The sequence below is a fragment of the Micromys minutus genome, assembly GCF_963924665.1.
Source record: "Micromys minutus genome assembly, chromosome: 6".
Classification (NCBI taxonomy): Eukaryota; Metazoa; Chordata; class Mammalia; order Rodentia; family Muridae; genus Micromys; species Micromys minutus.
Window position 1 is genome coordinate 23,755,296 of NC_137975.1, and position 71,556 is coordinate 23,826,851.

The window sequence follows — 71,556 nt, forward strand, 5'->3', positions numbered from 1 at the left end:
GCTCAAATAATATTTGTGGCTGGTGTAAGAAATGTGGAAGTGTCAATGAGGAAGTGTCTCTTGCTTATTCTGTGTTGCTATTGCTATAGCCAGTTAGTAAGTGTTGTGACTTTTGACATGGATTTTTTTTTAGATTTATTTATTATATTTATATGAGAACACTGTAGCTGTTTTCAGAGACACCAGAAAAGGGCATCAGATTCTATTATAGATGGTTGTGAGCCACCATGTGGTTGCTGGGATTTGAACTCAGGACCTCTGGAAGAGCAGTCTGTGCTCTTAATCGCTGAGCCCCAACATGGATTTTTTTTTTTTTTTTTTTTAAGGTTGATCTATTAGGTCCAATGTCCCTGAATGTGCCTGTCATTTGTCATATGGAAAATATAAGATCATCTTTACAAGACTCAAGATTTGACTCTGTAGGCGAGACAACAGGAAATGAACTTTACTTGGAGCTTGTGGGCTTTTATTAATGGAGTAATTTATCTTCGGGTTATAAAACCTTTAAAATATGGTTTTTAAAAGCCATCTGGAAATTTTTTTAATGTGATTTTAAGAAAACATCCGGGGGACAGATTTAGACAGGAGAGATCATGGCCTTTGTAGTTCAGGGTGACCCGAAGTTGTTTCCAACCTCTTGTCTTGGTCTCTGGGAAAGGAAGGGGTGGGGGGTTGGGGGGTGGGGGACCTTGAACACACTTATTGCAGAAAACGATGGATGACCTTGGGTTTTATGATCCTCTGTCTCAATCTCACCAAGGCCTGGTTACAAGCCTGCGCTACCCACGCCGAATTTTAGAATTATTTTCAAATAAATTTCTAAATTCTTTAAAGTTTGAAAACCTTAAAACCGATCTGTAAGTTTGCGCAAGATAGCTAGGAAACTACATTTCCCAAGAGTTCACGCGGCAAGTTGCCACACCGATCTGGTCGCTTTACCAAGAGGCATACTGGGAAATGTAGTGCCGGAGCAGCGGGGCTCACGCGCTTTTGACGGGAGACGGGAAGTGCGCCGCCTGTGGCAGGACAGGTACCGGACAAGGACTCTGCACACCCCAATTTTGTGTATGTGGTCGGAGGAAGGGCCCAAGTCATCTCTACCTCTCCAAGCAAGCTGCTGGCCACTGTTCAACGCTGGCGAGCTGCTCGGAGGTCCCTGACGGGAAGGTGCCAACCGCGGTGGGTCGAGCTCGTACCCGCCCCACCCAGGCTGCGGCCGCGCGGGGAGGAAGCGCGCACAGGCCGAGTGCAAAAGTTTCCTTTTCTGCTTTCCAGTCAGAGAAGCTTCAACCCACCGAGGGTGGGGATGCCTGACTTCAAGTGGAAGAGAACCAGGGAGCACAAGGGGTTAAAATAAGAGACTTCCCGGGAAAAAAAACAAAAAACTCTCCCCACCACTAGACATGGGCAGCCGAGATCACCTGTTTAAAGTGCTGGTGGTGGGGGACGCCGCCGTGGGCAAGACGTCTCTGGTCCAGCGCTATTCCCAGGACAGCTTCAGCAAGCACTACAAGTCTACCGTGGGAGGTGAGCGGTCGCGGGTGGCTGGGAGCAGGGGTCGAGGATTGCAGCCCGTAGCCTCTGAATACTGAGGTCGCCTCTAAGGGGTTCCTAGCCTACGCTTATTGCCTATAAAGACTGGGCCAAAGTATGAGAGATGGAGAAGGAGGGGTCTGAGCCGGGGTCATTCATAGCAGAGAGCTACGCCCTCCCTGTACTGCCCAAAGCAACTTCACCAGTCAGCAGAGGCAGCTGAGCACCCCTGTTCAAGTGCAGGCTGGGGCAGATAGCCTCGTTCCTATCAGCATCAGATGGGAGTAAAGAACCTACTTGACCTAAGGAGGAGAGCCCAGGAGCTAAGCAGTCAGGGGGACCAGGTATGGGGAAACCTGGAGGACAGATTCTGGTCAGGTCTGATGAGTCCTGTAGAGTTGCTTAAATAAAGGTAATTCCGGAACTTCGTGGAAAATGTGAGGAATTCACGAAAGAATGCGAAATACACCCCGAGTGGCCTGTGTCATCTTCTCCCACACTGGAGAAGGCAGGGAGGAAGAGAGAAAGAAGCACTAAAAGTTAATTGATTTCTTTCCCACTGTGGCCTTTGGACTGTCCCCGCACCTCACCCCCCCCCCCCACACACACACAGAAACACACCGCCACAAATAGAAGGTAGTTAACAAGGTGGTAATGGGAAGGAGGAGTAAAATTACACTTGTACTAGCATAGATTTTGAAAGTGGGTGCTGGTATGCATAGGAAAAGTTCTTTTCTTTTAATTAACTCTTTACTTTGCAATGAAAACTTTATAGAATATTTGGCAAAGGACAGAAGAGATGAGTTGGGTCAGTGGATAATGATGCTTTATTCCAAGCCTGAGTTGGATTCGCTAACCCCACAAGATAGAAACAGAACAGAGACTCCCAAGAGTTGTCCTCTGACTTCCATGGGGGCACTGTAGCATGGTCACACAGGATAAAATACTTTTAATTAATTTTTCAGAGGTATCTGGAATTAGGGGTTTAACATTTCAAAGACTGTTTCCTGACTACTTTGCCTACCACTCCTCGATACAAATCTGTGTTTCATGGATTTGGGTTAAGCATGTCCTGTGAATTAATTTTTACCAGTGGTCATAGTTTTCCGGCAGTATGGACATCATTAATTCTGGCAAGTTTTGATTTGTTTGTTTTTCCCAGTGTTCATTACAAATTCTCTCCAGTTTTTACTTCTGTCACAGATATAGACGAAAGAGTATGTTTCCAAACTGAAAGTATTTTATTCTTCTTCTTTGAAAATAGCTTTTCCAGCACAGTATGGCTGACTATACCTTTACTTCTAACACTCTAAGAGGGTGAGGCAGGAGGATCTCAAGCTGGAGCTCAGCTGCACCACACGACTTTGGGAGGTTCCCCTGGAATAACTGTTCAGCCTAATCTCAGAGTTTAGCATCTGCAGACCAATGGTAGATTCAGCATAGCTCTAAAGTGGTCCCCATGTAGCATCCTCTGGCATCTCATTCACCTGCCTGAGATAATCACCACGGCCTTAAGGAGGACACAGGTTTTCACTGTGTTTTCTCAAAGTACTGTTTGATTAGATACTAACTGTGAAGTTGAGTGTGGAAGATTCAAAGCTAACCACCTTAACTTTCTTTTCCCCATCTCCCCCCTCAACCTTTCCTTAAGAACAGCCCACCACCCCCCCAAAAAAAAACTCCCAGAAGCCATTTAACCTGAAAATAGGAATTATTGTCATAACCATTCCCACTATCCTGTTCCTAGCCACAGGGATAATTAGTATGAAATGATTTGATCTGATAGAGGAGAAAACACTAAAGACCCTTTGGAGAAGTATGAATTATATTCCAAAACTTATATACCTTGGGAGCTCATCTCCCGAAGGCTTAAACCTAATTGGAGTTTCATGATCCTGGGGTTGTCACTGTATATTTGAGCTAAGCTTATGCTGGGATTTAACATTTACTTTGAATGTATGTGTGTGTGGACATGTGCACTGTGACATACATGTGAAAGTCAGAGGACAGTTTATAGGTTTGGGTTATAGGGATTTAACTTGGGTTGTCAGGGGTTGTCAGCAAATACGTTCACCTCACTCACAGAACCATCATAAAGACATGTTTTTATTAAAGTGTAATATTCATATATTTTCAGTGGATTTTGCTCTGAAGGTTCTCCAGTGGTCTGACTCAGAGATGGTGAGGCTCCAGCTGTGGGATATTGCAGGTAAAATGGGAAAACCAGACAGTAACAAGGGGAGAAATTATTTAACCAGCAAGCTGTTTAGGGGGGGGTGGGTAGGGAGGAGGATGAATATGGGATGGCAAAGCTGGCATTTTTTTTCCTGAAGCTACAAGTCTGAGCTGCTCTGAGCTTTTGAGATGATTTTAGAGATGTATTGCTCCAAAGACAAAGAGATATAGTGCCATCTGTATGGGGGTGGGAAAGCTTCTAAGGTGGTGGGTTATCCATAGGTGGATGTTCCCCCAGTAGCAGAGTGGGCACCAGATCTTCAGCTGACTTCACTGAGAAACAAGATCTCCAGAAAATAGAAACACTGATAATGATGAACCTTTATTATATGTTGTTCTTTGAATTTCAGATTTACTGGTTCACTAGCCCTGTCGTGAAAGCTTTTATCTTACTCCACATGGGACACATCTGACGTACTTGGCCTAATTTTTCTTAAAGTCACACAGATAGCAAGTGGCAGACAGGGATTTGGACATTACAGTTTGCATGCAGACCCTGCAGTAGAAATGATTGGGTTTAATAATCTCTTAATGGGATAGACACACAGCCTCAGAGGGGAAGGGAAGGGGCCTTTTCTACCGTATATGCAGATGTTCTCCCTCCAGCGAAGGGAGGGTGCTCACCTTCAGAATCACCTTCTGAGAGCCCTCTCTTCTCTCCAGGGCAGGAGCGTTTCACATCCATGACAAGACTCTACTATCGTGATGCTTCTGCCTGTGTTATTATGTTTGACGTCACCAATGCCACTACTTTCAGCAACAGCCAAAGATGGAAACAGGATCTGGACAGCAAGCTCACACTGCCCAGTGGGGAGCCAGTGCCCTGCTTGCTCTTGGCCAACAAGGTGTGTGGCCAGTTTAACTAAATGGCCCCTGGCATCTATCAGTGGCCAGAGTAAAGGTATCTAAAAGGCCCTGTGTTTCTGAGCATGTGCACCCTGTTTATTTTAGTTTTTTCATTTATTTATTTTTATCTAGACACACCAGAAGAGGGCATCAGATCACATTGTAGATGGTTGTGAGCCACCATGTGGTTGCTGGGAATTGAACTCAGGACCTCTGGAAGAGCAGTTGGTTCTCTTAACCACTGAGCCACCTCTTCAGCCCCTTATTTTAGTTTTTAAACATAGCACCCATGTCACCCACCAAGGCTGGCCTAGAACCCACAGCCCTGCTTCTCTTGCCCAGATGCTATAATTAGTACCCCATGCCTGTCCACCAAAAACATCAGCATGCCCGTTTATTCCTTTCAAGTTGGAAGAGTCACCTCCTTTTTCTCTTAAAGAGATTTTGAGAAAATGTTTTTTTTTTCTTTCCTATTTTTGTGTTATACCTACATGTATGTCTGTGTGCCATGTGTGTGTGTCTGGCGCCTAAGGAGGCCAGAAGAGGGAGTCAGAATCATGGGGCTGGGAATCAAGGTCCTCTGGAAGAGCAGCCAGTGCTCTTAACTGCTGAGCCATCTCTCCATCTCTGAGGGTGACCTTTTTTTAAGGAAGAATGTTGACTGCAGATTTTAGATGTCGGTGGTCTCAGCCATTGGTGGAAAACTGTTCTAAGTGCACAGACTCCTATGAAGATTGTGGTGTTACCACTTATGTATCTTTTTTTCTTTTGTCAGAGTGATCTGTCCCCTTGGGCAGTGAGCCGGGACCAGATTGACCGGTTCAGTAAAGAGAACGGTTTCACGGGTTGGACAGAAACATCAGTCAAGGAGAACAAAAATATTAATGAGGCCATGAGGTGAGTAGTTCCGAGTTTTCCAGAGACTATGACCCCATGGACTTTCTTTTCTGATTTCTGAGCAGCTTAAGCCACCAGGGTGCCAGCTTCCCTTGGATAAGTGAGCGCACTGAGTTGCTTCCACCCTGTGTCTTTGTGGAGCACTGCCCGGTGATAAGACCATGTCTGCTATGTCTCCTCCCCCTCCAGCCACCTTCTCAGGCTCACTTTTCTTGTTTTCTGTTTTTGTTTTCTAAGAGTCCTCGTTGAAAAGATGATGAACAACTCCAGAGAAGATATAATGTCTTTGTCCACCCAAGGGAACTACATCAATCTCCAGACCAAGGCCTCCTCTGGCTGGACGTGCTGCTAGTTAGACCCTTTTCTGTCCAGGTCCAGAGTCTCCGAGTCCTTCCATCCCCTCCTGTTGGTTGCTCATCCGGCATAAACACTCAGTTGAGAATACTTGAGCTGTCTCTTGCCTAGAAAGGGGCCCCACTGTGACTTGGGGGTGGCCGCCTGGGACCCATATGCATTTGTGTTGTTCCTGGATGTTGTCTGTGACTTACTGATGGCCCGTGTACTATAGTTAGTTTTTCCTGTGTGACAGTGATCACGTCATCCTTCAACTGTGAGATGAGTTTATGAGAAGGAATAAAAAATGAGCACTTCTGCATTGTGTTTTGTGATGCGGGGGATTAGATGCAGGGCCTTGCTCCTGCCGGCCTGCTGGGCAAGCAGATAGCTACTGAGGTCCATCTCAGCCCTGGAGTCTGGTTTTTAAAATAATTCTCAGGGCCAGCAAGGTGGTTCCGTGAGTAAAGGCACTTACCACTAAACCAGAAAACCTGAGTTTAGTCCCAGGGGCCCAGGTGTTATAAGAACTGACTCACACAAATTTGTCCTATGACTTACACACACACACACACACACACACACACACACACGTGCCATATCACACTCTTGCTCTCAAGTAAATAAGTAAATATAAAAAGTAAAACTGAAATAATTATGAAGATACTTGTGGTATATACGTCTACAATCTGAGCACCTGAGGATCTGAGGCAGGAGGATTAAATATGCAAGGACAGCTTGGACTGCATAGTATAAAATCTCATCTTTAAAAGTAACAGTAATAGCTGGGTATGGTGGCACTTGCCCTTAATCCCAGCACTTGGGAGGCAGAGGCAGTCAGATCTCTTGTGAGTTCGAGGCCAGCATGATCTACTGGTGAATCCATGACAGCCAGAGCTATTACACAGAGAAATCCTTTCTTAGAAAACTAACACCCAGTAACAATAAAATACTCAACAATTTTTGATGTTTTGGTTTCTATTTGATGTAGATCAAAGTTTATCTCCTACTTTCTCCTCCTTACCCATCCTCTTTCCTTGCTTCTTGTAATTTATTCATTTTATGTATGTGAGTACACTGTAGCTGTCTTCAGACACAAGAAACACCAAATCACACAGAAAAGAAATCCCTCCAATGTACCAGCCCATTATTCATCTGAAACTTAAAAAACAAGAAGGGCTTGGAGTGATGAATTTCAAGTTCTGAAGGAGAACACCTACCATTCCCGAATACTCTGCTAAGCTCTGGGAATGAAAGGAAAACAAAAACTTTCTGTTATAAAAACAGACAAAAGGAATATATGATTATTAAGCCTGCAGAAGACAGTTGAAGAGGAAAACACTTACACTAAAGAGGAAAATCGACCCATCCGTAATGAGGCCACAGGGAAAAATAAGTCATGCTGGAATAACAAGCAATGAGGAAGAGAAAGGAACACTGCAAAAGTTAGCATTCCTTCTAGGCTCCGCCCCACAGTTACCTGGCAACAGCCAGGCATGCCTGACTCACTATAAAAGGGGCTGTTTGCCCCCTTCTCACTCTTACCCTCCTTTTTTTTTCTTTATTTCATGTATGTGAGCACACTGTCACTGTCTTCAGACACACCAGAAGAGGGCATCAGATCCCATTACAGATGGTTGTGAGCCACCATGTGGTTGCTGGGAATTGCACTCAGGACCTCCAGAAGAGCAGTCAGTGTTTTTAACCACTGAGCCATCTCTCCGGCCCTCTCTCTTATCCTCTTAGCCTCTTCCTCTCTGCCCCTTTCCTCCCTCCCTTCCTCCCCCCCCCCTTTCTCTAAGTATTCCTGGCTGGCCTCTCCTCTCTCCCCTCCCTTCCTCACTGCCCCATCTCTATTCCCTCCTCAATTCCCATCCCAATGCCCTAAATAAACTCTATTCCATACTATATCCATCCATTGTATGCCTCAGGGGAGAGGGTTGACTCAGCATGGGCCCAAGGAAGCACCCCCCTCCCACCTCACCATACTTCGATTCTACCAAATATATCCTGGTTCCACTTTCTATTTATAAAACACAACAACAAAGTCAGCAATATGGCAGGAGTCAGCACATAACATTTTGTAACAATTGTGAATATTAATGGTCTCAAAAGCTGGAGCCTCAGAAGCAACATGGAGGCAGACGTAGTTATTTCTCTCTGCCTAGTTGTTTATATGGACGCAGGTGGCTATGAATATTTTATAAGGGATGGAATTGTACAGGATGATCTGACTTATCTAGGTGGGCAAATTATATCATACCAACTGGATCAGAGCAAAAAGAGGAGGGGATGAGCTGAAGAGATGGCTCAGTGGTTAAGAGCACTGACTACTCTTCCGGAGGTCCTGAGTTCAAATCCCAGCAACCACGTGGTGGCTCATAACCATCTGTAATGTGATCTGATGCCCTCTTCTTGTGTGTCTGAAGACAACTACTTATATATACATACAATAAATAACTCATTTTTTAAGAAAGCTGGAGCCTCCAAGAAACACACTTTACCATAAACAAGAGATACTACCTTAGAGTGAACAAGTGGGAAAAGTTATTCCAAGCAAATAGTCCCAGGAAACACCCCAAAATTGCTATTCTAATATCTGATGAAATAGCAGCTATAAAGATAGATGAAATTTGCAAGAGAACGGATGGGAAAGACTATATCAAATGAGACAACCAGGCCCAGAGAGACAAAAAGATGTGTGTTCATCTCATATGGAGACTGGTTGTGAAGATTCAGATTTATGTGCTTAATTTGTAGAGCCCAGGAAGCTAGAAAGGGCCTGTGAGAGAGTGAATAGTAGGACAGGCTTGATAGGAAATAGGAGAAAATACTGGGGACTCAAGGCTTACACTGTATGGCAGGGAGGAGACAGGAGAGGAAGAACTCAGGACAGCAAAGCCAATAGTCTATGAAATCTACCACTTCCTGAACAATTATGATTTTTTAAAGGCTTTATTGTTTTTCTATGTGTGAGTGCTTTGCCTGCTTGTATGTGTTTACACATGCATGTCTGGTCCCTTGAAGCTGAGAAAAGGGCATCCATCCCCTGAACCTGAACAGAATTAGAGATGGTTGTAAGCTACCATGTGACTGCTGGGACCTCAACTAGGTCCTTTACAAGATCAATATGTGCTCTTAACCTACTGAGCATAGGAGCTGGAGAGCTGGCTCAGTGATTAAGAGCATTTGTTTCTCTTGCAAAGGACCCAGGTTTGGTTCCCAGAACTCATAGGGTGGCTCACAAACATCTGTAACTTCATTCCAATGGGATCTGATGCCCTCTGTTGGTCTCTGTGGTTACTATGGAGGTGCAGTGCACAGCCCTGCTCACATTAAAAAAATGAATACATGGATTAAAAAGGAGTTTGAATACAGGTATTCTGCATGGATGGACCATGCATCTTCCAGAACATGTGAGTGCTTGGATGAAAACCTCAGTATTCAGTGTGGCACAGCTCCCTGTCAGTTATATGTCAGGAAAGCTCCAAAGACCCCCAAAACAACACAGACTATTGCCATTGCTCTTGGTTGTACACAAGAACTACACTATAAGACTGTTTCTAAAGACGCAACATACTTTCATTTGCAGGACATAGAGAAACCAAACATAAACTGAGCTGAAATCTCCCCCCACCCCCTGTGCTGGATAGCTGCTATAGTGCCAGGAGGTGCTATGCAGGCAGATGGAGGAGAAAAGCCATCGACAATATTACCCACCAGCAATCCATCCAGGCTACAACACTGGCCTGCCATTGGCGCAATAGTCCCTACTGGGGAACCCTCTACCGTTATCTTGATAAATTGACAGACATGCTGCCAAACTTCCTTCTAAACATTTACATTTATACACATAAATTAGTGCTGCCCTCAGCGGTGGCCAGAGAAGCTTGTCTCTGTGGTAGTTAACGGTTAATGCAGAGACGTGTAACTCATTAAGTTGCTGAGATTAAGTGATTACTGAATGCTCAGCCCCAAATGGGACATCTGTGTGAAACCACACCACCACCTGTCCCGACGCAAGGCTCGGTGAGCATCAAAGAGAGATGAGAAGGAAGGTGAGAGCAGGTGGATTGGGAAGAGCACTGTGAGATTCTGTCTCTGGACAAGACAAGGGCATTGCACTTGTGAACTCTCCGTGGCTATGGTGACCTTCACAAGACCCTGCAAGATCAAGCTTACTAGATCTGTCAGCTTTCCAGCAGGCAGCATTAACTGAACTCACTGGGTTTCCGAAGGGAAAAAGGAGAGGGGAAAAAAGATGTAGGAAGTAGAGAGGAAAATGGTACGGGTGCATGGGAGGAGTGGAATGGGATGGCAATAGATAAAGGGTACTTTGTTTAAAATAAAGATTTTCTATTTATGAAGATACATGATTTAGAATAAAACCCCTCCAACCACTCAGCTAATCCTTGGCCAATAAGAAAAGGTAAGAATACTCTATAGTGTGTTCTTAAAAAACTCAAATAAATAACTGAGAACAGGGATTCCTTGGCTTTGTTTTTTTTCCCCCTTTGAACAGAATAGCAGGACTAGACAAAGGAAAACTAGTCACGTGACAACCAAGGTCATCAGCATTTCATTGAAGACTTGTTCTTTATCTTTACTAAGTAGCCAGAATTATTCCATCAGGATTTCATAAGTAACTATTAAAGGTATAAGTGAATTCCTCATTTTTAACTTCTCCCCTCCCTGTTTCTTACTGTTGTTTTGAGTCAGAATCTCAATCTGTAGCACAGGTTGGCCTGCAACTCTCTATACAGCCCAAGATGGCCTCAGACTCCAAGTAATCCTCCTGCCTCAACATCCTGAGTGCTAAAATACCAGGTGTATGCATTGTCTCCAGATTAATTTTATTCTTTACACAATCTGTCTTGTATTTCTGGGACACTGCCCCATCCTATCTAAGGCTTTTCTTTTTACTTTGTAGCTCTACCTGAAACTCACTATGTAGACCAGACTAGATTCAAACTCTCAAGAGATCTATCTGACTGCCTTTGCCTCCTCCTCCCTTCTCCTCCCTCCTCCTCCCTTCTCCTCCCTCCTCCTCCCTCCTGCTCCCTCCTCCAGCCTCCTCCTGCCTCCTCCTGCCTCCTCCTGCCTCCTCCTCCTGCCTCCTCCTCCTGCCTCCTCCTCCTGCCTCCTCCTCCTGCCTCCTCCTCCTGCCTCCTCCTGCCTCCTCCTCCTGCCTCCTCCTGCCTCCTCCTCCTGCCTCCTCCTCCTGCCTCCTCCTGTCTCCTCCTGCCTCCTCCTCCCTCCTCTTCCCTCCTCCTGCCTCCTCCTCCCTCCTCTTCCCTCCTCCTGCCTCCTCCTGATTCCTCCTGCCTCCTCCTCCCTCCTCTTCCCTCCTCCTTCCTCCTCCCTCCTCCTCCCTCTTCCTCCCTCCTCCTCCCTCCTCCTGCCTCCTCCCTCTTCCTCCCTCCTCCTCCCTCCTCCTGCCTCCTCTCCTCCCTCCTCCCTCCTCCTGCCTCCTTCTGCCTCCTCTTCCCTCCTCTTCCCTCCTCCTGCCTCCTCCTGATTCCTCCTGCCTCCTCCTGCCTCCTCTTCCCTCCTCCTCCCTCTACCTGCCTCCTCCTGATTCCTCCTGCCTCCTCCTCACTCCTGCTGCCTCCTCCACCCTCCTCCTGCCTCCTCCTCCCTCCTCCTCTCTCCTCCTCCCTCCTCCTGCTTCCTCCACCTTCCTCCTGCCTCCTCCTCCTTCCTCCTCCTCCCTCCTCCTGCCTCCTCCTCCCTCCTTCTGCCTCCTCTTCCCTCCTCCTGCCTCCTCCTGCCTCCTCCTGCCTCCTCCTCCCTCCTCTTCCCTCCTCCTGCCTCCTCCTGATTCCTGCTGCCTCCTCCTCCCTCTTCCTGCCTCCTCCTCCCTCCTCCTCTCTCCTCCTCCCTCCTCCTGCTTCCTCCACCTTCCTCCTGCCTCCTCCTCCTTCCTCCTCCTCCCTCCTCCTGCCTCCTCCTCACTCCTGCTGCCTCCTCTTCCCTCCTCCTGCTTCCTCTTCCCTCCTTCTCCCTCTTCCTGCCTCCTCCTTTCTCCTCCTGCCTCCTCCTCACTCCTGCTGCCTCCTCCTCCCTCCTCCTGCCTCCTCCACCCTCCTCCTCCCTCCTCCTGCCTCCTCCTCACTCCTGCTGCCTCCTCCTCCCTCCTTCTGCCTCCTCCACCCTCCTCCTGCCTCCTCCTCCCTCCTCCTCCCTCCTCCTCCCTCCTCCTGCCTCCTCCTTCCTCCTCCTGCCTCCTCTTCCCTCCTTCTCCCTCTTCCTGCCTCCTCCTCCCTCCTCCTGCCTCCTCCCTCCTTCTACCACTTCCTCACTTCTCCTGCCAAAATCCAAGTCATGTGCCACCATGTCTAGCCCATGAGGCTTTTTTTTTTTAATCTGTCATTCTTTTCACCCCACCTTTTTCACCTCACCCCTCTAGGGTTACTGGTCACCAGAAGATTTTTCAACTATGTAAATTACTCATCGTTAAACAGAGCCTAGCACAGTGTCACAAACTTATAACAACATTAAGAATCCAAGGTAGGATTTTAAGTGCCAGGCCCTACCTCAATCGTGATAGTCATCATCACCATCATCCCTAAACACCTCCTAAGGCTGCAGGTGGGAATAGAAAACCATGTATTAGGACGCTCCATGTTCATAAGAACAACAGTACCATCCAACTAGAGCTCCCAGGGACTGAACTACTATCCAAAGAGCACACATGGACATGTGCATGGAGCATACGTAGCAGAGGACGGACTTGTTGAAGAGAAGCCCTGGGTCGTACCAAGGCTCAATGCCCCAGTGTAGGGGAAATATCAGGGTGGGGAGGTGGGAGGGAGGGAGATGGTGGGGGGGGTCACCCTCATAGAAGCAGGAAGAGGGGGAAGGGGATTTATGGATGGGAAACCGGGAAAGGGCATAACATTTGAAATGTAAATAAAATATATCCAATAACAGTAAAATGAAAGAAAAAGAACTCTCCATGTTTTGAATTCAGACATTTAAAAAAAAAGTGCAGAATATGTCTAGTTACAACTGTTTAAACTCTGCTGTAGTCCCCAGAACCACCTGAAGAATTTCAACATGGTAACAGTGTGCATACCTATTTATAAGAACCTGCTTCACATGATTGTGAATGCTGGTGAGTCCAAAAGTCCCAGTGTGGGCCTGAAGGCCAGAAAACTAGGAGAGCCATTATTCCCATCTCATTGAAGACTGTCAGGCAGAACTCTCTCATATTTGAAAGAATGCAGCCTTTTGTTCTACTCAGGCTGAGGTCTTCCCACATTAGGGAGGGCTGTCTGCTTTACAGTCTACCAATTTAAACGGTGATCTCATCAAAACACTCACAGAAATGCCAGAATAGCATTTGGCCTAATACCTGGACCCTCACTTAGCCAAGTTGACATGAAATTAATCACCCACACGATCTTTATAATACCTAGTAAGCAACACATAGTATTTTGATACTTTCACACACAATTTTAGTTTAATTCACATTCAAGTCAAGAGCTAATTACATTGGATGGAGATAGAGAGGAGGATGGAAGGAGGAGGTCGGAAGAGTTTGTGATTTATCATGATAGGAATCAGATCTGGGTACTGATACCTAATTTTGTCCCTCAGATCTACAGAGTGTGTATGCATCTTAAACTGTCTTTGAAATAAGAAAACCAGCAATTCTTTCTATTTTATGTTTGAGGGAACAAATGTCTCAAAAATTTGACTGACTGCAAAGCAGCTGGTTGCATTTGTAATTGAGCCAAGACATAACTGCACGTCTCCTCATTCCCCAGCTCTACTCTGTCACTTAGGTTTCTGGGAAACATTTGGCCTAAAAAAAAAAAAAAAAACCCTTTTTGGAAATTAAGCTCAGACATTTAGAGAAACAACATAACTGAGTCCTTTAGGGGTCTGAAGCTCTTGGTCTGTGATAGATATATTGCTTTTAAAAACATGTCGTATGGGGGATAGAGATGAGTTATGAAATTTGGGACAAACTAGCTGCAGCCCGAATAGCAAGCACTAGACACATTTTTTGTACAATATTTCAGTGGCCAGTTGTACTGAGAGACAAAAAGTGTAGTGAATAGTAGAGTCTCATTTGTTTGTTTGCAAGTTCAGAGATTGTAGCTAATTTGCTACTGTTGCTGCCGGAAGTTAAAGGTGTAGCTATAGGTCTCATATGGGAAGACCGTTTTTATTTTCACAGTGCCTGCAAGCAGGAGATAAACGAAGATAGCAAGGCTCATTGGTTCATTTAGTGATGCTAAATATCAAACCCAGGGCCTCTTGGGCAAGTGTTCCAGACTGAGCTCTAATGCTACTCAATATGAAATCCTTTCCTCACAGCAGCTGATTATCCCAACAATGTTCATCAAATACTCTGCTGCTGCCTCTCTAATTTGAAAGCTCAATAAAAACAAGGTTTAAATAAGGGTGTTTCTGGAATGGGTGTACCATTACACTGATTCTTATACACAGTCAGTAATGTGCTGCCTGACTACCACTGTCGTTAACTATGTGCTGGCATCTTCAGGCAAGGTATTTCTAATTGTTCTTCACACTTAAAAACAGTCTTGGGGGCTGGAGAGATGGCTCAGTGGTTAAGAGTGCTGACTGTTCTTCCAGAGGTCCTGAGTTCAATTCCCAGCAACCACCTGGGGCTTACAACCATTGTAATGGAATCTGATGCCCTCTTCTGGTGTGTCTTAAGACAACGACAGTGTACTTACATAAAACAAATCTTTTTTAAAAATTATATATATATAAAAACCTTGGCATTTATCCTTCCAAATAAACTTGAAAATATTGATGAATGCAGGTTGATATCTATAAACAGTTAGATGGCACTAGTTAGGTCAAGGCGATACATGATTGGATGATAAGGAGTGGGGCAGGGATAAAAGTTCTGGTAAGGTGGAAGAGAAGAAGCAGGACATTCAAGATAGAGACTGTAGAGGATGGTTCAGATCTAGGTGAACTAGATCGGTTTTATCTTGTCTAGATGGGTGGTTTATATTTTTATTAATTGGCAGTGAATTTGTTATTTGGGTGTATTGTGGATTGAGAATTTAACATATAAATCTGTTTGATAAGTTATTGATTGTTGAGTCATGTTTTTGTCGTGCCGTGGAGGACAGTGTGTGAAAGCAATGGCTGAGAGGCAGCTGGAGCGTGCAGTTCCAGCTCTGTTGCCCAAGTGAGGTGAGAGTGCGCAGGGCCAGTGGAACGAGATGTGTGAGTACCAGGCTTGGTAACTAACCGCCTAGAGGACCGTGTGGGACCAGGTGACCCGCTCTACACTGGAGCAGCACCTGCAGAGTGAGACCTCGGGACCCGTAGCAACAGAATCTTTTTTAATAGTTGTCGCAACAGATGAATTCATAACAAATTCTATGGGAACTTTTTATGCCTTGCATCAAACACGGGGATTAATTTTAGAGAATCATAATTAATACCACTGATTCATGCCTGATGATCCAAGTTCCCTGGAATATAACAAGCCTCCTATGATGGTGTGTCTGCAATCCCAGAACTTTTACAGTGAGATATGAGGTGGTGCTAACAGAATGCTGGAAGTTCCCCAGTTCCTTAGCTTAGTATACTCAGTGCAGCAGGAACCAAAGAGATCTATCTGTCTCAGCAAGGTGAGGATAGAGAAATAATCCCAAAAGCTGTGCTCTGTCCTCCATATGTGTGCTGTGGCACAACTTACACTCACACACAGAAAAACCATAAGCAAGTTCAGGGATGGCCATAGTCATTCTAATCTCCAACATTTGCTGGTAGAAGCTGATGGTAACTGGGGTGTGGCTGTAAGTCACATAGTCTCCTTTTAAATGTGTGTGTATAATTGTTCATTTAGTTCTCTGGTTATAATTGACTGACTTCTCTTGCGGAAGAAATAATACACATGTCATATGTATATATGGTTTTCCTTTTTTTTTTTTTTTTGATTAAAGATTTATTTATTTATTTTATATGAGTACATTGTAGCTGTCTTCAGACACACCAGAAGAGGGCATCATTGGATCCCATTACAGATGGTTGTGAGCCACCATGTGGTTACTGGGAATTGAACTCAGGACCTCTGGAAGAGCAGCCAGTGCACTGTCCCCTATTGTTTACCTTTTTAAAAAAACTATTTTGGGTGGGTGGGGGAGCACCTTTATAGAAGCAGGGGGAGGGGGATAGGAAGGGGGTTTCTGGAGGGAAAACCAGGAAAGGGGATAACATTTGAAATGTAAATTAAAAAATGTCCAATAAAAAAACTATTTACTTATTTATTTCTTGTGTGTGTATATCTGTGTCTCTGTGGACCTATGAGTATGCAGAAGTCAGAGGACAGCTTGCAGTGTTGTCTTTCTAATATTTGGGTACCAGGGATTTAGTCAGGTCATCAGACTTGGTGACAGTGTCTTTATCCATTGACCCATCTTTTCTGAGACAGTCTTGCTATGTCATTCAGCCTGACCTAGAACTCACTATGTGGCCCAAGCTGGTCTGGAACTTGTGATCCTGAGTGTTGGGATACCAGGCATGTGTCACCACACCCAGCAAGAATGGCGTATGTTTTAATGTTTAATGACTTTGTATCTAACACCTATAGAGCATGTGTCAGACATTAAACCTTGGTGACAAACGAATGGGATAAAAGATCTAACTAAAATTTAAAAAGAGATGACAGGGTATTTATTCTCCTGATTGCATAAAATTGGGGAGAGAAGTCAAGTAGCCCAGGCTTACCTTTAAACTCCCTATACAGTAAGGATGGCCTTGAACTTCTGGTTGTCCTGTGTCTGCCTCTCAAGTGCTAGGATCACAGGCACACATGACTAAGGCCAGTTTATGCAGTGCTGTGATCAATCCCAGGACTTCAAGCAGATGAGGCAAACACTCTACCAACTGAGCTACTTAATTACTCCTATATTTTTAAAGTAAAAAAAAAAAATAATCCAAAAGCCATTCACTACAAAAAACTGGAGATGGGATTGGAGGTGTTACCTCAGTGGTAGAGCACTTACCATTCATGTAATACTGAGCTTTGTCTACAACGCTGTAAAAGAAGGAAAGAAAAGGGAAGAACCATACCACAGAATAGTTCCAGCAAGGAAACTGAAACCCCTGTTTACACTGAACTGACCCCAGTGTTTCTGTTTCCACCTCCCAGGAGCTGAGAATGCAGGTGAACATCACCCACCCAGCAAGACATTTTTTGAGGTAGGAGTGGAGATAAACAAAAATTCAGAAAGAGCTGGGGTTAGGATTTCGGGGTGGGAGGTAAGGGAGTTTGAAGTCTTATACCGTAGTCCAAAAGGTTTCTGTGTAGGGCAGTACTAATTCCGTTAAAAAGGTGATTATTGGGGCTGGAGAGATGGTTCACTTAGTGATTGCTTTCCTAGAGGTCCTGAGTTCAAATCCCAACAACTACATGGTGGCTCACAACCATCTGCAATGGAATCTGATGCCCTCTTTTGGTGTGTCTGAAGACAGCGACAGTGTACTTACATATAATAAATAAATTCTTTAAGAAGATGATCACTACATTGCTTAGGTCAATCAATTACTTGGTTCTTTGTAACTTTGTGTTTGGGGTTGGGGTGGGGCTGTGTACCATGGCCTACAGAGGACAACCTTGGGTGTAGGTATTTGCCTTCAACCCTGTTTTAAATAGGGTCTCTTTATTATTTGCTACTGGGTGTGCCAGGCTACCCGACTTAACCAGATTTCAAGGATTCTCTTGCTTCTATTTCCAATCTCTCCCTGGGAGCGCTGGGATTACAGATAAGTATTACTGTGCTCAGTTTTTATGCTGATTCTGGACATTCAAATTCTCATCCCCATGTTTACACACCACGCACTTTCCCACTGGGCCATCCCCCTAATCCCTTCAGCCCCTTTTAAAGGGCACTAGTCTCTTTCATAGGGTTCCACCCTCGTGACCTAGTCACCCCTCAAAGGCTCCACCTCTTAATACCAATGTTGGAAATTTCAAGATGTGACCTTCAGAGGGACACAGACCATAACAGGAGTAGAGATGGGAAGTGGAAGTTAGCAGCCGGGTCAAATAGAGTAGTTGTGTATTCCATGTCAAAGCTGGGGCTGGAAGTACAGGCCAGCGATATGTTATTTCCCCACCCGTGAAATAAACTAATTCTAACCAGATTAGAATAGATGGGCAGGGTTTTTGGGAAGCTGCTTTCAAGCTGTTGACTGGCCCTAAGGATCTAGGCAAGGGAAGTCACCATGGAAAGAGGAGGGGAGAGGAGGGAAGAGAAAGATAGAAAGAGAAAAAGAGCTTGGAAACACAGAGAAGAGTAGGGAGCCCAAAATGTCTGGATTGTACAGGTAAGACCTTTGGAGGAAGGGCAGCCAGACCCTGGGCTGGAAAAGTAAGGATTAGGGTCAGGTGAGGACTGAGGGATGCTGGGAGAACCTGCTGGCCAGGTCTGCTTTAGTATGTAAAATATGCACCTCAGTCCCTTGTCCCCCAGGTCTGAAACCAAACAGTCAGTAATTCCAGCTACTTGGTAAACTGAGGCAGGAAGATCTCTGGTTCAAGACCTTCCTTCCTGGTCTACGGAGTAGATTCAATTATTTTGATAATTCACAAGTTATCAAAACTGTCTCAAGACTTTTAAAAAAAAAAAAAAAAGGTGTCTTTATACCTGCATCCTAACACTGAGAGGCGGAGGTAGGAAGAGTGCCTCAAGTTCAAGACAAACCTGGGCTACAAAAATGAGTTTCAGAATTATGTGGACTTCCGCTGAAATCCTGTCTCCAAAAAACAAAAACAAATAATAAACCTTTAAAAGAAATGGGAGTTGGGTTTAAGGATCTTTAAGAAAAAAAAAAGTCTAAAAAAACAAGAGTGGAAGAGTGTTTATACAGGTGCTAGGTTCGATCCTTTGCAACACACACACACATACACACACACACACACACACACACAGAGAGAGAGAGAGAGAGAGAGAGAGAGAGAGAAGACACATAACATTGAAGCATTTGGACTAATGGAGTTTTATTTACTTTTTTCTTACTGAAACAAAGAACCCACAGTCATCATTTCCTTTAAAAGTCTAAAATGTCAAAGTGACAAATTTATTATCCCATGGTTTTGGCTGGCTGAAGTCTGTTAGGCTTGCATCAAGGTATGGGCCAGACTGCATTCTTCTGGTGGCTTTTAGAGGAAACCAAACATTATATGCATATACATACATACACTTGTACACATATACATACATATACATGCATGCATATATATGGAGACTTTTGCTTTCTTTCGTTTTATAGCTTCTAAGGGCTTCTCCCATTCTTTGCCTCATGAGCTCCTTCATTCTTCTTCAAATCCAGAAAGAGCGGATAATTCTTTTTCTTGCAGATCATCACTCCAACACTTTTGCCTCCTTTTCTACATTCAAGGACCCTTGTGGTTGCTCAGGAACCACTTGAATAAGCAAAGTCAGTTCTCCCATCTCAAGACCAGCCAATAAGCAATAACGTAGTAATCACAGACATATCTCTGTATTGTGTGGTTTTCATTGTTGTTTGGTTGGTTTTTGTTCTTATCTTGGTGGAATTTCTCCCTTTTCTCAGAGGTGAGAGAACCCGGAGGGTTAAATTAGATCTTCCCACAGGCTAAGCACTCTACAACTGACCTGCACCCTCAACCCCTTCTTAGTGATATTCGGGGGCAGGTTCTTATAGCACAGTTTGGCTGGAGCTCACTTTGTAGCTCAACCAACCCTCAAATCCATTACAATCTTCCTGTACTGGCATCCCAAGAGCTGAGCTGACAGGAACAAGCCAGTGTCCCTGGCTCTTAGTGATTCTTAAAGCTCTTGGCATGTCAAGTATACCAATCTATCCTCAGATATGTCACAAAAGCATCCCAAAGTCCATGGATTGTAAGCAGAGTGATCAGTCTTAGGTTTGACCATGATGAATCTGCTTGAGGTCGCTAAAATTCTGAGTTAGAGAGTTTAGACTCTGTTAAAGAACCTGTCTGGATTTACTGTGGAGTGCGATGTGGACTGTCTTTAAACAGTAATGCTGGCTGTTGTACCACAGATCACAGTGGAGACCATTAATTCATAGAGGTGCCCCCCTCATACATAGACGAATGTCTTTCTCTGGAGGCTGGGTTATATCTCCTGGGAATGAGGTGATATGGAACTGAGTTAATTACCACCAAGAGAGTGGGTTGCTAGGGTGGGTCAGCCTCCTCCTCACAGATACACTATCCCACAGGTCCTAACTCTCTCACTCTTCTACCATGAGCTGAATAAGCATTTAAGGTGTTCCACCTCAGTAATCATCAAGAAAATGTAAATCGGGGATAGGGAGGTAGTTCGGCAGTAAGGGGCACTTGCTGCTTTTGAAGATGACCTGAGTCCAGTTCCCAGAGCCCACATGTAGGCTCACAGCTGTCTGCAACTCCAGTTCCAGGGGAGCCAACACCCTCCTCAGACTTTTCTGGGCAACAGACACACACATGATGCACATACACACATGTGCTCATACACATATAAAGTAAATCTAAAAAAAAAATTCTTTTGATTTTTTGAGACAAAGTTTTTCTGTATAATAGCCTTGGCTGTCCCAGAACTCACAGAAAAATGCCTGCCTCTGCCTTCTGCGTGCTGGGATTAAAGTTGTGTCCTACCATGCCCAGTTTAAACAAACAAACAAGCAAACAAACTTTTTTTAAAGAAAAATCAGATGCAAATCCAAGTCACAGTGGAATATCATCTCTACCTTACAATGACTAGCATCAAAATGTCAAAAGTTAATAAGTGTTGGAGAGGACTTGGGGAAAGGGGGATTTTTTATGTAGTGCTAGTGGGAATGGCCATTATGGTACCACTATAAACAGACCTTAATGTCTTGTTTTGTTTTGTTAACTAGGGTCAAAGAGATGATTCAGCAAGTGAAGGCATTTGCTACCAAGCCTAGTGATAACTACCTGTGTTCCCAGGACCCATGAGGTGGACAGAGAGTACCAACTCCCAGTTATCCTCTAACCTCCACAGGATACCCTGGCACACGCAGGATGTGTGTGTGTGAACTTATGAAACAATAAATAAGTAAATAATATATCTTTAAGATATAAACTTTCTCATTTAACACATGCGCAAATGAAACAAACAAGGAGACAGAAAGGTGACTGCAGCCTATATTCATTCCGGCATTTCTCACAGTAGCCAAGGTGTAGATGGGTCATATGTCTATCGATAGTTAACAGATAAAGAAAATGCAATGTCTGTAATAACAGAACATTATTTATCCTGTAAAAGAGATCTTGCCATTTAGAGCAACATAGAAGACGTTATACAATGTGAAATAAATCAGATACACAAGAACAAATATTTCACGTATGTGTGAAATCTTGAAAACGTTGAAGTCGTAGGAAAGAATAGAAAAGTTCCCGTGGGGCAGAGGTAGGGGACATGGAAAGATGATAGAAGGTAGCAGTTTTCAGTTATAAATGAATACATTTTATAGACCTAATAACCTGCAGCATGATGACTGCAGTTAATAGTTGTGGATTGTCTTCAGGAAATGTTCTAGGAGAATAAGTCTTAAACATTCTCACCACACTACATACCAGGTGACAGGCAAATCAATTTGACTCTGGTGATCATTTCATGACGTCTTCTGAATATTATGTACTGGTTAAATATTCACAGTTTTTACTCTTCGGTTATGTCTCGATAAGTCTGGCGGTAGAACCGACAGAACCGGGGACAGAATGTGGTAAAGAAGACAGTTTGTTTAGCGTAGGCAAGCTGAGCTTCCGGGGCTTCTGGTACCCAAGTGCCTTAGACAGCGAAATACTGGGCTGGAATACAGATTTGAGAAAGGCGGCACAGGTCACTGGAAACACACCCATAGGGCTCACAGCTGGAGCGAATGCCTTGGGGATTGTTAAAAGGTCACAGGGAAAGAGGAACAGCATCCCACACATTCAGAGTGCTGCAAGCCAGCTAGCTGTGCGCACTCACGAGCCTCCCGCTCGCCTTTCTCTATCTGAGCTGTGGACAGGTATTAACTGTTCCCTTGGTGGTTTCTGCCAGAGGAAAAGAGTGGCTGTTGGACTTTGAGAGGTTTTTCTTTCCTTTAGTGAAAACAATGTGATGCCGCCCAATGCACACAGTGCTTCATAGTTATAAACTACACCCATAAGACACCCTGGTTTTATCTTTTCTTAGTCTGCTAACCTCGTGAAGCGGGAAGAACCAATACTGTTATCTTCCCTTTGCTGATGAAGACACTGCCCAGTGTGTTTGAAACTAAAGATCATCATCTAGGTAATACACCACAAGGCTTAATCAGTTTTTTTTTTTTTTTAAATACAATATTTTTTTAACTTTTGAGAATTTCACCAGGTGGTGGTGGTGCATGCCTTTAATCCCAACACTTGGCCAGAGGCAAAGGCCATAAGATCTCAGAGTTCCAGGATAGCCAAGGAGGTTACATAGAGAAACTCTTTAAAAAAAGAAAAGAAAGAAAAAAAGAAAGAAAGAAAGAAAGAAAGAAAGAAAAAAAAAAACAAAGAACAAAACCCAAACAATAATTTTTAAAAGAATGTCCTACAATACATTTTAATTGTATTTACCTTTACCAGCTCTCAGATCCCTCCCACCTTCCTACCATACCTCTAAACTTTGTGACATAGTTTTTTAAACAATTTATTTTTAGGGGGCTGGAGAGATGGCTTGGTGGTTAAGAGCACTGGGTGATCTTCCATAGGTCCTGAATTTAATTCCCAGCAACCATATAGTGGCTCTCAATGCTCTGTAATGAGATCTTGTAAGGGTCCATAATTCGCTGGAGAATGATACTCTGGACACAAATAGGATGTAAAGGCAAAGAATGTTTTATTCTGCAGAAGCCCAGCATGCTGGGGTCTCCCATTGCCAGAATAGAGAGACACCCAAGTGAGCTCGCAGGCCCAGCTTAAAGCACATTAGGGAATTCTGGGGTAGGTGACCTCTATGTTAACTGGTGGGTACAGCTCTACTAGGGTGTAGAGACTGGAAACTTTCTAGGGAGTTCTGAAAACTGTTGCTGAGGAAGTACCTGAGGGAGTCTGGAAACTGCTGCTGACCATTGTCCTTGCTTCAGGTCAGGGGGTTGGGACATCCCATTACCTGGGAGTAAAGGCTGGAACCTGGGGTTTTATTGTTTGTTTGTGTGTTTGGTTGGCTGGTTGGGTTTTTTGTTTGTTTGTTTGTTTTTTATTAGAAATTGATTTGTCTGGGCTTGCCTGAACTTACCCAATTTCTAGGTCTAGTCTCCTTAACTGCCAATTTGAAGTCTGTCATGGAATCAGCCTAGCCTTCTCAATCTGATGCCCTCTTCTAGTATGCATGAAGACAACATACTTATATACATAAAATAAATGAATACATATTTTAAAATATTATTTTAAAAACCAGTAATTTATTTTTATTTTATGTGCATTGGTATTTTGGATGTGTATGTGTGAGGATGTCAGATCTTAGAGTTACAGACAGTTGTAAGTGTAAGACTGAAAGTGAGTCTTAACTACGGGGAGACCCCCCCCCAAATGAGATACAAGAATGGAGTTTGATGCAAACGCAAGAGGGTTATAAATAGCTCCTTGTGGCAAATGACTGAAAGGTGACCCTGAATGGCTATAAGAAGCAGTTTTTATACTTTTTAGGGGTGCAGGTTATATATCTGCAAGGTTACAGTTTAAACTTAATGGCTAAGCATATTGACTTTTGAATCTATTGGTTAGCAAGCATATGACAGGCATTCAAATTCTATCAGTTAGTACTTTCTGTGGTTTTTTTCAAGAATGTGCCTGCTCCTTCTGAGAACTGTGGGTGAAAAATTGAACTTGCAGTAGCCTTGACCTGAGATGGTATAAGGCTGAGGGTGTAAGGCTAGCAAAAGCCCCTAGGGTCCTTCGAAAGCTGCCATGTGGGTGCTAGGAGTTGAACTTGCGTCTTCTAGAAGAGTATTCAGTGCTCTTGACTGCTGAGCCACCTCCTGTGTCATCTTTTTAAATAACCCATTAAATCCAGTTTGTGTTGTTCTTGTGCTCCTGGATATAGGACAATGCTCTGTGTGATGGTTTGTATATGCTTGGCCCAGGGAGTGGCACTAGTAGAAGGTGTGGCCTTGTTGGAGGAAGTGTGTCACTCTGGGGATGGGCTTGGGGACACTCCTCCTAGCTGCCTGAGGATGCTCAGACTGATCCTAGCTTCCTTTGGATGAAGATGTAACACTCTCAGCTCCTCCTGCACCATGCCTGCCTGGATGCTGCCATGCTCTTGTCTTGATGATAATGGACTGCACTTCTGAACCTGTAAGTCAGCCTCAATTAAATATTGTTATTTATAAGACTTGCCTTGGTCATGGTGTCTGTTCACAGCAATAAAACCCTAACTAAGACACTCTGAAAAATGATGGAGCTGCCAGAAGCCACACCCTTACAAATAATTGACTTTCCCTACCAGAGAAGTCATCAACCACCCACAGCAAGTTCTGTTAGGAAGGGGAGGGGACGGGTGGGGGCTTTATGAAGCCCTTCAATACAAGAATGTGTTGACTGGCTTGATGTTGTGCAGGCCTTAAACAGGTGACCTATATATTTTCAGTTCATGAGTGCAGTGGATTTTCATGTCCAGAAGACATGGTTCATTCCAGTACTCCCTGGATTCTGGTTCTTTAAACCCTTTCATCCTCTCTTCTGCAACAGTCCCAAGTCTTATAGGGAGTGTCATATAGATACCTCATTTGTAGCTGAGCGTTCCACTAACATTTATTACCTGAGTAACTGTAGTCTCTGGGATAACCATTGTCCACTACACAAAGGAACTTCATTGGTCATATCTGAGAGCTGCATGAATCCATGAATATAGAGACACAAATTTAATGTACAGTTTGGTACTTTGGTCGTTTAACAAAATAATAGTAGTTTCACCCATGGGACCTGCAGGCACAATAATTATGAATTCTTGGCAGGATTTAGTATCAGGTATCTGTTTCTTCCTGTGGAACAGAGCCTTAAATCCAATCAGAAAGTGTTTGCTTCTTCCCATAAGACCCATGTCACTATTGTGCCCATGACTATGTCTTGTCAAGATGGTCACTATTCAAGTTTACAGGATTCTCGGTTAGCAGCATTTTTTCCTACAGCAACCTACATAGCACCTTCCGGTGCTGTGGCAGCTGCCCATCAGGGAGGGCACTTAATTTTAATTTTTTAAAATCAGTACCAACTTAATTTTCTGTCTATAACCGACGAGTGTGGTGGCTTGAGCAATAGGGTCTTGCCATCAAGTTCTGGTTGTATTGTTTGGGAGGTCTCTGGAACACTTCTGACCAACAGCTTGAGGGGAAGTACCCCAGTCTTGGCACTGGTCTTTTTTTTTTTTTTTAATTGACAACTCATAGCTTCTGTGGAGAGCAAAATCCACTGTGTAGGGTAATTCCAACTAAACTCTTTAATGAAAAAAAATATGAATAATATAAAATTGTAGGCTTCCATATGAGCTTTTCAAACATCTTAAATGTAAGGTAACCCTTCCTATGGCCTTCCTCGGCTCTGTCATCCCATTCCTCTCCCCACTTAACTGTCCCTCTCGTTATTCTTATTTTCCCTTAATATCACCTATATTCTACATCTCTCCTGCCTTAAGATATCTCTTCCCTCTCCCGACCTTATTTTCTGGATTCATTCCACAGGCACTCTAAACACACAAATCTAAACATTTAACTCCTTGTTCCACATATGACTGAGAACATGCATCACGTATCTTTCTGAGTCTGGGTTATTCATGGCATATGAAGTTTCCTAGATCCATTCATTTACCTGTAAATTTCACTTGGCTATTGTGGATAGCTATGAACATGGATGAGCATGTCTTTCTGCAGTAGGAAACAGAGTCCTTTGGGTATATGCCCAGGAGTTGTACAGCTGAACCATTTGATAATCTATTTCGAGTTTTCTCAGAAAGCACCTCACTAATTTCCATAGTGGCTGCACCAATTTGCATCCTTACCAACAATGCATGAGGGCTCCTATCCCCACCCCCTATCCCCATAGCCTCCCAGCATGTTGTGGGTGTTTTTTCTTTTTAATAAGAAAAAAATTCCAATCTCTGTGTGTGTGTGTGTCTATTTGTCTTATGTGGATACCTGTCCATGGAGGCTAGAAGAGGGCATCTGATCTTCTGAATCTAGAGTCACAGGTGGTTATGGGCCACTCTGTGTGAGTGCTGGGAATGGAACTTGGGTCCTGTGTGAAAGTAGCAAGCACTCCTAACCTCTGAGGCAACTCTCTAACCTCTGTCTTTTGTTGCCTTAGTCTTAGTCGCTCTGAAGAAGGTAAAGGGAAATTGCAAAGTAGTTTTAATTTTCATTTTTCCTGATGGCTAACTTTTAAAAACATTTCTTAGCCATCTGTGCTCTGAGAACTCTTCAATTCTGCAGCCTGTGTTCGTGTGCAAGAATTCATGGGATGGGAAGGGGTGTTGAGACAGGGTTTCTCTGTATAACCCTGGCTGTTCTGGGACTGGCTCTATAGACCAGGTTGGTCTCGAACCCAGAGATCCACCTGCCTCTAGGATTAAAGGGCTGCACTACTACCACAGGGTTCTGCTGCCCACTTTTTTAAGGGGATTGTTTTCCTGGTGTTTAGTTGGTTAGTCTAAACACTAATTCTTGCTCTGTGTACAGCTCTGTGTATGAAAAAGATTTGTTCTTATTCTGCAGAGCTGTCTCTTTGGTTGACTAACAGTAGTTCCTTACTTGTATATAGTTCCACCTGTTGAATGTTGATCCTCTTCCTGAACAACTGGAATTGTTCCTAACTGAGCCAGAAGTGGTCTTTTTCTTCTGGAAGTTTTAGAAGAATCTAACATTGAGATTTCTGATCTGTTTAGAATTGATTTGTGTGTGAGGTGAGAGAAAAGGTTATTTCATTCTTCTACAAGTAGATAGCCAGTTTTCCCAACACCATTTGCCAAAGGTGCATTAGCTCCTACCTCTAGGATCTTGCCCTGATTTTCTGCCCTGACTTTCTTCAATAACAAACAATAATGTGAGCAAAAGCCAAATAAACCTTTCCTCCCTAAGTTACTTTTTAAAAAATTATTTTATTATATACAAGTGCACCGTCGCTGTCTTCAGACACACCAGAAGAGAGCATCCAATCCCCATTACAGATGGTTGTGAGCCACCATGTGGTTGCTAGGAATTGAACTCAGGACCTCTGGAAGAGCGGTCAGTGCTCTTAACCACTGAGCCATCTCCCCAGCCCTCCAAGTTACTTTTGATGTTTCATCAGAGTAATAGTAACGCTAAGACAAGAATTTGCACTCTCTTGGTTAGGTTTATTCCAATAATTTCTTTTAGGCTACCAGAGACAGATATTCTTTTATTTCTTTAGATTTATTGAATTAATGTTTTACATGTATGGGGGAGGTGGTACGTATGTGTGTGTAGGTGCCCAGAGATGCCAGACAAGGGTGCTGGAGTCCCCTGGAACTGGAGGTACAAATATCCTATGGAAGAACAGCAAACATTCTTAACTGCTAAACCATTTTTCCAGCCCCAACACAACAATTCTTGTTTACAAGATCAGTGTGCTTTTGTTATACCTCAGGCCTCTCTTTCTCAGGAATGTTCACAGCACAGAATTTGTTAGTGGTTTAGATACATAAAGCTATAAACCTTCAGCACCACGCGGGTGAGTTTTCTATAGATTTTATTGCTGCCTAGTAAAACAACAGGCACTAGTCTTTGTCTCTTTTTTTCCTTCAGCTTAAAATAAATGTCAAGTTATACATCTTTATTGTCTTAGCAACAGATGGTCATCTAAGCTTAGCTCTTAACATTCTTCAAAGCAAAGATGAGAGATGTCTAGAGTGGAAAATCAGAAGCAACAACAACAACAAAGAAAAAAACCAGAATGCTCGAGGGCTGGATACGTGGCTCAGTTGGCAGAGTACTTGCCTATTGTGAACAAAGTCCTGGGTTCAGCTCCCAGGACTGCCATAAACTTACCATCTTACCATGTCAGCACTCAGAAATCAGAGGCAGGAGGATGATGTGTTCAAGTAATCCTTAGCTACGTAGCAAGTTCAAGGATGACCTGGGATGCGTGAGCCCATGTTTTAGGAGGAGGAGGATTGGAGGAAGAGTGAAGGGAACCAAAAAACACTTGAAAGGATGGAGACACATAGCCATGCTGTATCTCAGCCTCAGGCTGTACAGAGGCTAACCAAAGAGACAGATCTCTGCTGTACCATGGAATTGTCTAGAGCTGCAGAAAGACAGCAGGTTGGAAGTAAGATTTTATTTATTCATTTAGTTTCTATTTTTTAAAAAAAGATGTATTTATTCTTATGAGTATGGGGTAACTGTCTGCATACACAGCAAAAGGAGGCATCCTATCTCATTACAGATGGTTGTGAGCCACCATGTGGTTGCTGGGAATTGACCTCTGGAAGAGCAGTCGATGCTTTTAACTGCTGAGCCATCTCTCCAGCCCTGATTCTTGGAGGGCCTGAAGAAATTGCTTGGTGATTAAAAATACTGGCTGCTCTTCCAAAGGTTCTAGGGTTCTAGGTTTGATTCCCAGTACTCACAGGGAAGCTTATAATTGTCTAAAACTCTGGTTTCTAGTGTTGTTTGCCCTTTGTAGGCCTCCTCAGGCACCAGGCACACACACACACATTCAGGCAAAATGCCTATACATATAAAAGACATAGTTATTTAGATGGTTTTAGCGAGACAGAGACTCAATAAAGGAGGAGGGGAAGAAAAAGAAGAAACACAATAGAAAACTAGAGCTAGAAGGAAAACAGAACTAGATATGCCTTGCAGAGTACTCACAAAACTTGTTTAAAAGCTTGCAGGACTCCCCACCCCCCTCTACCCACCTTCTTGGATCTCCATGTGTGTACACCTATTCTCAGCCAATCTGCCAGAAACACCTAAACACAAACTGTAGACCCCCTCACAGTCCCTTTTCTGCCCCAGCAACATGAAAAGAAATGATCATGACCCAGGAAAAATGCGCCAAACTGCAGGCACAAGTTGGAGGGAAAGAAACCATTTACAGACCAAAGGTGGTTCCTGGAACAGCCACAGCAGATGATAAAGAACTAGAACTTTGACTTTCTTTAAAGAAGCTGGGCATAAACAATATCTCCCATATTAAAGAGGAACACTGATCCACTTTGACAACTCTAAAGTTCAGGTGTCTGTGGCAGCAAACACCTTCACCATTACAGGCCTGCTACAACACAGAAGCCTCCCAGCATCCTACACCAGCTTAGTACAAACAGTCTGACTGGTTAAAGGATGGCAGTAGCTTTGCCCAAACATCCCAGGAATGGCAAAGCACCAGTTGCTACCAGAGAGAAGGATGAAGTTGCAGGTCCTGTGGAGAATTTTGATGAGGCTTTCAAAAATGGAGCAAACTAAATTGAGGCAGTTTGTGAGGAAGATGAAATTTGGAGAAGTTACTGGAGCTACTATTTCATGCCATGACTGCTTAAAACATTTTTATATGAATCCGATCTTTATGTTTAAGCCCTTTGGACACTGCAGCTTTTTTTGGTTGTTGGTTATGCACAGTTCATTCTTCACAGCAAATTAAGTTGAAGCATCCTGAGAATCAGGTTTGAAAAGGAGTTAATAAAATTTCTTGTCTAGTTTTTTTAAAAAGAAGGAGGAGGAGGAGGAGGAGCAGGAGGAAGAAGAAAAAAGAAGAAGAAGAAGAAGAAGAAGAAGAAGAAGAAGAAGAAGAAGAAGAAGAAGAAGAAGAAGAAGAAGAAGAAGAAGAAGAAGAAGAAGAAGGGAAGGAAGGAAGGAAGGAAGGAAGGAAGGAAGGAAGGAAGGAAGAAAAGAAAAAGAAAAAAGGTCCGAGGTATAACAGCACAGCTTTTGAAGGAAATGGGTTTCATTCTCATTAGAGTTAGGGGACATTCATCAGTCCTGCCATCTCAGCATTGCCCAGCCCTAGTTCCCTCCCCGTCCCCCCCCCCCCTCTCTCTCTGTGTGTGTGTGTGTGTGTGTGTGTGTGTGTGTAGTCAGGGTTCTCTAGAGTCACAGAACTTATGAAATGTCTCTACGTATCAAGGCAATTTATTGTTATGACTTACAGACTGTAGTTAACCAACCCAACACTGGGCAGCTGTGGATAGGATGTCCAAGGATCTAGTAATTGCTCAGTCCCACAAGGCCGGTTGCTTCAGCTGGAGATGGGATGTGGGTTTAGCAGACTTGGCAATAAGAATCTTCACTTTCTGAACCATCACACTATGTTCCTCAGGTTAGTTTTGAACTCCTTGCTCAGATGGTCCTCCCACCTCAGCAGGAACAAGCATTTGCTTTGATCTCTTGAACCCACATAGTGAGAGAACCCACTTCTGTGAGTTTTCCTCTGGTCTCTACATCCTTGTTATGGTACACACACATGCACCCATGCACACACACCAGAGACATGTAAAAAAATTCTAAAGATGGATTTTGGTAGTGTTTATACAACAACATGAATGTACTTAATGCCACAGAAGTGCAAATGGCTACAACCGCACATTTTATGTAGATTTCCTTTTTCTTTTTTGAGGAGGAGGAGTGCAGTAGGTTCAGAAACAGGGATTCTCTTTGTAGCCCTGACTGTTCTAGAGCTTGCTCTGTAGACGACGCTGGCCTTGAACTTGTAGAGATCCGCCCATTTCTGCCTTGGACTGCCAGGACTAAATTCATTTGCCACAACTGCCCAGCTGTTACAGTTTTTTTTTTTTTTTTAACCACATTTTAAGTGAAGAGGAAATGACGTTGGCTGGAAAGGATCAAGAATAACTTCTGAAATCCTTCTCTTTTGTATTATGCTCTTCTCTTCCCTTAGATAAGTAGAATTTTACATTGGGAGACTTTCAGGAAGTTACACAGTAATGTGGTTTGTTGCTTGGGGACAAAAGCTTCACTTGGTTTTGTTGTTGACTCAGGGACTTTTGTAGTCTAAACTGTCCTCAAACTCCTTGACATCCTTGGCATTACAGGTGTGTGCCCTCTTGTTCGGCTTCAGGAGGTGATGAAGATTGAACTCAGTGCTTACTGGGTGCTGGGCAATTACTATCAGCTGAGCAACATCCCCACCCTTCGAGTAGAACACTGGCTCTGGCAAGTATTAAAACTGATTTACAATCTAATAAAGTGTGTTCTTTTTCTATCCCTATGGCTTGAAATATCAACTCATAAGAAGAGATTTCTTTTCCTACAGTTTCATATATTTCCATCAAGAAATGCTTGGTCCTTTGGCTCCGAGTCTGTAGAGAGAAAGAATATCATGATGAAAAGCATGCCAGCAAAGTAAAACTGATCATATTGTGGCTACAGGCTACAAGCGAAGAGAGACAGAGGGGGTCAAGTCAAGGTCCCGCCATCATGTTAAAGTGGTCACTCCTAATGTCCTCACTTCTACTAGATCCTACTTCATAAACACTATCACAGGCTGGCTACTAAATCTTTGGCATAGGGGACATAGATTTCAAACTATAACATGAAGTAAATCCGAGGTAATACTGAGCTCTACTTATGATTTAGGCATTTAGTCCTGAGGCATCCCAAACTACTTTCATCTTCTATTAAAAGCTGAACCTAGCACTTAAGCCCAGACTAAAGGCCTTTCTTGCAACATAGCACCTCGTTTAGCTCCAATAATAAGGTAGTGTTGTATCCTATTCTAACTTATTGTAAAACCGAGGCACAGAGAGGGAAATCTATTCAAGTACTAAATGGTGAACTTAGAAATTTGAAGCAAGTGTTTCATCACCACTCTCCCTCTTAATCATCATTCACCCTTCTCTTTGAAATGCTAATGTCGGAAATTAGGATTTTAGTGAATGTGAAGTAGCTCTCCTCAAAGATCAGTTGGATAAAAGATATTCCTTGTGAACATAACAACTTCAGCAGCGTGACCGAACCCTGGGAGGTTAACGCTGAAGCCAGAGTACAGGATTTCTAGATTGAGGTCAAATGTTTGAACCTAAGAAATTTCCCTCCAATTCTGAAGTAGTCTCTTAAGTGACGAATCTGCTGTCTATCCCACCAGTCTTGCACTTAGCTAATTTGCAAAATAACCAAGCCAGGAGAAATTAAATCCATTACGAAAACGCCTAGTCCACGGTAAACTCTATATAAATCAGGTTATTTGGCAGGGGGGTCCAAGCTATAACCCAAGCCGAATCTGCAGCTCTGGCGTGGAAGCCAGGGGGCGGGCAATCGGCGACCATTTTTGTTTTGCGGCCGTGCGCTCTCAGCGCATCTTGACTAACAGGACCCCATGGAGGAGGCGGGGCCTATCAGGGAGTGGGGCGGGGCCGGGAGGCGTGATGATTCAAATGGACTAATGACTTGGACGCATCTGACCGAAGTCACCAATGAGCGGACGTGCTGGGGCGGAGCGCACAAACCCTACGGTGTTTGGTTGCACCGCGGCTTTGGCGCATTTTCGGCTGGTTTGATTCATCCATTTTGAAGAGACGGGGGAGCGGGGGGCTCGTCAGATCCAGGGACCCGAAACAAGCAGCCGCGGACTCTGAGACGCCAGCAGCTCGGGGCTCGGCAGCAGCGGCCCCGCCGGCCGGAGCGGGGGGGTGGGGCGCCGAGTGCGCGGGGAGGGGGGTCCTGGTCCTCGGCTCCTCGACTTGGTCGCGCCTCGACAGCGAACATGTCTCGGCCTGTCAGGTCAGTGCGGAGTCCAAGGCCCGGGACGGGCTGGACGGGCTGGGGTGAGTGGCGAAGGACCTGGGCAACGGGCCTGGAGTCGTGCTCCTGACTACCACGCGCGGCCTTCCCTTGGAGTCCGCGCGCCCTTGCGCGTGGGTGCTCGCTGGCGCGCAGGGTGGCGGTGGCGCGCACGGGCGCGTCGCCTCCACCCCACAGGGTCCGGGTCCGCTCCGCGGCTTCCCCGACCTCCGCCATGGCCCTGGCGTGGGCGCGGCGCGCACCAGGCACACTGTAGGCCGCACTCCTGGGATCTGCGGGAGCCTGCGCCCGATCGGGAAACGAACACGCGGGACCCAGTCCTCTGAAGGTTTGAGGGCAGCTTAGCGTCTTGGCGAGCAAGTTGCTTGTGCCCCTCCGCCCGGCCCCGCCTCCATCCTCGGGGTCGCGGCAAGCCCCGCCTCCTATCCCGGCCTGGGCGGGACCCACGCTGTCTTTTTCCCTTGGGGTAAAAGTGAGTTTAGACACTGAGCACCGAAAAATCAGGGCCTCAGCCCCTCCCCATGTGAATGCATTAACCCCAAGTTTTCTCTTTCCACGGCTTGCAAATAAAATGCCCTTTCTCCGGGGACGTGCGCGTTAACCGCGAGACCCAAATCCCGTGTGGTTCTCGTTTCCCCTCACCCCGCAGTACACGTCTTTTACTACTTCTGTAACCCTCTCTTTCCCCGTGTGACGTTAATTGTAAATGAGCTACGATCCGCTAGCAAACAGACCTGTATTCACATGGCTTCAAGAAGTTTTCAGTTTCCTTTCGGTGGGTTCCCCTTTAATGTCCTCCAGAGCTGTTGTGTGGAATGTGCCTTGGGTAGAGGGTGTGGTTTAGTTCAGTCTTTTGATGCCTGAAAGACTGAGAGGAATGGACACCAAGACCAAAAGCAATACATGTTACTTGTAAAGGAGATTTTACCTGACCCCATTGCCTTTAGAAGTTTTAATAGTTATCAATTTTTCATTTCAAGTTTCAGTGTCAGGAGTGTCTTTATACCAAGGAGAGGTTTGGATCTGGCAACGGTTTTGTGCCTTACTATGGCTCCTTGACAAGATAATCTCCTATTGGTGGTAGTTTAGGACTGGATACTCCTCCCACTCGTGAGGTGGAACTGCAGAGGATGCATTACCTACCAGCTTGCTTCTTCCATTCTGTTTCAACCCTACCCCAGCCTCCAAATTACCACGTCTTCTGTGAAAGCTTTGCTGATGTTTGGGAAGTAGTCAGTATGACAGTTCCAGGTTATAGTGAGTACATTGGGGATGTAAAACTAACCAAAGTGTACCACCAACTCAAAATACTTTTATTTAGGATTAGGAAACATTATGATTTTCTTTGGGCTTGGAAGTAATTCCTGTTTGGTGATATTTTAGAAAATTGATTTAATTTGTCTGAATTTGTATCTGCAGCTTAATTATTTTAGGCCTTAGATTAAAGTTAATTTCATAACATAGTTAAGGGGTTAGGAAAATGAGGTAAACTGGGGCAGTGATGGAGTGGGGATAGTGGCTTAAGGAAGACCTGGATAAAAGTGAGGTCTCTTTACATAAGTTGGAACTAAAACCTAGGTTGTTTTATTTATTTTTTCCTTTTGCTTTAAAGGTATGTTTATTTTTTTAATTTGTGTGGAAGTGTTTCACTATATAGCTAAGGCTAGACAGGAACTCTCTGTAGACCAGGCTGGTTTGAAATGCAGATCAGGGGCTGGAGAGAGACAGCTCAGCGGTTAAGGGCATTGACTGTTCTTCCAGAGGTCTTGAGTTCAATTCCCAGCAAACAATGGGATCGATACCCTCTTCTGGTATGTCCGAAGAACACTGCAATGTACTTATATAAAATAAACAAACAAACAAAAAAGAAGTGCAGATCAGCTTGCCTCAGCCTCATAAAAAGGTGAGACCCTACCTATTACCTCCTGCTCTTTTAACTTTGTAGCCTCTGTCCCTCAGAGTGGCTATTGAAAGTTAAAATAAGTAAAGATCCCTGGAATGAAAACCTGTCTCTCCCATTCTCACTGTACGTGCAGATGTCTTGGGCGCCTGCGATGCAGCTTTTAATGCTAAACAACTGGTGGCATGGGAGCTCCACAGAAAAGTCTCCTGTTCCACACAACAATAGTATTATTTCCTAGAAGAATTTTTTTGTTCCCTTTTTGAAGCAGGGTCTCTCTGTGTAGCCCTGGCTGCCTGGAGCTCCCCTGTAGACCAGGCTGGCATCAAACAGATCTGCCTGCCTCTGCCTCCCAAGTGCTAGAATTAAAGGCATTCCTAAAAGCACCCCGCCTAAAAGGGGTTTTTTGTTGGATTTTTACTTTTTGTTTTTTCTTTTTTTTTTTTTTTTTCTCAAAGGGAATAAAAACATTGGCAAAATTTATGGTAGTAGATTCAAGTGACCCACAGAACCTAGATTTCATAGTTACAGAGTCCTCCTTTTTCCACCTCCACAGTGACCACTTCATTTTTGCTTGATGAATAGTTATGTTGCCAGTGTTTATTAAAGCACATAGCATATGTCACCTTTTAAAAAGCTTCAGAGTGCTTTTGTGACTCTTGCCTTGAAAAGAAGGAAAGAAGTTGTTGCTTATGCTAAGTTCTTGGCTATACATGGAGATCCTGCTTTTCTTAAAAAGGGAATAAAAGATGCAAAGATTCAGAGTCACCTAGGTTTCTTGATCAGATAGTAAGTGCACTCCTCAGTGGAAAGCCATTCAGAGCTCTTAGTTTACTTGCTAAAATTTTCTAGGTTTTTTGTATGCACTGCCACCTGTCTGGTTAAGGTCAGAGGACAACTTGTGGAAGTCACTTCTGTTCTTGTCGATCCTGGCGATTAACCATAGTCTTGGCACAAGTGCTTTTAGCCTCTGAGCTGTTTCACTGGCCTTTTCCTCTGAGATGTGTGTGTACATATACATGTGTGTAAAGAGGCCAAAGAAGACATCTCTTGTGATTTTTATCACTCTTTGATGTGGGACGTGCCTTAGGACACTTAATTTATTATGTGGGTGCTGGCATCCAAACTTCTTGTCTTCATGATGGTGAAGTAAACATTCCTAACTCCTGAGGCATGAGTGTATTGTTTGTTTTCTGAGTTTTTTAATTTGCCTTTTTTTTTTTTTTTTTTTTGAGCTGGGGTCTTATACAGCTCCAAGCCATCTTATACTTTTGTTTGCATTGCAGTTGTGGTTAAAGTTAAGTTGATTGGTTTTTTTTGTTTGTTTGTTTGTTTGTTTTGTTTTTTAGGATTGTGGTAGAGGAAAATTGAAAATGCATGAATTCTGATATTTAAAATTCTTAGCAAAAAAGTAATTTTAAGAAGTCTCTTGTTTGCTGGACAGTGCTGTTGAATGCCTTTAATCCCAGTACTCGGGGGAAGATGTGGGTAGATCTCTGTAGGTCTACATGGAGAAACTCTGTCTTACAAAATAAAACAAAAATAAATCTTCAGCTTAAGGGGAAATTTGAAAATTGTATGTATTTTAGAATTTCAGAAATAAATACAAGAATATGCTTAAATTTAGTATCCCATTTTGTTTCTAAGGATGAGCCTGTTTCCTTGTTTTTTTTTGTTTTCTTCCAGATGTGGATGTGCCTATGAGCAAGTATGGCTTTAAAAGAAATTCCCAGCTGTAGATAATTTGTGAAACCTCGGGGGGGGGGGGGGGGATTTTATAAATCTAGATGTGATAGTGTAGCTTGTTTCTAGCACTTGAGAGACTGAAGCAGAAATATGAAAAGGACAAGGCCTACCTAGCCTATATAATGAGATGTCATTATCAAACTCCTTCCAGCTTCTGGTTGGCCTGGTGAGCCACTTGCATCAGTTAGGGTACCATGACTACACTACCTGACCTATACATTTTTTTTTTCTTGGAGACTGGGTTTCTTTGTAGTCTTGGCTGGCCTGGACCTCACTGTGCAGCTCTGGCTGTCCTTGCAGTCAGTCACAGAGATCCACCAGCTTTTGCTTCCAAGTGCTGAGATTAGAGGTATACACTGCTCTCCTGGTTTCATACTTTTTTTTTAAGGTTTATTTTTATGTATGAGTACATTGTCGTTCTCTTCAGACTCACCAGAAGAGGGCATCAGATCCAATTACAGATGGTTATGAGCCACCAAGTGGTTGCTGAGAAATTGAGCTCAAGAACTCTAGAAGAACAGTTGGTACTTTTAAACGCTAAGGCATATCTCTAGTCCAAGAGACAAATTTTTAGATGTAAATTATAAGACATTTATACTGTCATGTTTTCTGCTGAGTTATATATACCTTTGCACCCAAATGTGTGCTCTTAAAAATGTTAATTTTACTGTTTGTGACAGGCTCATGTAAAGCCAGCTGATTTATAACTTAATGTGTAGTCCAGGGTGGCCTTGGGTTTGAGTCTTCTACTTCCTCCTGGGATTTCAAACCCCAAAGCCAGGCCTAATTTGTATATAGTGCTGAGGTTTGAACCCAGAGCTTTGTATGTGATGGACATGCTCTGATTTTACTTTGAAGTAGATGATTAGTTTTTATGCACTAAAAAGTTCATTGATTTAAATGCATTGCTTTTTTTGTTTGTTTGTTTGTTTTTAATGAGACAGATGTAGCTTCCTGGTAGAATACTTGACTAGCATGCATGAAGCCCTAAATTCTACTCTAGCATCACAGAAAGGAAACAGAAAAGGTTTATTAGAGCAAAAGAATTCTGTGAATGTGCTGTATTTTAACAAGGGTTTCAGTTTCACATTAGAATCTTAGAAAATAGATAGAGAAATCCAGACAGAATGATGTCTCAGTCAGATGGACAAGTATTGTTATCTTTCTCTTCTTAGCCTGTTACCATGTTTAGTTTTAGGAAAGGAGACCTATTTTGTTCTTGATGACATAGGTGAAGCCTGATGGCAGGCTGATGACATTTGCACAAGCTAGGAAGTTCAAGAAACGTAATACATCAAAGCGATGGGATGAGAGGGTAGAATTGCAGTGTGGACTCCACTGTAAAGGAACAAAGGCAACTGAGATCTTGGGTTGTGTTTGTGTTTAGCAGTGTGAAGTGGAATTAGCAGAGCAAGGGCATGGCCCTTATTTACTCTCCTTTCTGCCACTCATGAGCCACATCAGTACATTTCCTTTTTTTTTTTTTTTTTTTTAAGATTTACTTATATGAGTACACTGTAGCTGTCTTCAGACACACCAGAAGAGGGCATCAGATTCCATTACAGATGGTTATGAGCCACCATGTGGTTGCTGGGATTTGAACTCAGGACCTTTGGAAGAGCAGTCAGTGCTCTTAACCACTGAGCCATCTCTCCAGCCCCATACATTTTCTTGTGGGCATTACTGGGCAGATTTTACTTCATCTTGTGTTAGGAAGAGATCAATAAGGGTGTGAAGAAAGCACTTAAAATCTGTGATGGGTGAGTTGTTAACCCCATAGCATTTAGGGGTTGGGCATGGTGGCACACACTAGGGGAGACAGGCAGGCAGATAGTTTCAGCCTTGTTTACATGTGTAACAAGTTACAATACAGAGACTGTCTCAGAAAAACAAAACCAACCAACAAAACAAAAGCATAGTATTTACTTTGAAGGAACAAATGAGGTTAACGAAATGTTAAGGGATACTCTGATGAAGAAAGATAGTTAAACATGGTAATTGCAGTTACAGATGGTTGTGAGCCACCATGTGGTTGCTGGAATATGAACTTAGGTCCTCTGGAAGAGCAGACAGTGGTGCTTTTAACCGATGAGCCATCTCTCCAGCCCCAGTTTTTAGTTTGGGGATTTTGTCAACAAGATTCCAAGGTTGGATAAGATTATTTAGAATTCAGTGAATCTGCTGAAAATTATCACACGTTTCCTTATCACTATCAAAATCTAGTAGTGGTTTGTTTTGTTGTTGTGTTTAGTGTTTTAAGACAGCTCTGGCTGTCCTGGAATTTGCTATGTAGACCAGGCTGGCCTCAGAACCCACATGGCTTCAGAACCTGCCTCTGCCCCCCACATGTTGGGATTAAAGGCGTATACAACCACACCCACCTAACAGTGTTTAAATTTTAAGTGCTTTTTATGGAGCCCAGCTTGGCTACAGAGTAAGATGCTTACTCTCTCAAACAACAACAACAACAACAACAAATATTTTGAGCCAGGATTGATGGTCTGTTCCTATAGTCCCAGCATATAGGAGGCTTAAAGTAGAAAGCTCATTTTAGACCAACCTGGACTAAAAAACATATTTTAGGTCAAAATAGAAGAGAATGGGCTGAAGAGATGATGGTTGAAAGCACTTGCTCTCCCAGAGGACCCTGCTGCCCATAGCCATCTATAACTTCAGCTCTTAGGGAGTTAGCACCTAGACTTTGTTTCTTCTGGTCTCTTCACTTGCACAAATAACACTTTGTGGCCATAGGTTATCAACAGTTTTTCTTCTAAAAATAAAACCCAAAATTCTAAAGTGTCTCTTCAGTCAGTCTACTTTTGTCCTTAAGTGGCTCTTAAACTTTGGTAGAATTCCAGTCAGAGATAAGTGTAGTTATCTCTTTTTGTGAACTAACATTTGTTAGGGTGCAGTTTTCTCTGTTATTGTCAATTTGCTCTTTTAAAATGCTATTTATGTACCAAAAGGTTGATTCCAAGACCCAGTAACAGAGATCTGTGGCCTATAAATTGAAAAGCTTTGCTCTGCAGGATTTCATTCTTCTGAGAAATGAGGTGTTGACCACCAACCTGAATGAAATTAGCAAATGGGTGTGTATAGGGGCATGCCATTTGAGTGTCTTATGTCAAGAGTGTTGGGTCCTCTGGAACTCTTACAGAGTTACAAGTGGTTGTGAGCAACTATAGATTGTTTAAAAATCTCTTGGATTTAATTTTTTTTAATGGCTGTGCTCTGTGTGGTGTAAAGTTTGCATCCTGATAATTAGGGTTTTCGTTTGACAGTGAATTACCAGTGTTAATTCAACTATCCCTACTTAGATTTAAGATAGATATGCAGACTTGTTACAGCTAAATTCTGGGATTGGCATGGTGATACACAGCTTTAATGTCAGTCTAGTCTACAGAGTTCCAGGCTAGTCACAGCTGCTACATAGTGAGAGCTAGTCTCAAAATAGAGAGCTAAGTTCCGAGACCTCAGTTTCTCTTTGTAGAATTTATTTATTTAATGTATATGAGCACACTAGCTGTCTTTAGACACATCAGAAGAGGGCATCAGATCCCATTACAGATGGTTGGAAGTTACAATGTGGATGCTGAGAATTAAACTCATGACCTCTGAAAGGGAAGCCAGTGCTCTTAACCATTGAGCCATCGCCCCAGCCGCAAGGGAAATAATTTTAAAGCATGGTAATTTCTAATTCTAAGACACTGTACTCCTATATTCTTCCGAGAGAATACTTTTTCATACAACAGACAAATGAAATTCCTGGTAAGCCCAACATTTTGTGGTTTTGCTTTTGTTTTTTAAGTTACTGTGTGTGTGGGTATGGTAATGTGCCTGTCACATAGTGCATGTGGAGGCTGGAGGACAACTGTGGGAGGCATTCTCCTTTTCCACCACGCTAGCCCTAGAGTTCAGGTCATCAAAGTTGATGACACGTACCTTTACCCAATTACCAACCCTCAACATTCTGTTGCTCTGGGTGGTGGCATTAGACAACACCTTACGTAGCACAGGCTGGCTCTGAAGTCAGCTGTGTAGCTGAGGATGTTGACCTGACCCTCCTGACTTACTTCCCAAGTTCTGAGACTATAAGTTTGTACTACCATGCCTCACTTTTAAAATCCTGTCACCTTTAAATTACTTCCCCTTAACCCATGTTTGGGACCAGTTAGTTTGTTGTAAACAAGCATTCCAAGCCCTTATTGTATTTGGGGTAGGGAGCCACTAACAAAACATTCTATTGCTGAATTATATATAATCTGGCCTCCCAAATATATTCTTTCCTTTGTATTTAAAGCAAAAATCTCTCAGGATAGCTAAGGCTGACATCACACACAACAACATAATCCTCCTGTTTCTACCACCCAGAAACTGGGGCATTCATGTTTCCTTACGTTGGAGATTTTCTTTCTAGTACAAAGTTTTAGGTGTGTTTGGCTGGAGCTCCTGTTGACTTAAATGATAGAAATTGTGTAATCCAATTGATGGCTCTGTTTGGGGCTAAAGGGGTGATTCAGTGGTTAAGAGCACTTCAGATGACTCAGGTTCAATTCCCAGTACCCATCTAGTTTCAGGGGATCCATTGTCCTCTTCTGAACTCTGACTAACATATAAAATGACTACTCTTCTCAACCTAAAAGGAACCTTGAAAGAGCCATAAAGCTGGAAATAAATTAACAAAAGAAAGGAGATAGAAATAATAACAGCTGATTTCGATTAGTCATTGTTTACCTACCACTTATTCCCGGGACAGTCTTGAGTCGTTTTAAGATTTATTTTTGCTGGGTGTGGTAGCACGTCTTTAATCCAGAGGCATTCAGGTCTCTGAGTTCAAGCTGGCCAAGCCTATACAGTGAGACCCTGTCTCAAAACTAAGTATGTGTTTGTATGTAGCTAGTTATGTGTAAGTTTGTGTGTGTGGAGTCCAGAATAATGGGTGGATTAGAGTCTCTAGAGATAGATTTACAGAGGTTGATGGCCATCTGCTGGGATTGGAACAGGAGCCACATTGACCACCCAGCTTTGTCTCCATCCCCACACTTGAGTAGTTTGTATTCCTGATTTTACAGTTGAAAAACCATGGTCAATGAGGAAAATCCCTTACCCAAGGACAGAACTAGTTTGTGGCAGAGCCCTGATTCATTCTAGTTTAGTCATGTTGAAATTTTATATTTACTCACGTTTCTGATAGTTACTGTTCAACTGGAGACTTAGTTCCACTTGGAGTTTAAATAGTAGAAGTTTAAGACTAGGGCTTTCTGTAGCCCAGCCCACGTCACCTCAGACTCCTGACCTTCCTGGGGGCTGGGATGACAGGTGTGTGCTACTGTTTCTGGCTCCCTAGTAGGATTTTGATTAGACTTTTGTTTGTTTTGGCTATGAATAGATAGAACAGAACGTTTCATGCCCTTGTACTTAAGTAATCCTCCTCTTAAATGCTAAATTATGATCATAGTAGATTTTCTCAGTTTCCAGTTTCACAAAACAAGTTCATTAAAAAGGTTCTTTTTAGCCCTTATTACAAGTGTCCAAACACAACTCTTTCAAGTTCCTTATATGAAATGCTGTATGTGACCTGTATACATTTTCCTCTACACTTCATAATCATCTCCAGATTTCATAGTGTGCATAGAACAAAACTGAAGGCAAATTCCATTGGTTGGGTGTGCTAGGTAGTACACATCTGTAATTACAGCAGGAGGTCCTGAGATTAAGTCAATTTTTGCTACATAGTGAGAACCTGTCTCAAAACAAGCCAGCACCATTAGGCAACCTTACAACTACTTGTAGCTCCAGATCTGAGACTTTCTCCATTTCATGGGTACCAAAACACATGGTATACATGCATGTACATCGATAACATACACATATATATATAAAGTACTTTTTTTGTTTTAAAACATCCTTTGACTATACCAGTAAGATTTTTCTTCTAAAGCTTATTGTTATAGTTATTAGCATTATAACATAGCTATATTATACTATACTATATAGCCTAGCAGAATCTTGTTTTTTTTTCACATCTACGTGTTTGTATAAATTAACAGTAATAATAAAATAACAGCCATGAATTGTGTTTCATTCCATTAATCCCAGCACTGGGGAGGCAGGGAAGAGAATCTCTGAGTTAGAGGACAGCCTGGTTTATATAAGCAAGTTCCAGGACAACCATATCATAATATATGGGAATGGGGTGGTATACTTTAAAATGTAGCCTGTGGATGTAATAGTCTGTATAATGAATGAATGCATATGGTGAACTTGCCTGTTCTGTTTCAGGGGAGGTGGGAAATATAAAGCTTGAGAAGAACAATGCTTAAGTTATCACTACAGTGAATAGTATAAGTCTGAGAGGTTTTTATTTTTTGAGGCAGGGTCTCTACCGCTTTTCCCCAAGAACTGAATTAAAGGCATGCACCATTACATTGGGTCTTAGAACTATTCTGTTTATTAAACTAAATTGTCTTTTCTGGTGTCTTAGAAGCTGTATTTTCTTTCTTTTTTAATAATTAAATTTGTCTCTTTCTGCAGAAATAGGAAGGTTGTTGATTACTCGCAGTTTCAGGAATCAGATGATGCAGGTATGTTTTGTTTCTGTAAGTATGTTTCCATAAGATGTGTTGTGCGGACAGACTGTCAGCTTATGTGCTTTATGTCATGCTTTTAGTAGTCTTTTATTTCAAATTACCCAGGGGTGTGTATCAAAGGAAGCAAATGCTGGACTTGTCCATTTTTCTTTGAGGTAAGGTCTGCTGTGTGACCTAGGCTATCCTTGAACTCAAACCTCACAGTTGCTGGATTGCAGGTGTGTTCCACTGTGCCTGGCCTTAGCTTTTTCTTGTAAATCATTGAAATAAACACCTGATTTTTTTTTTTTTTTTTCCTTATCTGGTTTTAGGATCCAAAGGTTAAATGTTTAGTAACTGCTGCAGTTTTCATTTGTGTCAAATATCCACTGCTCGCTAAACTGGGAATTGAACCTGGTCATCTGGAACATCAACCAGTGATCTTAATTTTAATTTATAAAGATAATGTGCCCCTTAAGAAGGCTTGGAAGACATACCGAAGAATTAAACTTGATACATAATTCTATCTCTGAAACATACAGAAATTGTTCTAAATGTTTATGTTTGATAAAGTTTTTTTAAGGGCATCTCTGTTGTAGTATCTCTTGTTTCATTTTACACTTAAGGACACTGAAGTAGAGTTGATACTTAAGATCCCTTAGTTGAACTTTTTGAACTGCAGTATGGCTCAGCAGGCAAAGGTGCTTGGTCTCCAGCCTGACAACTGCAGATACTCCCAGAATACTTATGGTGGAAGGAGAGCAGACTCCTACACATATGACCTGTCAGGCATACCCATACACATAAAAACAAATGCTTGGTTGTTTTGTTGTGATGGTGGTTTGTTTTGTTTTTGTTTTTTAATATGACTAAGGGTCTTGCTGTAGAATTTTGGGCACTGCTCTCATCTCACTTAGGGCTGTTTTTCTCCTTCTTTTAAGTTATTTTTTAAGAAGCAGAGGACCTGAGTTCAGGTCAATATCCTGCGCTCATGTACACATAACTACACACACATAATTAAAATTAAAATAAGTATTGCTATTAGTGTTTAGGATTAAATTCTAAAAATGGTTAGATTCTCAAAGAGAATTTGTAATGAATCCAGCAATTTAAGAATTGAAGTGCCAGCCTTCTCATTTCTCATCATCACATGTAGTAGTGGAGCTTTGGGAGTAATCAGCAGTTGTGATGAAGGTTTCTTACAAAGCTTTTGAAATTGTAGGGTGTTAGCCTAAAGTTAGAAGCATCCAGAGTATGTGATTATATTTAATACTTCAGTTAGAGTAATTGATTAGAATATTGGGTTAAGAGTATAGAATTTGAAGCCAAGCATTGTGACATACACCTTTAATCCCAGCGATCCAGGCAGAGGCAGGTGGATCTTTGATTTTGAAGATGGCCAGAGGTATATAGAGAAACCCTGGGGGTAAAAAGACTGGAATTTTAGTTTCTTTCTAAGATGTTTGTGATAAAACCATATTTCTGGGCTGGAGAGATGGCTCAGTGGTTAAGAGCACTGACTGCTCTCCCAGACGTCCTGAGTTTAAATCCCAGCAGCCACATGGTGGTCCACAACCATCTGTAATGGAATCCAATATCCTCTTGTTTGTCTGAAGACAGCTACAGTGTATATAATAAATAAATAGATCTTTTTTTAATTAAATTTTCAAATAAATATGAAGTTGTTAAAACATGGGGAAATCCTGACCTAAATGGGAATGTTATAAAATGACAGCTATGGTGTGGATGTATGAAGGGTTTATATAAGGACTAGACACTATGTAAAATGGAATTAAAATAGGTGAGGCTGGGGGTGTGAATTTATTTATTTTTAGTTGTGTGTTGCTTGTTTGTGAAGTATGTGGCCACATGTTAAAATCAGGAAAACTTTTGGGAATGAGTTCTACCATGTCTTCTGGAGATCTAAATCGGGTTTGAGGCTTGCATAGTCAAGTGCTATTAACTGCTGATCCATCTTGCTTTCCCCTTTTAGATTATTTAATTTTATGGTAATAGAAATAGAGCTAAGCTTTCTGCGTGTTAGGTAGTAAGTGTTCCTAGCCCCAGTTTTTAAAATACTGTTTTGTTTAAGTGTTTTGCCTGTATGTCTGATGCCTGCAGAGGCCAGAAGAGAGGACATCAGATCCGCTGGATGTGAGACACTATGTGGGTGCTAAGAATCAAACCCAGGTCTTGTAGAACAGTATATGTGCTTTTAACCACTGAACTATCTCTCCATGTTCCCCTCCCTCTTTAATTAAAGGAACAATAGGGGAAATCTGTTCCCATTTATTTAAAAAGCATGAGGAGTAATGCGTGATTTCAGCATGTAAACACAACTGCATTTGAATTTTTTTCTTGTTTAGATGAAGATTATGGAAGAGATTCAGGCCCTCCTGCTAAGAAGATTCGGTCATCTCCCCGAGAGGCTAAAAATAAGAGGCGATCTGGAAAAAATTCACAAGAAGACAGGTAGGAGGCATCATTGTTAGTATCTTCTTCCTACCTACATTGTTAGAAGTCTGAGGTTTTTAAGTTCTGATTTGTTATCTATAGTTGGTGTTCATACTTCATTGCAGTTCTCTTCAGTAAGATCAATAGCAGAGTCATAACTAAAGATTGTGTGATTCTTAGCTCTGTATTCTGTTGAATTTTACTCTGAGAACAAGTCTTGTTCAGGTAATCATTTTTGACGATTGTCTTTTCCTAATTTGGGGGGGGGGGGGGCGGGTGTCTTCTTACTGTAGTGTTAACGTCGGAGCCTGGACCTTACATGTGCTCCAAACCTCTGCTCCCTTACTTGTTCTTGATGTGGGTGGGGTAGAAGAGTATTAGCATCCGGTTGTATTGTGCTTTATGTCATTTAGTTCTTATAATATAATGCACCTATACAGCTGAGAGCTCATTAATGGAAGCAGGGCTTGCTAGGAATTAGAACAGCAGACTTTGATACTATGCCTGAGGAACTCAAACACCATCTTTTGCATTCCCGACTGCTCCTCTTACATACAAATAAACAGCTCAAGGAAAGGAAATGATATTTCTTGAGCATTGTAAAAGTCTTGGAGGATGGAGAATTGTCTCAATGGTACATTTAGTATGCAGACACATGCAAGCAAAACACACATACATGAAATATTAATTTTAAAACAAAATTAAGAATCTTAGAATATTAAAATAACTGAATATTAATTTACTGAGTATTTTTGTTTTTTATATACCTAACTTCTAATGTTTTTAGTAGAGAATTTCAGAAATGTGGTTTTAAGAAAGTAATATGCCACTGGGAGACATCTTCTCCTTTAGAGTAAATCACTCTTACTCAGTTTTTTGTTTTTTAAAGATTTATTTATTTATTTATTTATTACATATAAATACACTGTTGCTGTCTTCAGACACACCAGAAGAGGGCATCAGATCCTATTACAGATGGTTGTGAGCCACCATGTGGTTGCTGGGATTTGAACTGAGGACCTCTGGAAGAGCTGTCAGTGCTCTTAACCGCTGAGTCATCTCTCCAGTCCTTGTTTTTTGTTTTTCAAGATAGCATTTCTCTGTGTAGTCTTGACTATTCTGGAACTAATTTTGTAGACCAAGCTGGCCTTGAACTCAGAAATCTGCCTGCCTTCTGAGGGCTGGTACCACCCCCCAGTCTTGAACAGTTTTCGATAGCCCAATTTAGAAATAATTACTGTATTCATTTATGTTCCTTCTAAATATGAAACATTTACAGTTTGTCATTATATCTGGCCTGAGTTTTTCTTCGTTTTGTTTGGTTGGTTGGTTTTCGGTCAGGGGCCAGGCAGTAGCTTGGACTAGCCTTTAGATTAATCTTAAACCTACAAACCAATGTTTTGTTTTCTATTTATTTATATTTAAAAATAAAGCTTTTTCTTGACTTTGCTCATTGAAATAACAAGAGAAAATCATACACTTGATCATAAGTTAGATTTATAAGCTTTCTTTCATTGTTGTGATTTAGTTTGTTTTCCGATGAATAAAATCACACCTGTTCACTAGCATCCCTGTAAGGTGCAACAGTACCGTTCCTCAGCACCTGTTTGAACACTATGGGAAAGGGGTACTTTTCATTGTACTTTTTAATTCTGGTATCAGAATTATAATTGCATTTTTCTCCCTCAAGATAAGGTCTTAACTTTTTTAAAGCCAAAGTCTTGTTTCTATAGTAGGCTATCACTGGATGTACAGAAATCTGTCTCTGCCTCCCAAGTGCTGAGATTAAAGGCATGCACCACTATACTCAGTGTAGGGTTCTGTTTTTAGTACAGGCTGGCCTAAAACTGTAGACCCACGTAGGTCTAAGCTGGTGTCAGTCCTCCTGTCTGAGCATCCTTACAGCTGGGGTTAAAAGTGTAACCACCACACACAATGATCACACAACAACTGCTCTAAGACTTTTAAGAGTTTTCTTTTTCATTTTGTCTTATAGTGAAGACTCAGAAGAAAAAGACGTGAAGAACAAGAAGGATGATTCTCACTCAGCAGGTAAACCATATTTATTGCAGGAGGAATTTTAATGGGCTGTTTTCCTCCTGGTCCCAGGCTCCCAGAATAACAACTCGGATATTCAAAATGTATTTACAAACAGCTCGGCCATAAGGTTTGGCTTGTCTTCTTGACTAGCTCATAAATTCATAACCCATTTATTCTAATCAAAGTTCTGCCGTGTGGCAGGCTACTTACTTTCCTCAGGTTACCAAGCTTCTTAGGGTTTTCTGGGGACCAGTCCTCCCACACCGGCTCTGTCCTGCAATCCTTCTCCTGTCAGATGTCCTATCTTCTATCTTCTGCCTCAGCTACAGGCCAATCAGCTTTAGTTGACAGCTGTTACATCCATACAGTCAATACACAAGAGATTTTCTCTACAAGGAATAGTTCATTTATTAAAGAGCAGTTTTATATGTTAGATTCTTTCAAATACTGGGATTATAAAAACATTTTTATTTTCACAAAGGTAAAAATTTACTCTATTCTGATGGCTGATTTGGTTTTCCTTTTCTTAAGTATCTATAGGTTATTTTCATGCAAAATTGAGATTAAAACTTTTTTATTAGGGATCCAGAAAAATGACTTAGTGGTTAAGAGCACTAGCTGCTTTTCTAGGGAACCCAATTTAGTTTACAGCACTTATATGTTGGCTCACTCTGTCCATAACTTCAATTCCAGGGGACTCTACACCCTCACATGGACATGCATGCAGACAAAACACCAATGCACATTTTTTAAAAAATATTTTATTTTGTTGTTTGAGATAGCATCTCACCATATAAGTGACCCTGGCTGTCCTGAAACTCATATAGACCAGGCTAGCCTTCAACTCACTTGTATCTGGTTTTTGAGTGTTGGGATTAAAGGTGTATGCTACCATGCCCAGCTGATACTCAACTTGTATATGAATAAAGTAATTATATCAAACTAAAAGCAAAAGCCTTATGGAAAAATATAAAAAGAAATTAAAAGAATTAATGTGAATTAGATATGGTGGAATATATCTAATATGTCAGCATTCTAGATTGCTGCAAAGTACAAAGTCGACCAAGGTTACATAAAGGAAACCTATCTCAAAATTAAAGTCCTGCTTTTACAGAGGACCTGAGTTATGTTTCCAGCACCATATCTGGTGGCCTACAACTTTCTGTAACCTCTAGGCAAATGAGATATCTCAGGCCTCCTTAACCAATTGTGTTAACATGCACATAATTCATGTGTATACTAAATTGAAAGTAAAAATAACTCAGCAGGTAGCTCTCTGAGTTTGAAGAAAGCCTGGTCAGTCCTACTGTTGGTGTTTAACTCTTGAGACTTGAGAGTACATTCCTTACCGTCTCTTGGTACTTTAATTTTTGACGAGTTACGCCCTCCTTTGTCTTCCTGGGTGTCCTTTTTCTTGGCTGCTCTTGAACAAAAATACAAAAGATAAACAACATTCTGCTAGGTGTTTTGCTTCCCTTACTCTTAAGTTGTACCCAAAGATAATGTATTGTGCTTTGACATTCATTTGCCTTGTGAATAATAATTTGAATTTCTTACGTTTATTGAGTTTTTGAGTGCTCTTCACTTGTATTAGGCACAATTCCTCCCATGTTGATTTAGTTTAGGGTCTGTATTAGTGAGCTTTATTCCATAATTGTCTCTAGATGAGATTTTTGGCATTAGAAGTGCTTAAACATTGGCCATGAAGCCTTATGAAGCTCAAGCATGGCTTAGGAACTCTCTGACAGTCAGTAGCTGCTGGAAAGTGATCACTGGCAGTTTGCCCATGCTCCAGTGGAGGGCCTCATACCCACTCACATATTGACAACACTAATTGGACTTGCTGATTTATTTAAACACACACAGACACTATGAAATTAGAAGGGTGCATGTTGGGCGTTACTCCCTATTTTAGGGAGTTGGAGTAGAGTGGTAGAGGATAGGTATGATCAAAATGCATTCTGTATGTTTTTCTCAAAGAATGAATAAAAGGTACTTTATATATCTAAAGATTAGCTGTCTTCAGACACACCAGAAGAGGGCATCAGATCTCATTACAGATGGTTGTGAGCCACCGTGTAGTTGATGGGAATTGAAGTCAGGACCTCTGGAGGAGTAGTCAGTGCTCTTAAAATATGTATGAGTGTTCTTCCTGCATGTACGCTTCTGTAAGCTGTATATGCCTTGAGTTCACAGAGACCAGAAAAGGGTGTTTGATCCTCTGATGCTGGAGAGGTGGTTATGAGCCATCAAGTGGGTGACAGGTACTGAACCATGGTCCTCTCTTTAAGAGCATCACATCTTAGCTTGAATAGCCAACTCTTCAGCACCCTGGGTTTTTGTTGTTATTGTTGTTTGTTTGTTTAAGAAGAAAAACTGACAGTTAAACCTAATAGAGTAGGAAAGTCTAAAAGTTTAGGACAGAGCTGTTAAGTAGAGACTGGTAAGATAAAATTTAGTTTCCTGACCATGGTGACACATACCTTTGATTCCCAGGGCTGCAGAGACAGACGCAGGTAGATCTTTGTGAGTTTGAGGACAGCCATAGCTACACAGAGAAACCCTGTCTTTTAAAAACTGCAAATGAATGAATGAGTGGATGAATAAAGTTTAGACTTAAACTAGTAGGTTAGCAGCCTGCTTTATATTTAGCAAACTAAATAACTACTGATAAAGCATGTAGTATATGAGTAATTTTTTTATAAGCTTGTCCACACATCTTTAGCTCTCTCGTCTTAATGTGTTCTAAGGATTTCCCTCTGCCTGTTTCTAATTTACCCAGTTCATTGTAAGGAGTAGTAGTTTAGCATTATTTTTGTGCTTTTATGTCTTAAGATAGAGATAATTGGAAGGAAGACCTTCTTTCTTTTTCTATTTTAAAGTAATTTTTTGACTTTAGCTTCTAAAATCTGTAAACATAGATTCTATATAATTGATAATTTTAGGATTAAACAGTTAAATTTAAAGTGTTAGAGGAACCGTGTTCATAATTTTTAATTTATAATTCAATTTTGTCAAGTATGTGTCTAACCCAGGCATGGTGGCACAGGCAGGTAGGTCTCTGTAATTGTTGAGACCACCCAGGTCTTTATATATTACATTTATTTTTTATTTAAGTTGATTTATAACATTAACAGTATATTTTCAAGATTTTTTTTTTTAAATCAGTCTCTGAAGTACAAATAGGTTTTAAACTCTTCATCCTCTAACTGAATTTTTTAATGGTAGATTTCATTCCTTTTTAAATATGCTATTATATCCTGTATCTGCAGATGCAAAATTCTTTGATTGTTGTATCACACTAACTTTTATATTGCAGAAGACAGTGAAGATGAAAAGGATGATCATAAAAATGTACGCCAGCAACGACAGGCAGCGTCTAAAGCAGCTTCTAAGCAGAGAGAGATGCTCTTGGAAGATGTTGGCAGTGAAGAAGAGCCAGAAGAAGATGATGAGGCGCCGTTCCAGGAGAGTATGTGAAGTTGCCCACTGTACTTGTTGGTTTTAGGCAGGCTCTCCTATAGCCCATATTGCCCTCAACTTTCTGTGTAGCTGAGGACAGCCTGTAACTGTACTGATGACCCTGAACCACTGCTTCAGTCATAGAGACGTGGGGATCTAACCCAAGGCTTTGTGCATGCTAGACAAGCATTCTGTCAGTGGAGCTGCACCTCCAATCCTGGGTTCTTCTTTGCAATCATAATTAATGGTTTTGGTTCAGTATTTTCTAGGTAAATGTTTGTATCTAGTTCCTTACATGAGGTAGATAAGTAGTACTTATTAAAAGATAAAACTGTGCATCTGGGTGTAGTGGCACATGCCTATCTTGAAACAAAACAAAAATAAAAAGATGAAACTATGAGGATAGGGAGATGGTTCAGCTTCTCCTTCCTCCAGGGGATCTTACATGCATATATACTTATATAAGTGAAAAATAAAAACAACTTTTTTTAAAGATTTAGTAGAATTTGGCAATAGATCTATCCAATCCTGAATTTAAAAAAGGAGATGACTGTACATTGATAGTTATTTTATTACATAATCAGAATTTTAAGGTTGTCCATCATTTATCATAGTTTCTATTCTAAGACATTTGTATTTAAACACTGAATGAATAGTAACGATTAATAATGGGTACTGTGTTTATAATTTGCATCTTAGCCTGGCAGAGGATTATAGATCACTTCAACTTGCTAAAGAAGTTACATAGTTTAGATCCCCCACCACACACGCACACAGGTTATTCAGATTATGTATAGTCCTGCTTTATATGTATACATATAGAGAGAGTGTGTTCTTGTTTCATTATTCACAGTTGTTATTTAAAAACTACCAGATCTTAAGGTTTGTTTCAACAGAATACATGAGAGTGATACAGCTACCAAGAGTTACTTAGGATTTAGGGCTTTCAGGCTTATATCTTTTAGTACTAGGGTTCAAAATATAGGGCCCTGTACAGTGAGTATAGGCAAGTGCTATACCTCTGAACTATTAATCCACAACCTTGTTTGTTCTCACTAAGGCTAGAGCTGGCTTCAAATTTGCCATCCTCTGGCTTCAGACTGGAACCAGATCTTGTGTCTTATACATTCCATTTTCAACAAGTTTTTCAAAAGAGTTGTTCGTGAGTTTAAAAATGAAAAATAATCAGTCCTTGTAAGTGTATGTAAGGTCCATACTATGCCCATTCTGCAGTGGGCAGGGGCAACGCTAACAGTTGGCACTCTGCCTCCTTACTGACTCGGTAGTGCTTAGCTCCTGCTTAGCTCCTGCAGCATTCTCAGCACTCTTTCCCTTTGTTCACTTGGAAGGATGTGTACATTTAAGTTGGACGTTGAAATTCTTCTTTCCTCTCAGAAGATTCTGGCAGTGACGAAGATTTCCTAATGGAAGACGACGATGACAGCGATTATGGCAGTTCAAAAAAGAAAAACAAAAAGATGGTTAAGAAGTCCAAACCTGAGAAAAAAGAAAAGAAAATGCCCAAACCCAGACTAAAGGCTACAGGTGAGACCTGTGAGAGTAAAACCACATTTTTCAAGAACTAAACTGTTGCCTCAGCATTGGCCTTGTATTTGGTGGAAATATAAGAAATCCAAAGGGGTCTTACACATGTGCCTTTGGTCCCTTTAAGACTGGTGAGGGCTGGAGAGATGGCTCAGTGATTGAGAGCTCATACTGCTTCTAAAGGACCCACGTTCACATCCACAGCCACACTGGTGACTAACAGCCAGCTGTGACTCTAGCTGACGACACCTACATGCATGCACAGGCACACATATACACATATAATTAAAATAACACAGTCTTGGAAAAAAAACACAGTGGGCTGAAAGAATATCTCAGTGCTTAAGAGCATTGGCTGATCTTCCAGGAGACTTGGGTTCAATTCCCAGCACCTGCATGACTGCTCACAATTGTCTGTAATTCCGGTTCTAGGTGGCCTGACACCCTCACACAAGCAGGAATGCAGGCAAACACCATTGTATATAAAATAAAAAAGAATCTGTGGCTTGGGCTGTATGTAGGAATGATCTCTTCATTTCAGAACAGTAGTCCTTACTCTGTGCGGGGAGCATTGGTTGCTCTGGGGTCCGTGGTCCTAACAGCTGGGGAAGGCTCTGTTCTGTTCTCATCCTCTGTTCTGTCAGGATAAAAAGATTCTGATAGCAGAAACAAAACCATCCTTGAGAGTAAAGATTTATCTTCTAGGTTTTCAAAGCTTTTCCTGATTGGAGCTGGTATGTTAAATCAGAAGTCTAGATTTGCTTAGAGTTTTATTCTGGCAAATATAATTAACACGTTTCTTATTATAAAATTTTACTCATCTCTCCATACTTTAGAGGGTGATGGGTCTCCAAAACCTGTTTGATAGCTTTAGTTTCTGCTCAGAATATATCGTTATATTATCATTAGGAGTAATGCACTTTTTCTTGTGTTTCCTCAGTGAGATAGGATTAATTTTTATACTTACAGACTTATTTTTGTAGCTGATTTTTTTTTTTAAAGGCTTTTGGTTGTTGTTCCCCAAATTGTTACTTTCCATATTTCAGTGACGCCAAGTCCAGTGAAAGGCAAAGGGAAAGTGGGCCGTCCCATGGCTTCAAAGGCATCAAAGGAAAAAACTCCTTCTCCCAAAGAAGAGGATGAGGAAGCAGACAGCCCTCCAGAAAAGAAGACATCTGCAAGCCCTCCACTCGAGAAGTCTGGAGATGAGGGGTCTGAAGATGAAGCTGCATCTGGGGAAGATTAAAAGTGATATTTGGGGAGAGGTTTTATTAAAAAACAACAAAAAAGGAAACCTACATAGGACACGGTTTGGGCTGTGGCTTGACTCATGGGCTTTCAGTGCTATCTCATTTGTCTAGAATAATGTTTTTCTCTATCATCTATCTGTCTCAAACCATTGTATGCTGACATGTTTAAGTTGCCATTTTGTCTTAGTCTTTTCTTTGCCAATCTCCTCCCCCCAGGAAAGCCATGTCAATTAATCACTGACTGACTGTTTCATCTTTGTGTCTTTAATGGAGGAAAGGAATGCCACGGCTGTGAAGCATTAAGATTTCAGGTGGATGCTATGGAAACTGCTTCTTGCTAGAGAATAGCAGCTTCAACAAAGATCAAAAACAAAAGAACTAGAAAGGTTTTAATTAAACAATTGTTCTTCCTTTTCTTGTCCTTTTGACAGACCAGTTGTTATTTAACATGAGCTTATATGTCTAAACTGTAAATGTTAAAAAGAATCATGGCTCTAACTTTGTACTAGTGAAGCAGTTGGGAGGTGAACATGAATTCTGGATTGGTAACTCGGTACTCAGTTATTTCCCTGGGTGCAGAAGGAATGGCGTTCCTGGAACTTATTGTATTTGTTATTCCCAAAGAGATTCAGAGTCAGTGGTTCTTTTGTCTTGATAATGGTTTTTTTTTTTAATGGGCCACCAGAATCAGTCTTAATTTCATATTTCATTCATATTTTCATTGATTCAAGTTTTTAAAATATACCGTTTTCCGGTAAAGTTTTACCAATGATCAAAAATTAAAGAGATTTCTTTGAATTTTGTTGACAAGATGGAATATACACCTCACAGTGCGTTTCTTCACAGGCTGATGATGTTAAAGTTTTAAGCAAATAAAGTTTGAGTTAGTGTGAAGCTCAGATATAAAAGATTGAGATTCATCCTTTATGAATACAAATAATTGAAACAAGGGCCCATGAACCATGCCATTTTTATTTGGGGATAGAAACAATTGTTTCCTTTTTATATTTAAATCTTTTCTTCATAGTAACATGAGAATGACATAATCTCACAACCTCTTCCTGCTGCTGCTCCCATACTCTGGAGTTGTTTGCTTCTTAGTTGGTCTGTCCATGTTCCTTTCTAAAGCAAGAGCCTGAGCCTCAACGGGATGAACGAGCTGTATTTTAGGTGCCTATGTGCCATTGATAACAGTCTAGATACCTTAGCAAAGCATCAAGGACAGATTATAGGTTTCATCCTCCACATTCAGGTCCCATTCGCCAATAGATGCAAAGATTAGGGGTCCTATTATGCTACTAAATTAAAGATTTAGTGGAGTAATTTCTGTATATTTTTCTGCACTTAAGCTAAATTTGCTTCCTCAGTATTCTGCTTTTGCGTTTTTTAAGTGACATGTTTGTCTCAGACAGTGTCATTTTCTTATAGGTGTTCATAGGACAAAAGGTTATTTAAGAAATATTTTTACTCTGGTTTTTAAGACACTTTAAAAAACATTCTTAGATCTGCTTTAAAATAAATAAATGAATAAATAAACAAAACACCTAGTGGCAGAGAGTTATTTCAACCCTGCACTGCTAATAAATGAGTATTAACATGGCCAAAAATAGAAACTTGAACATAAGCAGTTGGGTTATTGTTATGGGATATATAGTTGTGAGCTGTGTTGTGGGTATTACAGATTATTCTATTTGCTGTGGTGGGCTTGCTCAGGAACCCGTCCTTAAAGAAGAGACTCACCATTTCCACCAGGCATCTCTCCCTTTTAGGAGTTTGTAATTCAGTCTTACATTCCTAGTGACATTTGGGCTTTCCTTGGGTTATGTTTCATGAAAATCTGTGGGTAGGGTCTCTTTCAACTTAAGCCTCAATTTTTTTAACAGTCTCCTTAATAATCTGCACTAACATCTCTGTTTTTATCTACCTATAATTGAGAAATAATACTATCTTCTAGATTACTTGTGCAAAAGGTGTGTCTTGTTTAGAATCCCTTTTAAAACCAACTCATTAGATTGAAGATCTATTTTCTGATTACAGGACGGTTGGGTTAGTGGTGTCTCAGTGAGCACACATGCTCTAAGTCACCTTTGTTTCCACTTTTTTTTTTTTTTTTTAGTGGTTTGTAACAGTCTGGTCTTCCTTTCAGATCATGCATGCAAACGGGGAAAGATTTAATGTGCTCAACTGGAAACAGGTGCTCAGCCCTTAGGTTAATAAGGACATGACTGTGTGTTCATAATGACTGGCCCTTGGCACCTCCCTGGCTTACTCTCCGTCCTCTTTTTCTTTCTAGTGTGCCTGTAGCGAAGTGGCAATGTATTCACTGTCTTAATTTGCAGTGCTCAGGAATGGGGTATTTTTTGAAGGTGCTTAGCTAGGTTTACCTCTTTAATAGATGGAGCAACTCAGCTAACACTACATTCTAGTTCTCCGGACTCTGGTTAAAGCCTTTGTCTCCCCCGTCAGAAATGGCAGCCTCTGTATTGCCCAGTGATAATTTACTGCTGCTTTCAAGCATCCACCACTGGTGGGATTTGTTAGAGAAGACCCAAAGGGAACATTTTTAAATATCTGCTGAAACCTTAACTGCTTTCAGTACCTCCCGTCCATATTAACCTTACAAAGGAAAACTAATAGTAGAGTGAATGCTTCTTTTTCTAGGGGAGTGAGAATTCCCCCACAAACACCTTACCCCAGGCTGGCCTCAAACTTGCTACATGGCTCATCTTAACCTCGTGTTTTGTTATGTCTCTTCAAAATAACTTTTTTTTTTTTTTTTTTTGGTCTTCAGTGCTTATATATGGTACTAGTTCAGATAGCATTTTCTTCCACATAAAAATCAGTGGAATTTGAGGCTATAATCTAGAAGGACTTTTGATAAATATAACCAGCTGATCTTGACTTTTGGGGGCCTGGTTTCACTTTGTAGTCTGGCTGGGAGTCCTCCTTCCCCCTCACTCACACACTGCTGGGATTAATGCCACCATAACAGGTGACACTTTTTTACATGGGCTTTTTAAATTTTTATGTCCACAAACATGTATGTAGGTGGCAGGTTGGAGAGGAAATAGTGTGAACAAAACTCAGGCTTAGGGGCCCCTGCCAGAGCAGACTTAAAGTAACAGAAAGCTTTGTTGCTGCTGTGGAATCAGTGCCCGTTTGGAAAGTTCTCTTTCCTGGGAGCTTCAGAAGCTACACTAAAAACATTCCCACCTGTGACTGGGTAGGAAGCAGTGGAGGCCAGGCACTTCATGGTGTGTGGATGGAGCTTAGAAGCAAGCAGTACACACTTCTTACCAAAGGGGAGGGAAAGTTAAAGCCGCTGGTTGCTCTTGAGGGTAGAATATTGACATTTTCTCACTGGAAGAAGCTGCTGAGTTACTTGAAGATGGGGAGTTGTTTTGTTTTTGAGTATTGCGATGTCAAGCTGCCAATGGCCACGTTACTATTTGAACCTCCTTTTCCCTTTGTCTTAGAAGAGAAAATACACAATTCTGAATATCAAATCCATAGATTATACTTTTGTTCAAAGCCTAATTTACAGTGGTGTGATTGTACTAAACACTAGGAGGATCCCATATGCCTACTTGTTGCCATGCCAATGACCAATGAGCTGGTAACATCTGAGCATGCTCTGTGGCTGTAGAGCATCACAGTTGTGCAGACACTTTGTATATTGGGTGAGGGGGGTTTCTAGATTATAAGGGGGTAAATTGATTTGGGGGGAATTGGGGTTTTCAGTTTGGGGTTATTTTTTTGGTTTGGTTTGGTCTTTTTTTTTTTTTTTTTTTTTTTTTCTGGTTTTGTTTTGATTTTTTATGGAGGGTTGGGGAAGTATAGTACTCAGTTATACCCTAAAAATAACATGTATAAAACCCTGAAGTGTGATGTGGGTATGTGTGAGTGCGTGTTTGTAAATGTCTGCCAATTAAACCTTAGTCTTCTGGAAATTGGTGATTTTTTTCCCCTTTTCCTCTGGAAGTATTTGTTACAAGATTTGTAAATAAGAGCTCTACATAGTCCGTGTACCGTGAACATATTGCAGCAAACCTTACATGCTTCATTCCTGCAAGGCGTAAGACTTTCCCAGGTTGCTCAGCCTCCATGATCAGTTTGCCTTGAATCATCTTTTAGACTTAATTTGCCAGTTCTAAAGCCTGGTCTTCCTTGATTTTAGTCTCCAATCTTAAGCTGGCCTAACTGTCTTAGGCCATGCGCTGAGAGCCTGGCATCCTTTTCTTCATACTTCGGTGTGGCTTGATACATGATTAGACAAGAGGGTTGGGCATTCTTGCAATACCTTAGCAGTGCTGAAATCTGCAGCATGGTACTAAGGAAGCTAGTTTGAATGTAACCACTTTATTTAAGGTTTTTTTTTTTTTTCTTTAATTTAAACCGAGTTGAAGTGAACATGATTTTGTTGATCATGTTCATGAATTATAGATGCAACATTCTTTTGGTAGACTCGAGATGGTCTGATGGGATACTTCATACATTTACACATCCTGGTCTGTACGCATTTGCATAAACAACAACAAACTCCTGCCTTGCTCCGACTGAAAGATTTCTAGGACTGCTGTCTGCTCCTGAACTTTGTTTTCAGTATGTGTATCCTTGGCTTGTATTTTGTATTAAGAAATAAGGAAAAGAACCCCTTATTGTTGAGCATGTTGGTATTGTCCCCTTTATTTTTTCCCTCTTGGGGACATATGAAGCAAGTTATTCTTTTTCTGTATCCTTTTCTTTTGTAAACCTTTTGGTTTGTTTTGTTTCAAAATGGCTTTATAAAAGGGCTTTTGTAACCCACATGTGTGCTTTGTGTGCTTCTTGGGATATTCAAAGCAAATACACTGACCACTGTGTAGCAGTTACCTTAGCCCGTCTCTGTCTGACTCCACCTGTGTTGAAAAGGAACACGTCAGAAGTCAGTGCCTAGGAATATTGGATCAAGGGACAATAGGTTGACTACGTTTCTGATTGAAGAGGAAGGATTGGGTATGTGATCCCTCCTCTACAGTTTTTCTCATCTGCAAAGTTGGGAAGTGAGAAGAGCAATTGAAGTTGAACAACCAGATGTATAAGGACAGTTAGTGCTTTTTATGCTTACAGGACACGTAGTGTCAGGTACTCACTATACTAAACCTTCTTGTAACAGACTATCAGACCAGCTACTGAAGCCAAAATCACTTTCTGAAGGAAAAGTGCCCTTCCTAAGGGTAAAGAACTATAGTTCTTTCCGTGGTGTGCTATTGCTTAGATTGGTTACGTATATGCAACTCTTTGCACCTGAACTGAGACTAGCTATTTGGGTATTTCCCCTCCCCAACGTTTTCTCATATTTGCTTGCCAAAATAGCCAAATATTTGCTGTGGATACTGTAATTGTCTCTTCTGTGGAGACTATATAAGGTTTTGTTTTAAGGCAGGATCTCTACATAGCATCTGTTGGCCTCGAAGTTACTATGTAGACCAGGCTGGCCTTTAAAAAGACCCACCTGCCTCTACCCCCTGAGTACTTGGATTAAAAGGTGTGTAGCAATGTGCCTCTCAAACTTTGACTTCTGCTTTTGTTTTTTGTTTTGTTTTTCAAGACAGGGTTTTTCTGTGTAGCCCTGGATTTCCTGGAACTCTCAAACTTGCAGGCTGGCCGCAAAGTTACCTCATGAGTTCTGGGATGAAAGGTGGACACCCATCACACTCAGCAAACTGTATTCTTAATGGAGTCATATGCACCACTTTAAAGTTGGTTTCAGTAGAATTTTTTTCAAGATGTATCTGTTGTACCTCATGTGTATGAGTGTTTGCCTGCATATATGTGTGTACCACATTCATGCCTGGTGCCTGCTGAGGTCAGATGAGGTCATCCCGAGCTACACAATAGACTGACTCTAAGAAACAGCTTGACTTCATAGCAGTCTTCCTCTGCCAACAGAGGGCAGTGTTTGCCAACACTGAGGGACTTGCATTCCTGCTTTCTGGATCATTTTCCAGATGCCTGTGTCGTCACACCTGGCTCATCAATAACCGTCTTTACACATAATCAGAAGACGATTTGAGGCTTTGTGTACAAGGGACATATCGGTGTCCTACCTCATTGGAAACTTTCAAACCTTCCTGCCTCCCCACACTCCCAATCTCCCCACAGTGCTACAAGTTAAACCTAGGCCTTACATATAAGCAAAGGCTCCATCTTTAAACTGCATCCTCATTCCTGTCTTTGCTTTTCTTTGGCATCTCCATCTACCCCAGACACTTGGACCAGTCCAAAAAATTATATTACAGGTTTAACAGAAGGGCAGGATTATGTCTATAGATAGTTATTAGGGGCCAAACATAATGACACTTGCCTTTAACACCAGGGCGTGGGAGACAGAGGTAAGGAGATCTCTAGGTTTGAGACCAACTCAGTCTATATACAAGTCCCTGGACATCGAGAGCTACATAATAGCCCCTGTCTCAAGATCCTAAAAACAGTCCGCTTGACTTTACAGCAGTCGCCTTCTGCCAATAGAGGGCAGTGTTGGCCAGCCATGCTGCTCATTGTCAAATGCTGAGTCTTATCCCTCTGTCAGCCCAGCCTCTGCGTTACAGTCTGTGATTGGCGTCCATTGTCCTCTGGGTTTTAATTAGGAAGTTGGATCTCCTGATCCTTACACGTGTTCTCTTGTACTGTACCCCTATTAGGATTCTGAAGCTTTACAGACAGCATCCTAAAATGTGTTGAGACTTCAAAACTCAGTGGTAACTCTCGTTTGGAAACAGGTGTTGTCTTTTGCAGTTGTCCTTCGGTGTAAAGGTTTCAGCCCTGACAAGTATTCACACAGCAAACACAGAGCCTTGTTCTTTAGACTGTGGAGTGGCTGGCCACGTTTCTCTTTTCCTCTGTTCTCAGCCCAGTGGACAGCTACCGATTTTGACATGCTCCGGCTGGGCCACTGCCAGGAGAAATCTGTACTCTGGGGTGTGCTCCCTGTTTCGATAGTGAAGTCCTGAACAAATATTGTGGAATGCAAGCTGTGCTAATTCTGGGGACAGAGAGCCAGAGGGTGTAGCCAGAGTTTCCAGCCTAGTAAAGCAAATAGTTACTTCAAGCTTGATAATAAAATGTTGGAATTGATCGTTTGCCTTGACTTAGTGCTCTAAGCAGGCACTGCAGTGATGATGTAGTAAAAAATCTAAGGAACAGAGCAAAGAAGCTTGTATACATGTGATTGATAATGTTTTAGCTGTTAGGGTTTATGTGTGTACACACACAGATATTTGTATATCTTTTCTATTCAAGTGTATAGGAAAGACAGCTCTTTAAGATTAAAAACACTTGTTGCTCTTATAGAGGACCAAGTTCAGTTCCCAGCACTCCTGTCAGTTGGCTCACAATTGCCTGTTTGTAACTCTTGCTGCAAGGGATCCAATGCCTTTGGGAGGCATCTGTATTCATGTTCTATCTCTCTCTCTCTTCACCCCCCTCCCCTCCCTCTCTCTCATGCACACACACACTAAAGTTTTGTTGGTATGTTATTTTAAAGAAAGACATCTCTTTGGCTGAGGTAGAGTGCTATGTGTATGTCTGGTTGTATTTTTTTTTTTCTTTCTTTTTCTTTTTTTTGTATCTTGGAAAAGAATAGGTAGTTTATATGTGTTCCTTACTACATAAGACTAGGGCAGGTAAGTATAATCATTGGTCCAAGAAAAATAATGGTTTAAGTTTTAGGAGGAAAAATAACTACCCATTTATATTCCTAGAGGACTAGATATATAGTGATATATAAGATATACATATATATATATATATATTCTTACCCACACAGAGCCTAATGTGTTTGGTGAAACAACTAACCAGAAGTAGATTTTGAAACACTGGTTTTTACTAAATGCATACACTGGCACATACTGGATCCTGGCTCTACAGTTCACTAATCTAACTGAAACACAGAAAAGCAAATCTATGGTTTTACTATGAAGTAATAAAAAAAAATAACAAAGCTCTTGTGTAAGGTTCTTAATATTTTCAAGGACTCCGCTGACATTCTGTTTTGTTTGTTTTTTGAGACAACCTCTCACTATGTAGCCTTGGTTGGCCTTGAACTCTTTGTAGACTGGGCTGGTCTTAAATTCAGATCTGCCTCCTGAGTGCTGAGATTAAAAGTGTGCACCACCCAGACATTCTCTTTAGAGCTTGGATCTTTACCTGAGAATTGGTACCTTAACTCCGTATTGACTACATGGCTCATCCCAATAACAAGCTCGGTATTTTATCTCTGCCTCCTACATCTGGCCTAGTTTGCCACTATTTCTTTATCCTTTGCTTGTTGTTGTGAACAAACAGTTCTTTTCCATAGGCTTAGATTTTTCTGAGACAAATACATTATTTAGATATGAACCAGTCCCCTGGAGGTGGGTGGGGAGCCAGCTGCCCCGAAGAGAGGACAATTGGCCCTAATGCAAGACAAACAGCATTTCCTTGTGAACCTGGAACAATGCAGAGCTTAGATTCCAAAGCTCCATTGTGAATGCTGTTCTGGCTCTAGGTATGCAGGATATAGACAGTATCTAGTTCAAGAGTGTGGGCATTGTCCTAGACCTTGCACAATGGGTCAGTGTTGGGCCATCGGCAAAGCAGGTCATCTTCTCTGGCACCCGGTATTCCTTGATTCCCTTCCCACCCACTCCTATGGAGCAATAAAGCCTACTTACTACTTGCCCTCTGGGTTACTCAGCCTTCTTTAGAAGTCAACACTGTTAAGAAGTCTGTGAGGTAGGTGCTTGCTCTGGGAAAATTCAGTCTGAGTGGGGATACTAGCAATGCAGTGGAAACCACAGTTCCTAGAAGGTCCATTCCTCATAATTGGCAGGCACTTTTTGTTGATAGTAGAAATTACAGCAACTATATTCTAACATACCAACTGCGCGCACGCACACACACACACACACTCACAACCTAACAAACAGTGCATCAGATTTCTTGACAGGAATGAGTCTAAGAGCAGTTTAGGTCTCTGACCATTGGCATGTCCAGTATTTTATGGCTTAAGGAACTAAAGCTCTATCTAGATAATTAGATTATCTCAGAAAACAAGAAGGTATGGGGACAGCAGAGTCCCCCAGAGTACTCACTGAGGCACAAGAGGTTTGGTTTCCCACACCCCAACACATGCACATCTACCACCCTGACCCAGTGACTTCAGAGAAGCATTAGCCTTGATAAGTCAGAAGATCCATTTACAGGAAGATGTTGAGCAACTCCCCCTGCCCTCTTCTACAATGAGGATATAAGGAACTTGGGACCCGGACAGCTTTTCTACTTCAAAGGACATGGTAGCATGAGAGAGGCTGGAAAGCAGGCTCTGTGCAAAGTGTTATTGTCACTGTAGTCACTAGCTTCCCAAAAAAGCAGCAATGTCACCTTTAAGCAAAGTGCCCTGGAGTCTGAAGCCCCATTCCTGTCACACCAAAGCCTTGTCAAGTATCAATGAGTCATTTGTAAGTAAGAACACGTACTTACAGAAAGGTAATCTTTGGTGAGCCCATAGTAGGAGTGGTTTTTACAGGGAAAGACAGTGACAGTGGCATCTGAGTCACCTGTGCTAAGGTGGAGTTCGGGCAGTTTTTCTTAGTGTCAGTACACAGAACTATTGATATCCATCCTTCAGTCTCTTGTAGGAAACGGGAATTTTACCCAGTACTTCCAAACTACTCCTAGTCATAGGACAAATTCAAATTAGAGAGATGTTAATGTGGGCCTGCCAAACAGATTAGAAATACTGTTCAGGGTTAGGGAGTAGAGCTCAGTGATCAGTGTGTTGTATGAAGTCATGGCTTCCATCCCCAGCAATGGAGAAAAATGGTATATTTTCCGTATGTAAAATGAACCTATTTTGGTGTCCTTTGCATTTGGAATGGAAGACTCAAAAGTAAATTCACAGTCCCCAGCAGAACCACTTAGCCGATAACATGTGATGCCCCATGTTTCTCAAATGACATGCTAGAAATGCTTTCTCTGGGGCCTAATCATGAGCCCCCTTATGACTAATAATTTTTTGGCAGCTGAACCCAGGGACAAGCTACAAGATGGATGCCTTCCTCCCCCACAAGTTCTTCAATCTGCAGGGAACAAAGACCCAGTTTCAACAGATAGTAAAGAGTATGATGTATGTCGGTTGGGCTGTGGTCAGCCTGTATAAATGCTTAGCTGGTCAGGAACCTGTTATCATGTAAGCGGCTCTTCCCTCAGATCGTTTGTAAGCATCTCTTCAGATTGTAGATAGATGACTCCCAGGAGTCCTAAGTTCCTCTTGTGTTATCTGGCTGTTCGTTTTGGCTTTTCAGTTTTCTCTGCTCAGTTGCTATCACTGAGTTCCGTTAATGTGCATGACACACGCTTCCCCTCACTAGACATTTTGGACAAGTGTCAGCTTTTAAGGTCGTGAGAACTGTATTTTTGTTCCCATTAAAAGTGGTACTGAAAAAAAAAAAAAAAAAAAAAAACCCTGAAAACTAGAATAGTGTTCTTCCTCCAGGCTTGGCCCTGTCCAGTTCTTGTAGAACTGATTCTCAGGTTTTAATGTCTTCTTTTTGAGACAGTCTTGCCTCAGACAGTAGCCCAAGCTGCCTCAGCCACCCCAGTGCTAGTATTTGGGGTATGTGCCGCCATATTCCGTTCAGGATGAAGTTTGGAGTTTAAGCATATTCATCTCCCCCTTTTTAAAGAAAAGATTTATTTAATATATGTGAATACACTGTCTCTCCCTTCAAACACACTAGAAGAGGGCATCAGATCCCATTACAGATGGTTGTAAGCCACCATGTGGTTGCTGGAAATTGAACTCAGGACCTCTGGAAGAGCTGAGCCATCTCTCTAGCCCTCATCTCCCCTTTCTAATCCCAGAGGCAGAGCAGAGCAGTTGGAGAGTAAGGTATTAAGGACTCTGCAAATTGATACTCAGGCTGCCCATAAAAGTGGTTTATATCAGGGCTTCTCCAAACATGGCCCTGGCTAGTAGCCTCAGTCTTTGCTGGGAACTTGTCTGAACTGTAAAGTCCTGGGTACCGACCACATTGACCTGCTAACTTCCAAATTGGGCATAGGACCTAGAAGTTCAAGTTAAGCAAGCCCTCCTGTTGATTTGGATGGCCATGTCTAATATAAAGTATGCTCAAGGATCAGCTGAACTAAATTTTATTGTTTCCTCCCCCATCTTTCCCTGATTTCCCTTCCCCACCCCCACTGCCTTTCCAGTGAGATTACGGACACAGGCAGTTATGGTTCATGAGACGATGGTTTAGTTAACACCAGTAAAATCTCTTACCACTGCATCCTCATTTACCATTTCTGGTAAATATTTCATGCATGTGTGTGTGTGTGTGTGTGTGTGTGTGTGTGTGTGCGCGCGCGCGCACATGCCATCCATGTGTATAAAGAACAGAGGACAACTTTGTGGAGTTGGCTCTCTCCCCCCACCTTCCATGAGTTCAGAGGATTGATCTCAGGTCTTCAGGCTCACACATCAAGTGCCTTTATTTACCAAGACATCTCTCTGGCCTAGAAGGAATTAGTTTCTTCTTTCCTGGATATTTCATCCCCTGTTGGAGTCACCAGGGATAGAAGTGACCTATTTTTCCTCCGTGGCCCCGCTACACACCCCTTTACTCCTCTGCCTTTTATCCTGTGACTCAACAATACTGTCTGCTAAATGGGCACAGTGGACAGCTTGTAATTGTAACCACACCAGAGGCTGAGGCAGAAGCTACAAGTTTGAGGGCAGTGTGTGTCATATGGTGATTTCTAGGTTAGCCTGGACTACAGAATGTGAGTCTGTAAGGACAGCCATGTTCCCTTGGTCCACGAAACTGTATGCATGCTGTGAGCCACTCCTGAATAGGATTTGAAGGTATTTGCTCAGCCATCTATCTCAAGTGGGGAAAAATAATCCAAACAAGGCCTGAATCTGTGGAAGTCCAGTAGTAGGAGGGAATCTTGGTGAGTTTGTCCTTAGCAAACAAAACACAAAAATAAAAAGAGAAAACAAAGCACCAATACAGTGCTGGCAAGATATCTCAGTGGCTAGAGCTGCTTGCTGTCAACCCTGACCACCTCGCTCAATTCCACATGAAATTCTTACAGTAAAAGAAGAACTGACTCCAGAAAGCTGTACCCTCCGTGTGTTCTGGTCTGTGTGCACGTGCACACAAGTAAGTCTTACAAGAGGGGGCTGAGAAGACTGTTGCATAGGTAAGAGCATTTGCTTTGCAAGCACAAAGATCTAAGCTCAAGTCCCTAGCCCCCACATAAAACAAAATCAAGAAACAAAATAAACTGAACATGCCTCTAGCCCCAGCATTGGGTCTCAGAGATCTGGCAAGCTTGCTTGCTGATGGCTAATGTCACCAAAAGAGGGAACTTCTGGTTCACTGCCACCCCATCCCATGCCAGTAAAGCCGAGAGCAATAGAAGAGACCTGATGTCAGGCAGATCTCTGAGTTCTAGGCCAGCCTGGTCTACAGAGCAAGTTCCAGAACAGCTGGGGTGACACAACTTGTTTAAAAAAAAAAAAAAAAAAAAAGACACCCTATATTCTATAACTTACTCTGGGTTCCATATGTGTGTGCACAGGCACACACACCTTATACATCTGTGTGCATGCACCACACCTGTATAACATGCACATATGCACTAACTCACCAAGAACCCCACCTGCTATTAGACCTCCTGCAGAACCAGGCCTTGTTTGGATAATTTTTCCCACTCTAGAAAGACAACTGTGTACCTTCAGATGATCATATTCAGGAGTGGCCGACAGCACACACACAGTTTCATGGTACAAGGTAACATGACTGTCCTTAAAAGAGGAAGAAACTGGAATCTAGAAATGGCTAAACAATGTGCTCCCTACCCACATCACGTTTAGCCTGATACACTGGGCAAATATGTATTGGCTAAAGTCACCTGGGATCAATTGCAATTTGGTTCTCTTCACATGCATCCTGGAATAGCGTCTGGCAGAAGTGACCAAAAGCTAAATGAAAGCTACGCTGCTGTAGTAGTGTCTAGGGGGGAAATTAAGGGCCTGGGTTTGAGTTTTGATTCTCCACTAACCAGCCAGGGCATCAGGAAGATCCTCTGCCTTCCTGGGTTCCATTTTCTTCTGCTGTGAGGAACACGCGTGAAACACCGTTTGAAGGTTCACAGAAGGCTCTTTTCTGGAACACGCTAGGATATGACCTGGAGCAGAAGCAAGGCACAGCAGCTGAACCACAGTGCCGTCCGTTCCTGTTGCACAGGAAAATTATCTTTCTGACTGTTTTCTCTAAGGGTGGATGGATGACGTCATCTAGGTGAATAAGCAAAAGGGAGTGCCAGCTGGGACTCAGCCTTCCGCTCAGTGTGCCTTCCCTCTGTGGGCCCCTGCATGCCTTGCCTTAGGTACTATCTGTCTATTTGTTCTCGTCCTGAGAGCCACCTGGTAAACAAGGTACTTCTGTATGTCTTTATGCATGTGGGGTGATCCAGAGAAGGGCCTTTGTTGGAATGTCCTAGAATCCAGGAAAGGGTACGAGCCAGGCCTGCTTCCCAGTGTTCTCTTGGCAGGTCAGAGCTTCCTGTTTAGGGGCCATGGGTAAGCGGGTGGGAGTAGCAGATAACTGGTCTCCCCTAGTTAGTCTGATAAGGAACAGTTGTCATGAGCACCTGGTCCTCACTCTCTGGGGCTGGAGTGGAGGGGGAAGGGTGAGCAGATGGTTCGTGTGAGAATCCCAGAAGCCCTTCCTACTCTTTTGCTGGACCCTGGCTGAGTCTGCCTGAGTCTTGTGGAGCTGGGGTACACTTGAGATATCCCTCTCAATTTTAGGTATCTCTGGCTCCCTGCAGAGGTTGCAGAATACCAAATGCTTAATCCTCCTGCCTCGGCTTCCCAAATGCTTGAAATCTAGCTTGGCTCATTCCTCTTTTTGGAATGAGAGAGGAAAGACAAGTTCAGAACCAAAACCTCAGAAGTATTGGTTTGTCTATATCAGGGCCTCCCGACCTTGATTATCTGCTGGGGGCCAGTTCTGTGTGCTGAAGGATGTTTAAGCAGCATGCTTGACCTTCATGTGAATGGTGCCAACAACGCCCCTCCCCCATGGTATAATAAAAAACATATCTCCAGACACACAAATGTGCCCCAAGAGACAAACTGCCTTGAGTTGAAAACTATCAACCTCATTGTGTCCTGGGATTTCCTCCTAGTGACTTGATTTGATGCTTTTGTTCCAGAGGCCTCTTCTTCATGGGCTGATGTGAAGAACCCCCAACATTTGCTTCCATATTGACCACTGCAGCCTCCCTGGCTACCCAGCCCATTTACCCTACTAAGACTGGCCCACATCTGCATCCAGACACAGCAAGCTCAGTCTCCTGTCCTCGATCTTTGTTAAAACAAAAGGCACATTAATGAAAGAAAATAGACTCATGTAATCAAAGTTTTATGTGACATTCGAACCTTCAGATTGAAGACCCAGAGACCCAGGGGGGACTCTCCATGTTTATGTGGAGTTGATGAAGAAGGACAGACAGCCATACAGAAAAAATGGCATGATGGGATGACGACAGAGGAGGACCCAGCAAGGCGGTGTGGGTTCTCCCTGGCCTCTCTGTGACGTGTGGGGTGGGACTCTGCTGAGTGAGTGTGTGTGTGTCTGTGTGTGTGTCTGTATGTGTGTGTATGTATGTGTGTCTCTGTGTGTGCATGTGTGTGTGTTTGTCTGTTTGTGTGTGTGTCTGTATGTGTGTGTGTCTGTGTGTGTCTGTGTGTGTGCATGTGTGTGTCTGTGTCTGTGTGTGTGCCTGTGTGTGTGTCTATGTGTATCTGTGTATATGCATGTGTGTGCGTGTGTGTGTGTCTATGTGTCTGTGTCTTTGACCTTGACAAAAATCCCCTCATGGTCAACTCTCATACAGAAAGAGGGATTGAGAGTTCAGAGGGCTGAAAGGAGCTCAGAAACTGTGACTGACCCACCTGAGAGAGGGGAAAGAGTCTGGTGTGTGGAGCCTGTCTCAGCAGAAAGGGTGACAGACAGGAGACCAGAGAATTCCTCAAATGAGGCCTCGGGGACCTTCCTCTTGAGACACTGTTTTCTGAACCCTAAAAAGAGAGGCAAACTATGGGATGCTGGGATGCTTTCCTCCTCAGAGCTCTCCCATTTCCCCAGGCAAATTACATGCTCTGTAATGAAAGGAAATCGTGTCAGGGCTGAGCTGGGAAACCCAAGTCCCCGATGCCCCCTCCTCATGTGTATCCTGGGAAGGGAAAGAAGGGAAGCTTGCCCATACCTTTCCTACCCCTGCTCAGGAGTCCATCCCAGCCTGGGACAGGGACTGCTTCCTTCAGCCAGCAGAAGCTTCCAAACCTGCCACAGGGCAGAGCCAACATGGGCAATTCCAGAGAAGCTGTGGGAAAGATGAGATTATGTGCTAGAGGAGAACCCTGAAAAGGTCAAGGTTTTTAATCTCAGCCCTTTAGCTGCTGCCTGGGAGTGTGGCTGTACCCTGCCGTGGCTGTGGACGTCTCCTGGTCACAGAGCTGACCACTTTAAGTTTGGCTGGTCAGCACAAACTCAGTGGGGAGCAGGTGACCTGGGCTGGAGTCTCAGGACAGGCCTGCAGGATTGTCCTCTGCCACCAGGCTTTCCTCAGTCGGTGCCTTCCCTAGCAGGTGGTTTTAGAAAACAGTCTCTGTGGGGCCATAGGCGAGGAGACAGAGGGGACAGCTGTGGGGACAGGAAACATCTGGGCTGCTGCTTTGCTAGAGTGGTCTCTCCTACAGCTCAGTGCAGGATGTGACCCTTGGGGCCAATTGTGGAGAGGGAGGAGGGAAGAATGAACTGGGAAGTAGGGGCAGGGAGCCAGGATGCTCCTCCCTCTTTCACTCATCCCTTCCGGTTCTCCAGGACAACGGAATGCCAACCTCTGAGGTGACAGCGATGGGAAAATGAGAAAGAGAAGTGAATTCGTGGCCCCTTGCTGGCTATTCAGCAGTTTCTTCCCTGCGGAAAATCAGAATAGTGAGCCAGATTTTTCAGAACCAGGAAGCAGAAGCCAGGATACATTAGAGAGACAATAACTATAAATCCATAAGGACAGATTTCTCAATCTTGCAAAAATTAAATAAGATAAAAAATAAAAAATTTTTCTTTTAAACAGAATTAGGGACAGAACTTAGGGCCCTCCACAAACCACAGTCAAGCTTCCTTGTTTTTCCAATTAAAAATGTCACCGAGGGGCTGGGCATATAGCTCAGTCGATAGAATATTTCTCTAACACACATAGAGCTGCAGGTTCAATCCCTTGCACTGAGTAAATTAGGCATGGTGGCACACACCTATAATCCTAGCACTTGGGAGATAGAGTCAGGAGTCAAGGGCTAGGTTACATGAGACCTTATCTCAAAAAAAATTTTTTAATTAGATAGTTGTATATTCTCATACTTGAAAAGAAAAAAAAAGTGTGCTCTTGATGGCACACACCTGTAATCCCAGAACTCAAGAAGCAGAGGCAAAGAAATATGAGTTCCAGGCTAGTCAGCTGGACATAGTGAGACCCTGTTTCAGAGACCCAATAAATAGAAAACTGGGCTGTATGTTGGTAGTAGAACACTTACCTAGCATGCATGGGACACAGGCTTTGATTTTCCAATACCAACAGATACAGGAGAAGAACAGGGAAAAAAAATCTACTTAGAAAGCTCACTTATAAACAACTTGTCCCGTCCTTCCCAGTGTCAACAGTGTGTGAGACTACAGTGTGGTAGCAGAGCCCAGGGTATCAGCACGAATGCATCCGTCATTCTTACTCAGACATTCCAAGGCCAGTGTGTGTACTCATGCACATGTATAATGTGTATACAATCATCACTAGCATCCACTTCTGAATGTTACACATTCCAAGGATTTCCCACTTTGCCTTTTTATCAACACACCATCTTTCATCCCTTCCTGTGCTACCGATGATAAAGTTTTTTTTTTTTTAAAGCATTTCAAAGAATCTGGCCCAGAGGACCTGGGTTTAGATCCCAACACCCAGATTGGGTGACACACGATCATCTATAACTTCCTGGAATCTAATGCCCTCTTCAGGCCTCCATGGGCACTCCTCGTGCATGCGCGCGCATGCGCACACACACACACACACTCACACACACAAATAAATAAATATTTTTCAAACAGAATGTTTCATGTGATATTCTGGAGACTGGTTTCTCAGCGCAGTCTTGGCAGAGCTAACCAAGTAGTGATATGCATCAGTAATTCATTGCTTTTTAGTCCCAGTCTCTTAGTATCCAAATATGCTCTGCCACTCACCTGTCCAAGGACATGTGGGGTTCCCCCTAGCTTGGGGATGGGCAGATAAGCTTGCAATTTGCACACCCATACCAGCACTAGCTACAGCAGCATCCTTCTGAGCATATGGACTCTCAGACACTGACCTTCGGCAGTAACTGCAGATAATGAGTTTGGTCCCAGTGAGGGGAAGGGAGAAATCAAAATGAGGGTAGCTCATGGTAATTGCAAAAAACAAACAAACAAAACCCCCCAAAAAACAAAAATGGGCTAAAGAGATGGCTCAGCAGTTAAAAGCACTGACTGCTCTTCCAGAGGTTCTGAGTTCAATTCCCAGCAACCACATGGTGGCTCACAACCATCTGTAATGGGATCTGATGCCCTCTTCTAGGGTATCTGGAGACAGCAACACATATTTAAAATACATATATGAAATAAATAAATAAAAGGACTTCCTTATAGACAAGGGTCATCAATAGCACAAAGAGCAGAACAAAGGCATCCTTGACATCTTTGACATGCAGAGCAAAGTGCAGGTAGCCCGGAGCAGGCTGGAGGACTGATGGAGGTGAGAACAGGGCTGTGGGGACACATCTGACTCCCCGACTCACTCTCACAGTCTTAGCTGTGTGTCCGAGAGAGGCAGCTGATCTCTCTGAGACACTGCTTCCTAATCTGTAATATGGAGATGAGAT

At 42.4% G+C, this 71,556-nt stretch overlaps 2 protein-coding genes across 4 annotated transcripts; both read left to right on the forward strand.

The window, feature by feature from the left end:
- The first annotated feature begins 1,033 nt into the window (after positions 1 to 1,033).
- On the forward strand, positions 1,034 to 6,401 carry RAB29 (RAB29, member RAS oncogene family). Of its 2 annotated transcripts, none has more exons than XM_080918089.1 (6): positions 1,034 to 1,179; positions 1,402 to 1,527; positions 3,671 to 3,742; positions 4,432 to 4,613; positions 5,390 to 5,511; positions 5,749 to 6,401. In XM_080918089.1, exons 2-6 carry the CDS (start codon positions 1,404 to 1,406, stop codon positions 5,861 to 5,863), a joined length of 615 nt encoding a protein of 204 aa, XP_080774215.1. In that variant the 5' UTR covers positions 1,034 to 1,179; positions 1,402 to 1,403; the 3' UTR covers positions 5,864 to 6,401. The 2 variants fall into 2 exon arrangements, with proteins under 2 accessions (XP_080774215.1, XP_080774214.1); XM_080918088.1 differs by having other exon boundaries at positions 1,276 to 1,527; positions 5,749 to 6,398.
- A 25,972-nt stretch (positions 6,402 to 32,373) lies between these two features.
- On the forward strand, positions 32,374 to 57,211 carry NUCKS1 (nuclear casein kinase and cyclin dependent kinase substrate 1). 2 transcript variants are annotated; one of them, XM_080917579.1, is made up of 7 exons: positions 32,374 to 32,562; positions 42,764 to 42,813; positions 45,165 to 45,270; positions 47,249 to 47,304; positions 50,612 to 50,764; positions 52,150 to 52,299; positions 53,346 to 57,211. In XM_080917579.1, the coding sequence occupies exons 1-7, from the start codon at positions 32,546 to 32,548 to the stop codon at positions 53,543 to 53,545; spliced, it is 732 nt and encodes a 243-aa protein (XP_080773705.1). In that variant the 5' UTR covers positions 32,374 to 32,545; the 3' UTR covers positions 53,546 to 57,211. The 2 variants fall into 2 exon arrangements, with proteins under 2 accessions (XP_080773705.1, XP_080773706.1); XM_080917580.1 differs by having other exon boundaries at positions 52,153 to 52,299.
- Positions 57,212 to 71,556: the final 14,345 nt, after the last annotated feature.

Coding starts and splice junctions, on each gene's coding strand:
- NUCKS1 (XM_080917579.1), top strand. Junction 42,814..45,164: donor TCAGGAATCAGATGATGCAG/GTATGTTTTGTT, acceptor TTTCTTGTTTAG/ATGAAGATTATGGAAGAGAT. Junction 47,305..50,611: donor GGATGATTCTCACTCAGCAG/GTAAACCATATT, acceptor TTTATATTGCAG/AAGACAGTGAAGATGAAAAG.
- RAB29 (XM_080918089.1), top strand. CDS start 1,404: ATGGGCAGCCGAGATCACCTGTTTAAAGTGCTGGTGGTGGGGGACGCC. Junction 1,528..3,670: donor CTACAAGTCTACCGTGGGAG/GTGAGCGGTCGC, acceptor ATATATTTTCAG/TGGATTTTGCTCTGAAGGTT. Junction 3,743..4,431: donor CCAGCTGTGGGATATTGCAG/GTAAAATGGGAA, acceptor TCTTCTCTCCAG/GGCAGGAGCGTTTCACATCC.